Genomic DNA, 71,268 nt, shown 5'->3' with positions numbered 1-71,268 from the left:
TGCTCAGGGCTTGTGTCATTTCCTTTGGCATGAAATGGGAAGATTGTCTTCCTTATGCTGAATTCTCCTACAACAACAGCTTCCAAGCGAGTTCGGGCAAGGCCCCATTCGAGATTCTCTATGGCAGAAAGTGCCGTACTCCTCTCAATTGGTCAGAGACTGGTGAACGCCAACTTCTTGGCAATGACTTAATCACTGAAGCTGAAGAAATGTGTAAAGTCATCCGTGATAATCTCAAAGCCGCGCAATCGCGTCAGAAGAGTTACTATGATAGTAAGCATCGTGATTTGGCTTTCGAGATCGGAGACCATGTCTACCTCCGCGTCTCTCCAATGAAAGGCACTCGTCGCTTCGGTATCAAAGGGAAGCTTGCCCCTAGATATGTGGGTCCTTTCAAGATCATTGGCAAAAGAGGCGACCTCGCCTATCAACTTGAGCTTCCTTCCAACTTCGCGAACATGCACGATGTGTTCCACGTGTCACAGCTCCGCAAGTGCTTCAAGACGCCTGAGCACACTATCAACTTCGAAGAGATTGACCTCCAAGAAGATTTGTCTTATCATGAGCACCCCGTTGCTATTCTTGAAGAAACTGAGCGCAAGACTCGCAACAAGTCAATCAAATTTCTGAAAGTGAAGTGGTCGCACCATTCCGACCGGGAAGCCACCTGGGAACGCGAGGACCATCTCCGTTCCGAATATTCGGAGTTCTTTCAGTCCTAGATCTCGGGACGAGATCCTCTCGTAGTGGTGGAGTGTTGTAACACCCCGCATGTAACTTGCCATATTTGTAACTCCGACTCTTGCCATTTTCGGCTATGTGATATGTTTTTCCCTCCGTGGTCGGGTTTTTGTCTTTCGTTTTGTATTTTTTCATGTCTTGCATTTTCATATCATGTCATCATGTGCATTGCATTCGCATACGTGTTCGTCTCATGCATCCGAGCATTTTCCCCGTTGTCCGTTTTCCAATCCGGCGCTCCTATCTCCTCCGGTGCACCCCTCTTGTTTTCTTTCGTGTGCGTGTGTCAAACTTTCTCGGAATGGACCGAGGCTTGTCAAGTGGCCTTAGTATACCACCCGGAGACTACCGGTCAAGTTTCGTTCCATTCGGAGGTCGTTTGGTACTCCATCGGTTAACCGGGCATCCGCAAAGTCCATTTGAGTGTCCAGCAAAAACCCCCTCAAAAACCAGCCCAAAACCCACCAAACTCTCTTCCATGCTCTAGGTCGTTCGATCACGATCGTGTGGGCGAAAACCGCACCTCATTTGGAGCCTCCTAGCTCCATCTACCTATTTATATGTGGGCATCCCGAAAACGAAATCGCAGACAAACCCTAACCCGCTCCTCGCGCCGCGCCGGACACGTCCGCCGCCGGCCGGACGCACCGGCCGCAGCCAACCGCGTCGCGCCACATCACCCTCTCTCTCTCTCCTCCACCGCGCTGCCCGCCGGAGCCCGTCCCCGGCCCCCGCGACCCGAACTCCGCCGCCGCCCGAGCCCGCAACCCCGCCGCCGGATCCCGTGCCCGCCGCCGCACCGGGCCCGCGCCGCCACGGCCTCCCCGCCGGCCGGCACCGCCGTTCGCCGCCGCCACCCGCCGGGACCGCCGCCCTCCGGCCATCCTCCCCTCCGCCGGCGCCGATCCCTCTCCCTCCTTCCTCGCCGGCAACGATGAGCACGAGCTCGAGGAGCTCAGCCCTCGATCCGATCTGGTATTTTTCCCCCGTTGACTTTTCTAGCGACCCCGAAATCTTCCAAGTGTTGGAAATTTTACAGCATGTGCTCCTGTTCCCGATGCCATAACTCTGTACATGTAGCTCCGATTCCCGCGTGTAATATGTAAAATTGTTCGCCTCGTGATGCTCTTCATTTTGTTAAATTGCACCATGTTCATTAGAGGTCATCTTGATGCCCAAATCTTCGTTGGAAGAGGGCTAGTTGCTATTATTCTCTGGTTCTTATCAGAACTTGGAGATTTGTCATTTTTGTATCATTTATTCTCTGCATCTTTTGAGCATGAGCTCTACATGTGTTTTGAAGTATGCCATGCCATCTTTCCAGTGGTATAGTCCATGTATTTTTGTGATCTCTGTGTGCTGACTAGCACAAGCATGCAAAGTAGGCCCCATAATATTTCTGATTTCAGGGACTTAGTGATTTCTCCAAGTCCTTGTCTGCTGTAATTTTGTTGCCATGTAAACTTGATGCTACAGAGAGATCCATGCATATTTTGGAGATGTTAAGTAATGATGTTTTGTAGCTATAGTTGTATTTGATGGATTCATGCAATTTTTTGCAATTATTGAGTGCCATAGCATGATTTAATCTTGCTCTACTTTTGCTATAAAATATTTCTGGCAGATTCTTAACATTACATACATTTTTGCCAAGCTTATTGTAGTTGATCCATACATGCTATGCAATTGTTCTTGCCATGGCTAGCTTCATAAACATGCCATCTTGCTGTAGGTATGATTGGTTTGTCATGAATTGCTCTGTAGTGAGTGCATCAAGCTCACAAAGAGGCCTACATATTATTATTCCTGCCATGCTCTGTTTTCTGCTAAGTCTGAAACCTGATAACAAAACTTGCTATGTTTACATGCTTGCCATCATATCTTCTGGTCCTTTTTGGCTTATGGTCAGTAAGGGACTTTTGTCATGTGTATTTAGTAGAACACTGCCATGCCTTGTTTTGCTATGTTAAGGTCCTGTAGCATGTTGATTTCGTGCTCTGAACATTGCTACCTGATGCTGTTTACTGCCATGTCCAGTTTTTCAGTCTGTGAACCTGTAATCTTTTGCACTTTTGCCATGCTTGTTTGAGCTTGATATGTTGTGAACTAGCCGTAGCTCAGTGTTCATCTTTTGTCAGGCATATCCTATAGATTACTGCCATGTGCTTTGTTGCTATGTTGGGGTGCTGTAACATTGTTACTTGTTGCATTTTAAGTGCTATCATGCTGTTAATCGCAGATTCGTGTCATTCTTCTTTTGCTTGCCATTTGCAAACCGTGCATCCGATTCCGGTGATCTTTATATCGATTTCGACCGAAATCATCTCATCTTTCCAGTGGCATGCTTGGTTTGCCAAGTTACTGTCATGTTCATCATTTTCCTTCCGGAGCACGCATATGCATCGCATATCATATCTTGCATATCATGCATGTTTTGCATCATGTTGTTTGCGCATTTCTCGTTGTTGATTGTGGTTCCGTTTGTTTGTGTTCTTGTCTTGGGTAGAGCCGGGAGACGAGTTCGTGAACGAGGAACCTGTCGAGTACGCTTACGAGGATCAAGCTTTCGACAACTCTGAGAATCTTGCAGGCAAGATGACCACCCCTCGAAATCACTTCTATCTTTGCTATGCTAGTTGTTCGCTCTATTGCCATGCTCGCTACCTATCTTTTGCTATATCATGTCTCCCATTTTAGCCATGTCAGCCCTAACCATCCTTTCCTAGCAAACCGTTGTTTGGCTATGTTACCGCTTTTGCTCAGCCCCTCTTATAGCGTTGCTAGTTGCAGGTGAAGTTGAAGTTGTTCCATGTCGGAACATGGATATGTTGGGATATCACAATATCTCTTATTTAATTAATACATCTATATATTTTGGTAAAGGGTGGAAGGCTCGGCCTTATGCCTGGTGTTTTGTTCCACTCTTGCCGCCCTAGTTACTGTTATACCGGGATTATGTTCCTTGAGTTTGCGTTCCTGACGCGGTCGGGTGATTTATGGGACCCCCTTGACAGTTCGCCTTGAATAAAACTCCTCCAGCAAGGCCCAACCTTGGTTTTACCATTTGCGACCTATACCTTTTTCCCCCGGGTTTTCTAGAGCCCGAGGGTCATCTTTATTTTAAACCCCCGGGCCAGTGTTCCTCTGAGTGCTGGTCCAAACTAGAGCCCTTTGCAGCGCCACCTTGGGGAAACTCGAGGATTGGTTTTAGTTGTACGGACTGCTCATCCGGTGTGCCCTGAGAACGAGATATGTGCAGCTCCTATCGGGATTTGTCGGCACATTCGGGCGGCTTTGCTGGTCTTGTTTTACCATTGTCGAGATGTCTTGTAAAACCGGGATTCCGAGACTGATCGGGTCTTTCCGGGAGAAGGTTTATCCTTCGTTGACCGTGAGAGCTTATGATGGGCTAAGTTGGGACACCCCTGCAGGGTATTATCTTTCGAAAGCCGTGCCCGCGGTTATGAGGCAGATGGGAATTTGTTAATGTCCGGTAGTAGATAACTTGTCACATGACCCAATTAAAATACATCAACTGCGTGTGTAGCCGTGATGGTCTCTTCTCGGCGGAGTCCGAGAAGTGAACACGGTCTGAGTTATGCATGACGTAAGTAGGTGTTCAGGATCACTTCTTGATCATTGCTAGATGACGTCCGTTCCGTTGCTTCTCTTCTCGCTCTCTTTTGCGCAAATTAGCCACCATATATGCTTTTGCCGCTGCAGCTCCACCTCTTTGCGCCATCCTTTCCTACAAGCTTAAATAGTCTTGATCTCGCGGGTGTGAGATTGCTGAGTCCCCGTGACTCACAGATTCTACCAAAACAGTTGCAGGTGCCGACGATGCCAGTGCAGATGATGGCGTCGATCTCAAGTGGGAGTTCGACGAGGAACGTGGTCGTTACTATGTGTCTTTTCCTGATGATCAGTAGTGGAGCCCAGTTGGGACGATCGGGGATCTAGCATTTGGGGTTATCTTATTTTCTTCTGGATTTTGACCGTAGTCGGTCTATATGATTGTATTTTGGATGATGTATGAATAATATTTATGTATTGTGTGAAGTGGCGATTGTAAGCCAACTCTTTATCCCATTCTTGTTCATTACATGGGATTGTGTGAAGATGACCCTTCTTGCGACAAAACCACTATGCGGTTATGCCTCTAAGTCGTGCCTCGACACGTGGGAGATATAGCCGCATCGTGGGCGTTACAACCGCCGAACCAAAATATGACATGCTGGTAAGCAGTATGGCTTATATCGCCCACAACTCACTTGTGTTCTACTCGTGCATATAACATCAACGCATAAAACCAGGCTCGGATGCCACTGTTGGGGAACGTAGTAATTTCAAAACATTTCTACGCACACGCAAGATCATGGTGATGCATAGCAACGAGAGGGGAGAGTGTTGTCCACGTACCCTCGTAGACCGAAAGCGGAAGCGTTAACACAACGCGGTTGATGTAGTCGTACGTCTTCACGATCCGACCGATCAAGTACCGAACGCACGGCACCTCCGAGTTCAGCACACGTTCAGCTCGATGACGTCCCTCAAACTCCGATCCAGCCGAGTGTTGAGGGAGAGTTTCGTTAGCACGACGGCGTGGTGACGATGATGATGTTCCACGGACGCAGGGCTTCGCCTAAGCACCGCAACAATATTATCGAGGTGTAATATGGTGGAGGGGGGCACCGCACACGGCTAAGAGATCAATGATCAATTGTGTGTTTAGAGGTGCCCCCTGCCCCCGTATATAAAGGAGCAAGGGGGGTTCGGCCGGCCAAGGCGAGAGGCGCGCCAGGAGGAGTCCTACTCCTACCGGGAGTAGGACTCCCCCCTTTTTCCATGTTGGACTAGGAGAGAGAGGGGGAAGAGGTGGAGGGGAGGAAGGAAAGGGGGGGCGCGGCCCCCTTCTCCTTGTCCTATTCGGACTGGGGGGGAGGGGCGTGTGGCCCTGCCCTGGCCTCCTCTCCTCTCTTCCACCTAGGCCCACTAAGGCCCATTAAGTTACCGGGGGGTTCCGGTAACCTCCCGGTACTCCGAAAAAAATCCCGATTTCACCCGGAACACTTCCGATGTCCAAACATAGGCTTCCAATATATCAATCTTTATGTCTCGGCCATTTCGAGACTCCTCGTCATGTCCGTGATCACATCCGGGACTCCGAACAACCTTCGGTACATCAAAACATATAAACTCATAATATAACTGTCATCGTAACGTTAAGCGTGCGGACCCTACGGGTTCGAGAACTATGTAGACATGACCAAGACACCTCTCCGGTCAATAACCAATAGCGGAACCTGGATGCTCATATTGGTTCCCACATATTCTACGAAGATCTTTATCGGTCAGACCGCATAACAACATACGTTGTTCCCTTTGTCATCGGTATGTTGCTTGCCCGAGATTCGATCGTCGGTATCTCGATACCTAGTTCAATATCGTTACCGGCAAGTCTCTTTACTCGTTCCGTAATACATCATCCCGCAACTAACTCATTAGTCACAATGCTTGCAAGGCTTATAGTGATGTGTATTACTGAGTGGGCCCAGAGATACCTCTCCGACAATCGGAGTGACAAATCCTAATCTCGAAATACGCCAACCCAACAAGTGCCTTTGGAGACACCTGTAGAGAACCTTTATAATCACCCAGTTATGTTGTGACGTTTGGTAGCACACAAAGTGTTCCTCTGGTAAACGGGAGTTGCATAATCTCATAGTCATAGGAACATGTATAAGTCATGAAGAAAGCAATAGCAACATACTAAACGATCGAGTGCTAAGCTAACGGAATGGGTCAAGTCAATCACATCATTCTCCTAATGATGTGATCCCGTTAATCAAATGACAACTCATGTCTATGGTTTAGGAAACATAACCATCTTTGATCAACGAGCTAGTCAAGTAGAGGCATACTAGTGACACTCTGTTTGTCTATGTATTCACACATGTATTATGTTTCCGGTTAATACAATTCTAGCATGAATAATAAACATTTATCATGATATAAGGAAATAAATAATAACTTTATTATTGCCTCTAGGGCATATTTCCTTCATTGAGTATCTGGTATTTGAATTATTGTTTGATCTCGACACTTACTTATTGAATTTGTTGGGTTATTAATATTCTTTTGGGATTGCGTTGGGGGAACCTTCTCAATAATGGCATAAACTTGGTAGTTAAATAAACTCTATTCCTTTTTGTTGTAGGAAAAAATTAGCTTTATGCAAATGTTAAACTTAGAGGCTCCACCAGCCAATTATGCATGTAGTGATAGCTATTATTTCAACATTTTTCTCTATAGTGTGATCGCGAGCATATTCCATGTGTTGAGCTACATGACTGCAATGTATCATGTTGCAGAATTTTCAGACGAAGAGTAAGGTGCGATAGATCATTGTCATGCACTCAATTTTGCCATGGAGTTGGATGGACTCATTTATTTTTGAAGCTTCCGCAGTTATTTAGATGGCCTTCAGCCATATTATTGTAATAAGTACTCTTTATGAGACACTCGATGTAATAAGTGTGTGATTGAACTCTGTTATAAATCCTCGAGTACTGTGTGTGTCAGCAATACTGATCCAGGGATGACATTTAAGCACAGAGACTACGGTCCATTGGGATCGGATCGCTACAAGATGGTATCAGAGCACACGCTGACTGTAGTACGCGACCACTAGGAAAAGCCACAGGATACTCTTCTCTACGCAATTCTAGCTCTTCTCTATTTCTACACTATAGATGTCAGACCCAAGGAACAAGTTCACTCAACCGGATGACGACACCCCTTTCAGACGACACTTGAAGGAAGTCACTAGGTACCTGAACATCGGCATACCAAGCTTCACCGGAACCTTCACCGCCACTTTACCAGAAGAGGAGCGTTGGACGATTCAAGTTTGTGTTCCAGGAAGGACTTTTGCACCAATTATCGAGCCCATCGAGTTTTCCTTTGATGCACCAACCTGGAGTTTAGGGAAGAGCATGGCTGCCCACATCACCATTGGACGCGTAGGCGAGGTGTACAACAAGGATCTTAAAGACACCATCTACCAGATATGTGGACGCCGAGATGAGCAATGGGAGATGATTCGCACCAGGAAGGATAGATCTATTGCAGCCTACATACATGAGTTGAACCAGCACATTCATCGTTACGAGAACCAGATGTGCGCTAACATGCTAGATACAAAGAAGGTGATGACCCAGAATATGGAGCTAGAAGAGGAACTCAAGGCTACACATGATGGATATGAAGAAGAAATTGTTGTACTACTGGAGCAGAATGAAGACCTGAAGAGGAAGCTAGGAATACCCGTGGTGAAGCCCGAACCTGAAGTGGACATTCGCTCTGAAGACTACATCATACTAGACGACACAGACACGGACCCCGACAGCGATGATGAAGACACTGATGATTATGAAGACGAAGCTAGAGCGGATATTATGGAGTCTTCCACCGATCAAAATTTCTAGTCGACCACCATATCACTATTAGTATTCTTCCAAGTAGTTAGAAATTGTTGCGAGATCTTGTAACAATAGCTTAGGTCGATTGTCTGAATCTTGTTTGATTTGAGTGGTGTGAATTGAAATATGTTTGTCTCATGTGCATATGGGTAGTGAAATATCTCTTTAGACCCTATTCTATTATGTTCTCACCCCTCTAAACCTATCATATGCCTCCGAGACGTGACCCCGGATTCGTTTTCCCGCCGGAGCTCACACAGTTGATCCAACAGCAGAATGCCTTGATGCAGTTGCTTTTCCAGAACCAAGGCAACAACAACAACAACAACAACAACAACAACCCACCGCCACCACCCCTAGTTGACAACTTAGCCCGTTTCCTAAGGTTGAATCTGCCGGTGTTCTCTAGTAGCACCGAGCCGATTGTTGCTGATGACTGGCTCCGCAAGATTGGAAGGGAGCTGACCACCGCAGGTTGCACTGATGCTAAGAAGGTGCGCTTTGCCGCACATCAACTGGATGGACCTGCAGCCTCATGGTGGGAGAACTACACCGCCACTTTCCCCGTGGCCAATGTTACTTGGGATCAGTTTCAACAGGCCTTTCGCACTGCACATGTCTTAGCTAGAGCCATGAGTATGAAGAAGCGTGAGTTCTGCAACTTACGCCAGGGAAATCATACTGTGGCGCAGTACGTGGATGAGTTCAGCAAGTTAGCACGCTACGCCCCAGATGATGTGGCCACTGATGCCGCGAAGCAGGAGAAGTTTCTTGAAGGATTGAATGATGAGCTGAGTATGCAGTTGATGGTGGCAACATTCACCAACTACCAGGAGTTAGTAGACATGGCCCTCATGATTGAAGGCAAGCAGCAACAGATAGAAAACCGCAAGCGGAAGTATGGACAGGGGAAGTACAACTCTGGAGCTCAGCAGAAGCCTCTCTATTCCCCGTACTCGGGAGGACACTCTCATAACCATGGAGGACATAACCATGGAGGCCATTCCCACAATGGAGGGAATACACATAACCACTGTGGCCCTAAGAATGGTAATGGGAGTGGAGGAAACAACAGTCAGAGCTGTTCCAACCCCGCTACACCCGCCAAGAAGGATCTGAGTCACATCACTTGTTTCAAGTGCGGGAAGACTGGACACTATGCCACCGAGTGTCCTGAAGCAAAGAATGGTAATGGCAATGGAAGCTCAGGGAAGAAGCCAGATCCCTTCACCAGAGGTCAGGTGAACCACGTCAACGTGGAGGAAGTTGAAGAGCAGCCTGCTGCAGTTATTGGTATGTTTTTGATTAAGTCATTTAGAGCCCTTGTTCTTTTGACACTGGTGCATCGCATTCATACATATAAAGGGGATTTGTGGATAAGTTTGAGTTGCAAACCGTAGCCCTTAGGTCACCCATGTTAGTGAGCTCACCAGGAGCGAAATATATGGCTAGCCGAGGATGTTACTAGTTGCCATTGACCATAGGTAAGCATGTTTTCCCCTCAGACCTCATTATTCTGGAATCACAAGGATTGTATGTAATACTAGGCATGGATTGGCTATCGAAGTTTGGAGGAAACATCGATTGTGCTAGTAAGTCAATTCTTCTCACCACCTTAGAGGGGAAACAGATCAAGTATGTGTCTAGGCATGTGCCAAGGAGGACTCAAGTAAATTCACTCTCGGGAGTTGTTCAAGAGGATGTGCTAGTTGTGAAGGATTATCCCGATGTATTCCCAGAGGAATTACCAGGTATGCCACCAGACCGAGACATAGAGTTTTTGATCGAGCTGTTGCCAGGCACCGGACCAATATCGAAGAGACCGTATCGGATGCCCGCAAATGATCTGGAGGAAATTAAGAAGCAGATTAAGGAGTTATTGGAGAAAGGTTATATTCGACCAAGTTCATCACCGTGGGGAGCCCCACTGCTCCTAGTTGAGAAGAAGGATGGATCCTTAAGAATGGTTGTTGATTATCGTGCATTGAATGAGGTGACGATCAAGAACAAATACCCTCTGCCGATGATCAATGATTTGTTTGACCAGCTGCAGGGAGCTAAAGTATTCTCCAAGATCGATCTTCGGTCAGGATATCACCAGTTGAAGATCCGAGAATAGGATATACCCAAGACAGCTTTTACCACAAGGTATGAGCTATATGAGTACACGGTCATGTCCTTTGGTTTGACTAACGCCCCTGCCTACTTTATGAGTATGATGAATAAGGTGTTCATGCAGTTCTTGGATAAGTTTGTGGTGGTGTTCATTGATGATATATAGGTGTACTCGAAGAATGAAGAAGAACACAAGGAACATTTGCGCTTGGTTCTCGAGAAGCTCAGGGAACATCAGCTATATGCCAAGTTCAGAAAATGTGAGTTTTGGTTGAAGGAGGTCGGATTTCTCAGACATGTTATATCTGGAGAAGGTATAGCAGTAGACCCTTCAAAGGTTCAGTCTGTCACCGAGTGGTTGGCACCCACCTTAGTTGGAAAGATACGCAGTTTCCTTGGACTCGCAGGATATTATTGGAGATTCATTGAATTTTTTCCAAGATTGCGAAGCCCATGACGGAGTTATTGAAGAAGGACACTAAGTTCAAATGGACTGAGGAGTGTGAGGCCAGTTTTCAGGAGCTGAAGAAACGTTTGGTTACATCCCCAGTGCTAATTCTTCCGAATATACGCAAGGATTTCCAAGTATATTGCGACGCTTCACGACAGGGACTTGGAGGCGTTCTTATGCAAGAAGGAAGAGTTGTTTCATATGCCTCACGACAGCTTCGACCTCATGAGTTGAATTATGCCACGCATGATTTGGAGTTAGCAGTCGTAGTGCATGCGCTCAAGACCTGGAGACATTTTCTTATTGGAAATCGTTGTGATGTTTACACGGACCATAAGAGTTTGAAGTACATTTTCACGTAGAAGGAGTTGAACCTCGGGCAGAGGAGATGGTTGGAGCTCATAAAGGATTACGACATGAAACTACATTATCATCCAGGAAAGGCCAATGTTGTAGCAGACGCGTTGAGCCACAAGAGTTATGTCAATACTCTCATAACCGGAGGATTACCTCAGAGTTAGCCGAGGATCTCAGAGAACTTCGAATGGAGATAGTTCCGAGAGGTTTTGTTGCATCGTTGGAAGTTTAGTCCACATTGTTGGGAAATATTCGAGAAGCTCAGAAGACTGATAAGGAAATTGCGGAGATAAAAGAGAAGATGAGTAAAGGAAAGGCCAAAGGTTTTCGTGAGGATGAACACGAAACTTTATGGTTTGAGGATTGTATATATGTGCCAAATGATCCAGAGATCAGGAAGTTAATTCTTCAGGAAGCCCATGATTCACCATACTCTATCCACCCAGGCAACACCAAGATGTATTTGGATTTGAAGGAACGTTTCTGGTGGACAAGTATGAAGAAGGATATTGCCGAGTATGTAGCAGTATGTGACGTATGTCAGAGAGTGAAGGCAGAGCATCAGAAGCCAGCAGGATTACTTTAGCCTTAGCCGATACCCGAATGGAAGTGGGATAAGCTTGGCATGGATTTCATCACCGGATTACCCAGGACACGATCATGATATGACTCCATCTGGGTAGAAGTTGATCGCTTGACCAAAGTGGCTCACTTTATCCCCGTGAAAACCACTTATACGAGCGCGAAGTTGGCCAAGATATATATGACCAAGATCGTATGTTTGCATGGAGTTTCGAGGACCATCGTATCAGATAGAGGAACACAGTTTACCTCGAAGTTTTGGAATCAGTTACACCAGACTTTGGGTACCAGGCTAGAGTTCAGTACAACCTTTCATCCGCAGACAGATGGACAGACCGAGAGAGTCAACCAGATTCCGGAGGACATGTTGAGAGCTTGTGCGCTAGATTATGGATCTAGTTGGGATGATAATTTGCCTTACGCAGAGTTCTCGTACAACAACAGCTACCAAGCTAGTTTGAAGATGGCCCCTTTCGAAGCCTTGTATGAAAGGAGGTGCAGGACACCATTGATGTGGGATGAAGTTGGAGACCGACAATTGTTCGGGCCAGATTTAATCAGAGAGTCTGAAGAGAAGGTCAAGTTGATTCGTGAAAGACTCAAGGTAGCCCAATCCAGGCAGAAGAGTTATGCCGATACTAAACGCAAGGAGGTAACCTATGAAGTCGGAGACACAGCATATCTTCATGTGTCACCACTTCGAGGAGTTAAACGATTTGGAGTTAAAGGAAAGTTAGCACCACGATTTGTAGGACCACACCGAGTTTTGGAACGTATGGGTGAAGTTGCCTACAAGTTGGAGTTACCCGAAGGTTTGTCAGGAGTTCACGATGTGTTTCACGTTTCCCAGTTAAAGAAGTGCCATGCAGAGATGGCCGATATTCCTCTGAGAGATACAGTGCCTCTGGAAGCTATTCAGTTGGAGAGTGACCTAACTTACGAGGAGAAACCCGTCAAGATTCTCGAGTTTGCCAACCGAGTTACATGCAGCAAGGTCATCAAGTTTTGCAAAGTTCAGTGGAGCCACCATACCGAGGAAGAAGCCACCTGGGAGCGAGAAGAAGACCTCCGGAAATACCACCCACACCTTTTTGCTAGCCAATCCGAATCTCGAGGGCGAGATTTATCTTAAGAGGGGTAGGTTTGTAACATCCCAATTTTCAATTTGGATGTTATTCATTAGGTCATCATATGAATCCATAATTTGTGCATTTTGAATTTGTTTTATTTGGACTTTTGATCCTAGAAACCTTAAGCAACTCAAGGACCAATTGAGAGAGTTGGAGGTTTTCACAAAAATTCATTTTTGAATTTTTCAAAATTGGCAAATTGGATCAAAGTGATGTTTTGTTCAAAATTATTTTTCCAATTATTTCAAATAAATGAAATAATGAGAGAAGATAACATGACTTCTTCAAAACAGCTAAGAAAATATGGGAAATTTAATTTTGAATAAAAATATATTTATTTGATTTTTATTTGCAATTTTATTCGGTTACATTTTATTAAATTAGGGAAAAAGTTGCATTTTTAAAAATTAACTTTAGTCCAGAAAAATGTTCACATTGTCCCAAATATTAGGAGGTGATGGTGAAAATTGTTTCTGGAATTTTAGGAATTTTTATTTTATTTTATTCGGATTTTTCTTCGCGATGCTATTTAAAAAAACTTCTTCAGACCGAGTGGGCCGAAGCCCAGCTGGCCCAGGCCGCCGCCACCGACCCCGAGCCGGAGTCCGGCCGACGCACGGCGTCGTCGCCGCCCGTGTCCGAGCGGGACACCGCCCGGCGCCCCCTTCCCCAAGCCGCCCGGCGCCCCCTTCCCTAAGCCGCCTCGCCCCCCTCGCATTTAAAAGGCGAGGCCCGGCCGCCCTCTCTCCTCACAACCGACGCCACCTCGCACCGCCTCAAGCCGAGCCGCCGCCTCTAGCCGCCATCGCGCCACCCCGCCTCTCGCCCGCACCGCCCCGCCGCCGCCCACAGCCCTCGCCGTCGCCACCGCCAACCGTCGCCGCCGCCATCGGTTTTTCTCGCCGATCTGCCGAACCGGTATAAACCGCCAACCCTGATCCGTTTTTTTTTGTTTTTGGTTTTTTTAAAACCCGGTTTATTATTTAGTTTAGTTTATTTAGCAGACGTTCGTCCGTTAGTCGTCGGTAGGGAACGGTTTTCGTTCGTTAGGTTTCTGTAGCGAACGTTCGTTCGTTAGATTTTTTTTCTGTTTATTTTCAACCAGGGACCTATCCATAATTATTTTCTTCGTAGTTTAGTCCCTGATCTTTAACTGATCACAACTTTTTGCTCGTTTATCCAAATCCAACAATATCAACGCCAAATTCTTCGTTATGATCCCCTCTGTTCAGATAATCAACTTAATCATGTTTTTGAAAGTTTAAAATTTGGTTTCAATCAGATTTGAATTTGAACTTCTTTTGTTCGTAACTTGAGTTTTGTATCTCCGATTTGATTGATTCTTTTTGCAAATCGAAGCGCTTCACTTGAATCTTCTGTTTAGATCTTTTTATTTGGTTTTACCTTTGCCTCTTATTCTTGAGTGCTTATGTATGCTATTGTCTGTCTATGATAGATTTTTCCGGAGTGCGAAGCTTGCTACTACGAATCTCTAGGGTTTTCCGATCGTCAGCAAGGCAAGTTACACTTTGACCATATCCCTTTATTATCAAGTTTTTATGCATTAGTTTCAACCCTCAAACATTGCATGAGTAGGATTGGGACATGTAGTTGTTGTTAAGTAGTTCATGAGGTAGGAACCTAATACCTTTTATCACCCCGGGAATATACGTTATGCTCATATTGCTTAGCCATGCTCGTAGACGGGGATTGGTATGTGTGATTCATGAAAGTTGCGAGAGTAATACCTAAGGGAAACTTAAGGTGGCTACTTTAATACACATCTGGGTGGATTGGTTGCGGGCACCTGGGGAACCCAGTGTTGTCCTAGGATATCCCGGAGTACCTGTGTGATCATCCTATGGAATGTCACCCAGGCTCGAAGTGATCATAATATTGTTCATGCTAGAAACTTCTGTGTGCAGCCACAAGCCATTATGGGCTCTGGCATGTTGAGTAAGTTGTGTGACCTCTTTCAGTGGTAGGCTAGCAGATGTAGGGGAAAGTAGGTGGTAATGTCTACCCAGAGTAAAGAGTTAATGCTTCAGAAACACTATGTCTCGATCTTCCGATCATGGATGTGGTCGAGTCTTGTGCAGAAAAGTGCGCAAACCTCTGCAGAGTGTATAAACTAATCATGATTAGATATGTCCCCGGTTATGGACATCTTGAGTATCTGGTATTTGAATTATTGTTTGATCTCGACACTTATTGAATTTGTTGGGTTATTAATATTCTTTTGGGATTGAGTTGGGGGAACCTTCTCAATAATGGCATAAACTTGATAGTTAAATAAAATATATTCCTTTTTATTGTAGGGGAAAATTAGCTTTATGCAAATGTTAAACTTAGAGCCTCCACCAGCCAAATATGCATGTAGTGATAGCTATTATTTCAACATTTTTCTCTATAGTGTGATCTTGCCAGCATATTCCATGTGCTGACCTACACGGCTGCAACGTATCATGTTGCAGAATTTTCAGACGAAGAGTAAGGTGCGATATGTCGTTGTCAAGCACTCAGTTTTGCCATGGAGTTGGATGGACTCATTTATTTTCGAAGCTTCCGCAGTTATTTAGATGGTCTTCAGCCATATTATTGTAATAGTACTCTTTATGAGACACTGGATGTAATAAGTGTGTGATTGAACTCTGTTATAAATCCTTGAGTACTGTGTGTGTCAGCAATACTGATCCAGTGATGACATTTAAGCACAGAGACTACGGTCCATTGGGATCGAGTCGCTACATCGCATTTTGGGCAAAGTTTGACCATGTATTTAGCTAGAAAAAATATAATTTATATGTAACAAAAATAATATAATTGAAAACATCTTTCAAATACAGATCTAAAATATAAATTTTATGGCATATAACTTGCATTTTACTAGTCAAATACTCAAATCTAAGGTCAAAGTTTAGCACAAAATACGAAGAGGATTAATAAACCCGAACGAAGGTAGTAGTAATTTAATATGGCAACCAAAACTTGTTATGACATCCCATCTACAACCTCTACATGATTTCACCCTACTGCTGAAATACCTACCTCAACCTCCATCGTAGTTACAAATAGGTTTTTTGGCCTCCTCCTTTCCACAAACTTACCTGGGTGTACCTCTGTCCACCTAAAAGCTGCCCTCGTCCGCCTTTAAACCCATCACTCACAAATGTCTTCATTTCATTGGTGAGACATCTTTCTGTCCAAAGGTGGAAGGTTAACCCTCCTATCCTCCGTCATATAGTCGCTTGCCATTCACTACATGTTTGTTTTTCGCGTGCCCAAAAAGTTATCAAAGGGTTTAATGCTTTGAGGTGGGCCCTCTTCTGGGTTGAGGATCAATCTTGTAGGGGTGCCTAGTTTTTAATTGCATGGAAAATGTTTGCAAGCCAAGTGAACATGCTGCTTTAGGTATAAAATATATTCACATCCAAAACATCTGCTCTTTGACACCCCTTGGGTTGGGACTTGTTGGTTTTATGAAGTTTAGCATCAAAATGCTCACCCCCCCCCCCAAACAATGCCACCAGACAACCCAAGAGGCACAATTCTGTCGTACCAAATATCATAAAACCAACAAGTCCCACAACTTAGACAACCTATCCTCACTATCCGATGCATCCATTGCTATCGAGAAGCAAACACATTATAGGATGCTCTACTAGCTGTTCTTATACGAATAGATCCTCTGATATTTCGGAGAGCTTGATTCCTGACTTTATTTCTCAATTATTTGTAAATGATATGTCAATTATCTGAGAATAACATCTCATATCTATACCTAATAATAATAAAGGGGCTAGGCTGGCCCATGCAGTAGGAACCTTCCATACTGCGCTCTGCGTGCTGGGAGAAGACACATCGCGCCTGTTTGGGCCAGCCCATGTTCGAGCGGCTTGTTTTTAAAATTTTGTTTTCCTTTTCGATCTTTGTTTTTTACAATTTAAATAATTTGGGACTTCAAAAAAATTCCGAAAAATAAAAAATGCGAATTTTGCAATAAAATATTTAATAATTCACAAATGTTTGTGGATTCAGAAAATGTTCGCTATTTCTCAAAAAATATTTCATACTAAAATGATGTCAGCAATTTTGAAAACTAATGTTCGGGAAATCAAAAAATGTTCATGATTTTTTTAAAAGTTTGTGTATTAAAAAATGTTAATAAAATTGAACAAAATTTCGCCAATACAAAAAATTGTCATGAATTCAAAAACTGTTCATGACTTACAAAATAGTTTATTGATTCAGAAAATGTTCACTAATTCAAAAAATTATCATGCATTTTAAAAAATGTCCGTGAATTTCAAAAAAAATCCACCAATTTCCAAAGATATGTTCGTTGATTCTACAAATGTTCGCCTATTCAAGAAAAATGTTTCAAATTTTTTAACAATTTTTATTTTTTTGCAAACAGTATAAAATGTTCATGAATTTAGAAAATGTTCGAAATCTGTAAAAATGTTCATAATTTCAGATATGTTCACGAGTTTAAAAAATGTTTATGATTTTTAAAATTTGTTCACGATTTCACGAAAATGAGAGTGATAATGTATCTCGGGGATGCAGCAAAATATGGTCATGGCCATTGAAGATTATGATTTTTTTTCTTCCATTACAACGCACGGGCCGTTTTGCTAGTTCCTGTAAAAAAAGAAGACAACCTATCCTCACACTCCATTGAACCTACCATACTAGTCTCCTCTATGGTGGGAAACGGTATAATTTCTAACATATGTAATCGCCCATCCCATGTTATGTGTTTGGAGTTGCAGACTTGCAGTCCATGTCGTCTTTGTTGCTGGATTCCTGATTCAATGGGGTCATTATGATCTCCTTAACCGAGTCGTAAGATCGCGTTGATAATATTCGGGAGGTTCCCAACAAGGTCGACAGTTGGCTCAACCTTCATTACAACTTCACAAGCATATCATTGACTCCGATGCCAGCATCACGAAATGGGGCACCTTGCCCTCTGAAAGATGTGGTGGCGCCTTGCCCTCTGAAAGATTTGGGATGCCGGGAATGCAACGGTCTTCCCCCATATTGACCAGCATAGCTCCATCATGATCAGGAATAGTATCATAGACGACTTAACGGTGTCACCGGTTAAAGAAACCAATAGAGTAAATAGCATAAAACTACCACTTTTCGTGCTAGGGTTCCAAAAAACCACCACTTTTTTGTTTGTGACTGATACCTACCACTTTTCTCGTCGGCTATCTCAAAAAACCCAAATCACCCGTTGCTAGCGTTTTAAACCGTTTTCTGACGGACCGGGCCCGCCTGTCAGGCCACGTCATCGCCGCGCGTGACGGAGAGGCCGGTAACGGCCGTTACTCGGACCGACCGGTGCGGTCGGACCTCACCCGCTCGTGCGCTCATTAAGTCATCTCCCTCCCTCTCACTCTGCTCCCCTGCCCGCACACATCTCTGCTCTCACTCTCACTCTCTCGCTCCTCTCCTCTCTGCTCTTCGACGCCGGCGGCGACTTGCGCTGTGGAAGCTCCACCACCGCCATGCCTTCCTGGAATGACGGGGATACGAGCTCAGAGGATGAGTGCGACATCACAAGCATGGACATGGCTCTTTGGGTAAGTTTTTCGATCTGCTGAGCTAGGGTTAGGGTTCATCTAGGAGCTAGATTAGGTTAGTGTTCATCTTGGTGAGCTAGGGTAAGCTTTGGTTACTGTTATTTAGTAGGCAGGGTTATGGTTGCTGTTTGCGCTATGTTTATGTATGCTTGAAAACTAGGGTTAGGGTTAGGGTTCTTGCTGGATTGGGGAATTAATTTGTGATCTATGTCTGGTTCTGTGATCTAAGGTGATTTTGTTGATGTGTTCATGCAGGAGACCCCTGACACCATCGTGGAGCCTCTTTTCTGTGGCCAGTTGGAGCTTTCTGAACCCACCTGCATGATACACCACATGAGGCCAATTAAGTGTGTGGCATTTGAAGGAACCTTAACTGGAAGGCGTTTCTATGGTTGTCCAGTGCAGCAGGTATAGTACCTTAATTGGAATCATTTTCTTCTGAACCCACACATGTATTTACAAGGGTGACAAGTTGCTGTTCTGAACCCACACAATATTATGTTGACAAGTTGCTCTTCTGAACCTACACTGTATTATTTAGGATGAACTGCAATATGCCTTGTATTAAGGTATTGAGGGATATGGTTACTATCAAAAATGCTTATGGATAGGAAGCATATATCTGTGAATGTACTTGTACAAGCAGGTTGGGTTTTAGTTATAGTTTGAGTTATATTAAACAACATATTCAGTTTACTTAAGCCTCACCTTTAGTTTCTTAGTCTGATATGATTTGTTGTTATGAAATTGAGTGCACTTAGTGATGTATATTTCAATTTCCAAATGCAGAGTGAAGGTGTTAACTGTGGTGTTACTGAGTGGGTTGACAAGCCCTGGCATCCAATTCTTCAGAATTGCTTGTCCAGGCTGTGGGACATGTACCATGAGCAGAATTGTGGCAGGGTAGTTGATAAGCAGAAGTATGAGAAGCATTTGGCTAAGCTTAAGACTGAAAATGACAAGCTGTGCATTGAGTACACAAAGCTTGTCCAAGATGTATCCAAGATGTTTGATTGGCAGGATGGTAGGGTAGACCACATGGATTACCAGAAGGCAGTTGAGGAGGAAGAATTTGAGAAGAAGAAGAAAGAGGTAGAAGAGAGTGCTAGGTTGGAGGTTCAGATGGAGAAGCTCAAACTTGCCAAGGAACAAAGGTGCATTTTACAGAGTCAAGCTGACATTATCAAGAATACCGGGAAGGCAAAGAAGGAGGTTGAACAGGAGAGAGATTTGCTTAAGATAGAGAAGGCCAAGCTTGAGCATGTGGTGAATGAGCTGCTGAATGATGGGCATGCAAGCAAGGAGAAACTTGAGAAAATCAAGGCCATCCTTGATTCATGAAGTGTGTTCTGCAGATGGTGAAGTACATCCAAGGCCTTTATAAGTATGTGGCCTAACAATCTGATGTGAAGATATGGGGTGTACATTTTGGGGAATGTGAAGCTAATCTAGTCTATGTCTATGCCAATGTTAAGAACTGTAGTTTATGCTGCTAGAACCTTTAATGCTAAGTTATGAACTAAGTTGTAATGAATGTTCTGCCTGTATTTGAACCTCTTATGCTATGTTATGGAGTCAGTGATAAGCACTGCTGGACTATGCTATGTGTTTTTTATGTTTAAAAGGTAGTTATGTTTATTAGTGCTTTGTACCTGGGCTTTGTGGCCCAGTTATATTTACAAACCTAGGCCTACTCCACCCACCGTCCACTGCTCATAAATAGCCTACTCCGCCGACCCTCCTCCCTCCAGAACACAGCCGCCACACCCCACCTCTACAAACCCTAGATGGATCCAGAGCTTGGGGAGGTGACAGATGAGGAAGAGGAGGCAGTGCATGCAGTGGATGTGAGGAGGCAAAGGGCTCGCCCTGCGGTGCCCATGCCATCAGCTTGGGAGCTAGAGTGGGAGCTGGAGTTCAAGAGGAGGCTGGCAGAGAAGATCTTGGAGAAGTGCAACTCAGATGAGTTCACAGTTCTTGTCCCTGGCGGCAGGCGCAAGAGCTCAGGGAAGATCATCAGGTGGGCTAGGGCACAGGCAGTAATCGCTCCTCACCCTTCTACCAGAGCAAAGTGGCGCCGTTTCTTCGGTCGTTACGATTGAGAGTTGTTAGTAGTTATTTTAATTATGAATAAGAGTATGAGCTATGTATCCCTTCCACTTTCTGTACAACTCTTTGTATGAAAGAATGTTTGCATGGTGGAATCTATGAATGTTTGATTATTTGAAAGAATGTTTGATTCTTTGAAAGAATGTTTCTATCAATCTGTGCATCAGTTGCAAAGCTCATAAGTTTCAAACACTCAGGTAGTGCAACCCAGAAGTTTGAAACAATCTTTGCACCAGGAAGTGCAACCCAGAAGTCACAAACACTCAGGTTTCATAATGCAAACACTCAGGTTTCATAATGCAAGCACATACATAGGTTTCAGGAACCAAATACTCAGGTTTCAGGAAGCAAATACATAGGTTTTAGGGAGCAAACACTCAAGTTTCAGCAAACAAATACATAGGTTTCAGCAAGCAAACACTTAGGTATCAGCACTCATACAGTGCAAACAAGACAACTTTCCAGCACTCAATAGTTACCACTAGCAGTGAAATATGCCTTCCACTTTCCAGTTGGCTTCCTAACCCTCTTGGACCCAATCTCCATCTCAGAGTGAGCAGCTTGCCTTGGAGCATTGAAACCTGTGTACCCCCCTCCTCTGCTAGCTGTTGATGCTCTGGTGTTCTTTGCTGGAGAGGCAATGGATGACCTTGTGTTCTTGGCTGGTGAAGATGTGCTAGGAGCCCTTGTCTTCTTGGTTGCTTTGGTCTTCTTGGCAGGTGCTGATGTGGCAGGTGCTGGAGTAGCAGAAGCAGCTACCTTGTTCCTCTTTGTTGGTCCTGGAGTAGCTGTGGCTGTTGCAGGCCTCTTCCTAACTATGGCTGGTGCTGATGGTGCTGATGGTGGTGGTGGTGCAACCACACCTGTAGTAGCTCTGGTAGATGAAGAGTAGTCTGACCTATTCTCCTACACATTTAACAAAGCAAATTAGAATTAAACTACCTAGCCTATGAAACAGAAATTTCTTTATCAATAAGCATACCTGGTGATTATTCTTTCTCATCTGCAGTTTGGGTTTCAGTGGAACACCACATGTGGTATATCTGTGACCTTGCTTATTGCAATTGCTACAAGTCACTGTCCCAATTCTTGATGTATCCTTCTTGGCAGGGACCTCAAAATGTCCTTTCCTCCTAGCTGTCTGCTTTTTACCCTTCTTTTCTTTGAATACTGGAGGAGATATGTCATCCCCCATGGTGTGTGGCCAACAATCAGGGCCTGGAACAGGGTATATAATATGCTTGTAGGTTTCACAGTAGAGGGGCTTCTTGAAGAACTCATGGACAAAATCTTCAGGGTGTAGCTTCACCTTCTGCATTGCTGCTATAGCATGACTACATGGAATAGCTGTCATATCCCACCTCCTGCAGTCACAAGTGTAGTTGTTTAGGTTTACACAGTAGGTCTTTTCTGAACTACTTGTAACTTGCCAAATGCCTGGTCCAGCCATATATGCATCACAATATTTTGCCCATTTCTTGGCCTCCTCCAATATCTCAGAGTAAGTGGGTGTGATATCCCACCTACATGTCTCTGTCTTCTCCCTAATCTTCTGAAACTTGATCATGAGTTTTGTCCTAATTCCTTCAAGCATTGTCCTTATGGGCTTGTTCCTAACATCCAGAATCATCCTGTTGAAAACTTCACTAAGATTGTTTACAACAAGGTCTGTCTTGCATATAGTATCCATTCTATGCCTGGCCCAAGTATGGACTGGTATGTTGGACAACCACTTCCATGCCTCCTCACTCTCTTTCTTCAATGCTTCCATGCCCAGATCATGCCCATGCTTAGTGAAATAATATGCAGCCTGGTCTAGATGTTTTTTCAATTCATCCCCTCTAAACCCAGCTGATTGGAAGTTGGCATATATGTGTCTTAAACAAAATCTTTGAGGGGAATCAGGAAATACATCCTCTATTGCATTGAGCAGACCCTGTTCATTGATTTTGTATTAATAACTAGTGAAGTAAGTAGAGAAAGCATTACATAGTGCAAGGAAAAGCAGTACATAGTGAAAGGAAAAGCAGTTAAATCATGAAGAGTAGTTGTACCTTTTGCCTGTCTGACATAATTGTGTAGGGCCCAAACTTGTTGCCACTACCAATTATTGTCCTTAACTGTGTAAGAAACCAAGTCCAACTATCTGTCTCCTCCTTGTCAACAACACCAAATGCAATAGGGAAGATGTTGTTGTTGCCATCCCTCCCTGTTGCTGCCAGGATTTGCTGCCCAGTGCTTAGTTTGATGAAGCATCCATCAAGACCTGCATTTTAGGCCATTAGTAAGCAGCTACATGTAATGCAATCCCTATTTAAGCACTATACAGACTATATTTACCTATGAAAGGCCTGCAACCATTTAGGAACCCCTCCTTACAAGCAAACAGACAGTAAAACATGTAATGAAACCTTGGGGTAGGTGCTGGGTGGAGTTCAAATTCCTTTGTTGTCACAACACACCTACTACCAGGGTTTGTGTCCAAAACACACTGCAGATAGTCTCTTAACTTGTAGTATTGTGTCTTGTGATCCCCTTGCACAACATCAACTGCTTTCCTCCTTGCCCTGTAGGCCAAACTTTTTGGAACATGTACTCCAAATTTCTTTTTTGTATAACTCAGTATAGTCTCAACACCTGCACCAGGATTGGATCTTACAGTATCCTCAACAGCCTTTGCAACCCACTTCATGGTAACCTTTGTGTTCTCTCCACTTGCTCCACAGGTGTGATCAAGATTCATCTTCTTGATGCTAAAGGTTGACTCATGGGCAATCTTAGAAGCAGTAATATAAAACTCACAACCATACTTTCTATCTGAGCACCAGGCTATGATCCTACTTGGATCATTCCTATGATACCCAAAGTTCCTAAGTGTCCTAACATGGTAGTTTCTCAATGCTTCTCTGAACTCTACCACATTCAGAAAGCACAAATGAATCCTAAATTGTTCATGTGCATTAGGCCTAGAGGAATCATACCATATTCTCTCCTTCTTCTTCTTCAATTTTCTCTTCCTGCCACAAGGCAACCTAGGTGCATCATCTTCTTCATCAGAAATGCCTTCATCACCTGGAAAGCAGAACTCATCAGCTTCTGGCACGAAATCTTCAAACTTTATGTGATCTGGCTCACTGTGTGATCTGCTTGTTGGGCCTTGTTTCCTCACAGGTATCTTCTGTGCCACAGTTTTCACATGATCTGAAGCTTCTTCTTCATCATCTTCTTCAGAACCATTTGACTCCTGCCAAAACTCTGAGGGTTCAGAAGCAGCCCCAAAATATTGCTCAGCCATCTCTTCCTCTTCCCTGTAGTGCTGACTTGTTCCTTCACCACCTTCATCTTCTCCCCTAGCCCAAGACTTGTATGAAATTTTCTTCCCTCTGTAATCACCCCTGAAAAACTCAAAATCTGAAGAGGATTTGTCCAACTCATCTTCATCTTGATCTTCTGCTTCAATGCCTTCAATTTCCACTGCCTCTTTTCCCTTGTTGAAATTACAGCTCTGCTGTGTGTTAAAATATGGATCAACAGGCGAGGCTGTGAAGAATTTGAGACAGGGAAAAGGACACCTTCTTGGGAAACACTATAAACAATGGGATCACCAACTTGACTCATTGGAATCTGCTCTTCAAGCAAGGTGTGGTCCATGTTTGCATCTGCTGGATTTGGGTCACTAGCCTCTCTCACTGTTATGTTCAATACTTTCTTCTCAGCAAACAAATCTAGCATCTCCTCCACCTTCTCATCACTGTCCAAAACCTCAATCCCCTCCAGCCCCTTACCCTCATCCTTAACATATGACAGATAGGCATCCAACCCATAGCCCTCAAGTTCAATAAGTGCTAACAATAACAGGTAATTCATTTCTGATAAGGAAAACTTCCTTTCCATGTGTCTCTACCCTGAAAATGCAGCCTCAATTCCCATACTTCATCGTCCAAACTATGCAAAAAAAGAAACAACACATTCAGATTTCTTCAGATTTTCAAGTTAAAAAATATGCAACAGTTTCACTTGCACAACATATCATCCAAACCTAAACCCTAATTCATATATTGCTTACAATGTATACATAATAATATACCAAGGAAACTAATTCATTAACAATCTAAGAAACAAATCCTAACCCTAGTTCATAAATAAACTAAGAAAAATAATTAAAACAATTCATAACTTGCTCCACGCCACCAAGTGAGGAGGACCACTGGTGCCCGCCTTCTGGATCCGCATAGATGCATTTGGCCACTGCCCTGGCCGCACGGAACGCCGACGAGATCTGGACCTCCTGCGTCGGTGGCCCAGACAAGCGCTGGGTCGGGAAACTTGCGCTGCCTAGCCACTTGTTGACCTCGGAGTGAGCACTGCCCTCGCCGCTGGCTGTCGCCCCAGGCTCGCCGTCGTCCTTCTTCTTCGCCGCCGCCATCGTCGGGAGAGACAGAGAGCACGGGGAAAGGAGGAGCGAGAGAGAGATGCGGCCGACAGAGAGAGAAAGGCAGCGAGCGAGCGGGTGCGGTCCGACCGCACCGCTCGGTCCGAGTAACGGCCGTTAACGGCCTCGCCGTCACGCGCGACGCTGACGTGGCCTGATAGGCGGGCCCGGACCGTCAGAAAACGGTTCAAAACGCTAGCAACGGGCGATTTGGGTTTTTTGAGACAGCCGACGAGAAAAGTGATAGGTATCAGTCACAAACAAAAAATGATGGTTTTTTAGAACCCTAGCACGAAAAGTGGTAGTTTTATGCTATTTACTCAAACCAATATCATAGACGACTTTACGGTGTCATCGGTTAAGGAAACTGAACAGCAAGGTTGACACCGATTCTTGGCAGATGTACCTTGTGCCAGCGTGCCTATGCAGTGATTCCTCAAAAAACAAAGTGCACAAATTGCAACAACACACATGGGTCCAAGTTAAACACTTAATTTCGGTATATTTTCACACAACCTCTTGCATATACTGTCTTCACAGTTTTAGTTTGTATGGCACCACACGTTCAGAGGTCTCAAAAGGTTTTTAGAAAGGTTGGCATGAAGCGCAACACCCCTATATTACAACACTGCTCATTAAAATTACAGTGTAAACATGGACACAACGAGACTTCAGCATCAGTGCCTACAGTACAGTAGCCGTCGGGAACCGGAATACGGAGTAGATATGACCGCCGGAGTTCCTGAATATACTCACCAAATAAAAATACCTACACTGTCACGCCGATATGTTATGTGAGCAGCATGAGCTTGCTGAAACCCCAGGCCGCATGCAAGGTATTAGTCTGCGCCAGAGAGAGGCTGATCAATCAGTTTGCAGCCACAACATCCGTTGTCGCGCTGGAGCCGAGGAGCTGGCGGAGCTTGGGCTCGCTGTGCTCCATGTGATTTTTTACACCTGACTTGCTTGTGTCGTCAATCATCGACAAGAAATTCTCCACGACACGAGGAGAGGAGGAGGGTGCAGCAACTGCTGTTTTGTCCAGAGGCATTTCTGCGCTGGTCGGTGCTGCGGTGCCCTTAAGTTTCACCTGGGATACGATGTGTTCTTCCGTTAGAGAAAGGCAGATTCAAACACCGGCCAGAACAAACTATGGAACATGGTAAAGATAGACCAGTTATCACTGAAAAAAAAAAGTTCCATACCACTAGAGCGGAATTCTCTATTCTGAGCTTCTCGGAGCTTTTCGTTAGCTTGCCGATTTCAGATTTTAGAGACGTGTTCTCAGCTGTAAGCGATTCTACTTGTGTGGCCAATTCCTCTGTCTCAGCCTGCACCAAAAGGACACTATCAAATGGAGTACCGCGTCCCAGTATCACTGTACTAAGATGCAAAGAATAGTTTGTAAATCATATATGGGAGAAAATTCAATTCGGCTTCGTGTCCATGTTTCCAGATACTGCCTTCCCTTTTCGAGGATTGGATATTGCTACATTGCAACACATTCATCAAAGAGTACATACAAGAGAGCCTATGAGTTAATAGGAAAATGAGGCCAACACAATATACCTGCTTTCTCAGCCTCGACCGTCTAGCAGATTCCCTATTTGATTGCTTTCTCTTTTCACGCTTTACTTCCCTCTCATCCTGGCATGGAGAAATTCAAAAAACAAAGTCAATCCCTGAAACAGAAATGGTCTAGCACATACTGTTGGCGGTAACAATAATAATAACCTAACAAAAAACGCTAGGAATTGGGTTGTTGGGTGAAAAAACCAGTCATAATCCAGATTTTCTATCGGATCTAAACAAACAATAGATGGAATGTACCTTAGATGATAATTCAGTTGATATTCCGGTATGAATTGGACCCATAACACCTGGCAGTGGAGACACCGGTGTGCCTATTGCCCTCGAATTAGCAACATTGGTAACACTGGGTTTAATGACTGGAGCTGGAAAGCATTGATTTGACAAAATTGCACCATTTCGAATTATAGGACTAGAAGCTACAACATCTTTATTCCTTGCTGCCGCGGTTGCTTCTGTGTCTGGAGAAAAGGTTTAAGGTATTAGCCACTTTCTTGCCAACAGTGAAACTTAGGATAGGACTTGATTACAGCTACGAAGCGACTCAAAGAAGCAAGTGTATCTATTTTCCAAGCAAAGGAAAAAAGATGCAAGTTTGCCTACCAAAAAAAAAGCATAAGAGAAGTGTTACAGTGCAAGATGGCTAATGCAGCAGAATGACTAATCTAAGTAGGTACTGATACTAGAACCTCTGAAAATTAAACAAGTCGTTAGAAAAGTGAAATACCAAATCCACCATCCAAGCTCCGTTTCCTAGGAGTCCCGCTCACCTGAACATGTAAAGTTTTAGCCTAAATCAGGATTGTCCAGACACTAAACATAATACATGTACAACCACGCATCCAAATTGGTACCTTCAGATCATTAACATCACTGGAGCCTTCTCCACTATAATCCCCACTGAATTGACCATCAGAAGAGAGTAGCGTCAGTTTACCAGAAGAGGACGGGAATACTTGACTCCAGAAACAGAAGAAAAGCATGTAAATACCTGGATGATGTTTTTTTACTGTTACCACTGCCGGTAGATACTGCAGACCCATCAATTTCCTTAAGTTTCTTATTGGAACTTTTATCCTTACTGTTTGCAGATTTGGCTGGCTCCACGCTCAATGGACTTGCCATCTTGAAAGCATCAAGACAAAAATCAGATGAACAGAAATAATCCGAACGAGAAACTTAGAAGTTGTGTTCAAGGAAGATAACAACATAATAGGTTCAGATGCTGGAAGTAAAATATAACTATGGAAATGAGTATGGCCCAAGGGCATGATAGATCATTACAAATGAGTATGAATCTGATATTGCATAGAAGTTATAGAATACAGATGCACACTATAGATCTTTTCTTCTGATAATCAAGCCACACCATATATCTTTCCTAAAAACGATCTTCTATGCAGCTGGTGGTGAATTACAGCACACCAAAAGAAACATAATAGTATCCGAGTAACATCAACATGACCCCTTTAACATTTGATTGTTCTGAAATTGCAGTGTAGTAACATCTTTCCTAACACAGCTTCTATGTTAGGTTGTTCCGAAATTGCAGTGTGCTGGAACATATTTTAATTGAAGTTCATAGTCAACATAATGGAACTCTACTATCCTTGTGTCCTTCAAACCACAATACTACTACTCCAGATGGTGATAACATATATTTTGTCTTGTTTTTCACAAAAGGTGCATAAATCCGTTTTTTTGCTAAGTTACAACTCTTTGCTTCTTACTTCTATCAAGCCATAGGGAGAGTCTATGATGAATTTGGAAAACTCATCTCACTCTTACTCTATGGCTCGGACTTAATGGGGGGAGAAAACATCTTCCATGATTTCTTTTTTGTTCAATTCTGGACAAAAAAGAAAAGGAAAAAAGGAATTTATAGGGACAGTGTTATCCCCTAGTTTATATTGTAGGAATAATAAAACAATTTAGCAGTCTGGCACACTTACGTCCTCGCAAAGTAAATAATGATTGTTGCAGTCGTCTTCAAACATTGAGTTTTATTTAAGCAAAATGCAAAGAAGCACAGGGCAATCTGATGTTTACCATGGGCACAAGCGGGTGCGGGTAAGCTCCACCATGTGGGTACATTGCATATGGCGTTCCAAAAGGGGGTGGCATCATATGCTGCAGAGATGAAGAGAAGGAACTTGGATTCAATACAGTGCATGAAGAAACACCACTGTACAGAGAGATAAAAAAACAAATACCTGAGGACCCCACATGTAAGGTGGAGGTGGATGACCCGCAGCCATGGCTGGGGCAAAATATGCCGGTGGCATGACACCAGAACTGTAGTATGCCTGTAAAGGTTTGATGTTAGTGCTTAAATTACTGTGTTATCCAAAAGGGGGTGACATCATATGCTGCAGAGATGAAGAGAACGGCAAAACACTCAACCTGCATGGCCGACCAATCAGGATATGGACTGGGAGCTGGTTGATCCTGCAAATGATGGTGATCCATAAGCCATTTGTCACATATGAAATTTCCCGGTGAGTTGTATTGACAGACCAAGAAGGCAACGACACTGCATATTAATTTTTGAAGGCCAGTGATACCAGTGGTGTTCTTTGCTGCATTTACAGATTTTTAAAATTGTATACATAGATATTTGTTTTGGCAATGAATTGCTTATAACAGATCATACAACTAATTTCCAGAAAGATCATGCCATAGAAGGTCGGACAATTTCTCAGCAAGTCAGCAGTCAGCAAGTTCTCTTAAATCAGAGTTTCCTGTCTTTGAAAGCAGCATCTTAGTAGTCAGCGGATACTCGTAAATCAGCGATTCTTACCTTAGGAGGTGAACCTGATTTCCCAGTCTTCTGGGCAGCCACAGCTTCATCATGCGCCATGCCTTTACTGAACGCCTGCCTGTCTGCCATGTAGAATTCAAGACTGTAACGACATGCCATATACTAATTTACTCAACTAAAAGTACAGGTGAAGTAAGCTTTCACATGTGCTAGCTTTTCATGGGTCCGGGCATAGCGTGGGTGAGAGATTCCGTAGCACCGCGGACAATAAACCTGTAGCGCATCTCCCTTGCAATATGCAGTTTTCATCAAAAGTGAGTTTTGACACATACTGGCAATTTATTTCGGGGCGCAACAGAACCAACCAACCAGAGTGTTTCTTCCCGAAAAGAAAATAGACTGTTCATGTGACTTAATCTCATATATGATGTGTACAATCTTCCGTATGGTGGAATGCGTTTCACGCAAAGGTAGAGGGTGACCCTGAAAACAGACACCGTGGTGTTCCAGAATTCTGATGCTGGAATATTCACACCAACCAAAGTGCAAACCATCACCGGAAGAAAGGAAGAGAGTTTCCTCTGTCAGCAAAGTGCAAACTACCGCTAGAAGAAAGAGTTTCCTCTGTCCGGAGGTCAGAGGTGCCGGGTGAAACAGTACCCCCAAACACAGCAGGTTCCAAGCGCAGGCACAAATGCATCAAGCATGCTCCAAGTCCCCAGTTTCAAGCGCACACGCAACAACTCAGAGAAGCAGCGACATCACTGTCGGTCTGCTGCAGCGTAGACTAACAACAGCAGGCAGGTTGATTCCCCAACCAATCTCGAACGGCCGGCCCCTGGCTGTATATACTTCTACTAAATTAAAATGCTAATAACTAGTACTACTAGTAGTATTAGTATTATTACCAATTCCGGCACCGGCCTCGAACACCGGAAGGGAATTCGACTACTCCTACGTACGCACGGGACTCTCCCTACCAAAATCGGAGGGGATTCACCACGGCGGCGCGGGGAGGGGAGCCCGGACCACACCAATTCCCGGCGAGGCGCGTGCCGCCCGCCCGGACGCGCGCGAGCTCGCCCGTCGAGCACGGACGGCCGGACGGACGCTCGGGGAATTCCCCTCCCGCCGCAGGGCGCATTCGTAACGGCGAAGACGAGGGCGAGCGGGGCGGAATTGGGCGAGCATTGCGCGCGGATTTGGACTGGACGGGCACGGGGCGGGGGCGGGGGCGGGGGAGAGTCGATCTCTCACCTGGAAGGGTGGTCTCCGGGCGGCGGGGCTGGCTGTCGCGGATCGGGCGGCGGCGCGGGGCGGGCCGGCGCGGTGGTTCCGGGGAGGAGGTGCGCGGTGAGAGGGAGATGGTGATGGTGGTGCTGGTGGGGCGGACAGGAGAGGCGAGGGAGGGGAAGGAGAGTTGGAGGGGGGCGCGAAAGGCTGGAGCCACGTCACGGGACACGTGTATGTGATGAGGACTGGGCCACTGGGGCGCGCCATGGGTCAGCGGCTGTCTACGGGCACCCCGCTTCGCGCCCCACAGGTTTGGGTGCAAACATTCTTTTTTTTTTATTCTCTCCTAGAGATACTCCCTCCGTTTTTTTAGTCTGCATATAAGAGTTGGTCAAAGTTAAACTTTATTAACTTTGACTAATCTTATAGATAAAAATATCAAGATTCACAATATGAAATTAATATAGTTAGATGCATCATGAAATTAATTTTCATACCATATAGCTTTAGTATTGTAGATGTTAAGATTTTTTTCTATAAAGTTGGTCAAATTTTATAAAGTTTGACTTTGACCAAATCTTATATGCATACTAAAAAGAAACGTAGGGAGTACTTTATAGGTGATCATGAAAAAAGATATTTTGTAGATGTAAAAAAATCACCAGTTTCTACGGATAAAACCGCGATGCAAGTCCCTGCTAGAGAACATCTAGATTAAGTACTCCCTCCGCTCCATATTAAATGTCGCCGATTCAATGAACGGAGGGAGTAGATTAGAGAAAAGACCTTTGATTCGTATGTTCAAATAAGATAGTTAAAGGGGAGTTATAAAAAAACATAGTGAAGGGGGAGCACGAATAATTTGTACCTGTTTGTCTCATACTGTATAAGATAATGCCTTATTTTATGGCTGGATGATGGAGGGAACATATGTATGATTGAGCAGCAACCTTAATCAAGAGGGGGGCAATGAAGTGCTTTGTGTGTTATTTTCTCAGTTAGTCTCAAACCAAGATTCAAGACACATGTGTTCGTGTCAATTTTGCTGATGTGGACTAATCGATGTCGGGCATAAGCCCTTGCTTTTTGTAGATAAATGCAATTTAGTGAACAAAACCTCAATAAATGGTGGTGCGAGACCAGCTCTGCTGTATAAAACCGCAACTTGATCTCTGGTACAGAACATCCAGAATGAAGTAGATTAAAGTGGATAGCCCGGGGTGTGTCTTTCAAGGTGCAAGATGAGCGAGAATGCTTTTTTATGTTTAAGTGACAGAGGCAATATATGATGATCGAGCGGCATCCTGTGTCAAGTAAGGGAGCGATGAGATGAGATTTTACGGACAAAAGCTCAATAAAAGGTGATGCGACCATTAATTTTACAGATTCACGCGCATATCAAGTCGCATCGAGCTAATCCTTGAGATCCAATTAACAAAAAATAGTTAGCTCCATATAGACACAAGTTTCAGAAGTAGCATCATGTTCTTGCCAAATTGCCAGCATGAACTATCAATATCAAGAGTTGGTCCTTGCTTTTTGTTGATAGATGAGGTTTAGCTAACAAACCTCAATAAAAAAGTGGTGCGATAATTTTACATAATTTGTGCACATATGAATCACATCGAGCTATTTGTTCTGGCCCATTTAACTAAATATCGATATCTCACACATATGCACAGGCTCAAAATAAGTACTATTTGCACAATCTTATCTTTAAGAAGTATTGTGGATTTCTCATTAAAAAAATTGAAAACTTGAGCATGCACTTGACTTAACATAATATTTTTCTCAAAAGAAAGGCAACATTTTGTGAGACTATCATTACAAAGGTTAGAATATTGTATATTAGATTCATATCGATTTGACTTGAACATATCGGATGTCGGATATCGGGTGGTATATCGAACGATATGTTGATATATGATAGAAAATATCTTTAGTAAAAACAAAATGTAAGGTGTCAATGCTCTAAAATAACAAATTTAGAATCTTATTTTATGAAATTGTTGATTAAGAAACTATTTAAGACAAATTCATAATCTCGAAGATTAAAAGCAATATGTTATATATGTGTTTCTACAAAACATTATGCATGACTTTATAATACGATGAAGTTGTAAATACATTATATTTTTTTACAGCTTTTTGATTAATAATTGTGTCCATTGGCGTACCAGTCTATATCAATGGCATTCCAGGTCAGATATATATTGACTATATCGATCAATATTTCGGTCCATATCGGATGATATGCATATGAAAAATTATATTTACAAAATGACATATTATATTTGTATCAGTATGGCTCCAAAACTGGTATATCGATCATGTCGTCCTAGATTTAAAAGCTTGATCATTATCAGACACTAGGTCTTGCTATTTATACAGAGGTGAGATTTTGTAAACAAAACCTCAGTAAAAGGTGGCGTGACCATTAATATCATGTAATCACATGCATATTGAGTCACATCGGGCTATTCCTTCTGAACCATTTAAGTAAAAATCGCTAACTCATACATAGGCACACGTTTTACAAGTAGCTTCGTGTTCTTGTCAATTTTCCAACATGGACTACAGCTTCATGCATTGGCCTTCTGAGATTTAACGAAGAAAACCTCAAAAAAGGTTGTGTGGCAATACATAATTTGTGCACATATCGAGTCACATATAGCTATCCGCTCGAACCCGTTTAAACTGAAAATTGTTAGCTCACGCATAGGCACAAACTCATTTTTTTCAACATTCTGCTATGTAAGAAGTGTTGTGGGTTGCCAATGAAAATGATTCGTAATTGAAAACTTTGAACACACATTTGAATTAACAAAATATTCTCAAAAGAAAGCAATACTTATGAGACAGCATGAACATAAACGTGACGGCAGACAAAAAAAAAGGCACTGTGCGCCAATAAACACTTGGCGTGCCGAGCCGAAACGATGAAGCAAAGGTATATTTTGCCAGCTTCCTATACTAACTAAGCAATTTTTGGCTAATTTCCCGAACGAAAAAACCAAACGCGCACACAGCGGTGTAGGTTGCGGGGTGCAGCTAGCCTGGGATCACGGGATGGGCGACGGTGCAAGTGGATCGGTGAGCTGGGCCAACGGCGGGTGGGGGTGGGGCCCGCCCGTCCGATCCCGCGTCACCCCGCACCACCCATTCCCCACGTGTCGACCGCGCCGCCGGGCTACGCGTCGCCGCGCGCGCGCCCTGAGGGCCAGCGCGGCGTCCCGGTCATGCAGGTGACGTGGTGGCCGCTTCCTCCCGCGCGGGCCCCAGCGGAACGGGCTTTCGCACCACGTGTGCGCCCCGCCCATGTGCGCCCCAAGAACCTACGCCGGCCCCTCGCGTAGCGGCCGGGCCACGGCTGATTGGTGGGCCACGTGGCCCGCGTCGTGTGGAGGGGGTGGGTGGGAGGCGCCCGTGACTAGGTGCCAGCTCAGGCGGGGCTAGAAGGATAGCCCGCTTATCCTCTGACACGATCGACCTGACGGACGGACTCGGGCCGCGGGGCAAGCGTGGTGGCCTGATTCTACTGGACCAGCTCAGCCACTACTATTCCTCATCATCAAATAAAAAAAAGAAGAAACCCTAAAAAAAATAAAAAAATAAAAAGCTTATCTCGTAAGGAAAAGAAAAAGAAGCTGAGCTGAGCCACCTACTGTTACCCAATGGGTTCAGACTCGAAGTAGACTGACACTTGCTTCTACTTCTACTGTGCAAAGCTACACCCGTTTTTGCAGGTGAATCTTGCAAAGCCATTTCATCTTGGATGCAGAAACAAACTGGCATCAAACATCTGATCATCGTGTCATCAACAGAAATCCAGAGAAAATGTTTTTTTAGAAAAGATCAATCCGGAGAAAATGTCTGTACAGGTCTGCTTGAAAACAGAGGCGACACTGGCACTGAATCCTATCTCGCTTGTGTTGATTAACCACGTTGAAATTAGTATTACAGAGCTGAATTCTGGTATTACATCACACTTGAACAAGGGATCTTGCATGGGGTGGTCGTGCTTGGACGGAAGGTCCTGGTTTCGATCGAGCTGTGTGGTGGATGGGGATTGATTGTCAAGGTCCGCCGAGGATGGCGTTCTCGATGTCTTGTCTGCTCAGGGCGTAGCTGAATCTCCTCTCCATGTCCTTCTCCAGGTTCCCGGGGCCGCTCTTCAGGTATCTGATTACGTCGATTAAACATAGTAGGGTTCAGTGATAATAATCAGTGTCTTGGCAAATAATCATTCAGACGATCAGCAAAGAATTTCATGCTTTCTAGTAGTGCCATGAGAACACACTGGAAGCATTGCATTTGGTGTTATGAGGATGCAGCTCGATCTTGGAACTCAGGTGGTCAGGGGGTGCTAAATTATGAAGTCAATAGTATGATCTGAAAAGGGCACATCATTTCTTTCTGAATAAAAGAGCAGTAATCACACTGTCAACTTGGTTTTCGGTAGAGGATTTGCAGAACATTAGCTGAACCATAATCCTTGGGATGATCAAAATGATGAACTGCACTATCAAGCAATCTGACAAGTCGATTGCTTATATTGGGCTAACTGAGCTGCAAGAACTGTCTGAAGCAGAATCGCCGCACAGCGCGCTCCAATTCCTCTTCAGTCAAGAGAGAGTTTTATTTTTTCTACAGAAGAGCGGCGCGGCGGCCGGCGTGGGTGCGCGGGTGGGTTACCTGATGTGGAGGTCGGTGACGTCGAGGCTGAGGCGGGCGTGCCAGAGCGGCGTCTCGGCGACCCACACGGCGCGGTCCTCGCGGGACTGCGCGAACCCGACGCTGCGCAGCCACGCCTCGATGCACGGCAGGCTGTGCGCGTACAGCGGCTTCTCCTTCTCCGGCAGCCGCTCCAGCCACTCCGCGTCCGCCGCCACCGCCGCCGCCGCAACCGCCACGCCCCTCCGCCGGGCCACCATCATCCCTCGCGCCGCCCGGTGCGCCGGCGACGGGCGTGCGGACCCGCTCGTCCCCAGAGTGTACGGGAGCAGAGCCGGAGGGGCCAGGGCGCGGAGCGAGCTCGGCACCGCCATGGACATCGTCGCTCGGTCGCTTGCCTTCTTCTCTTCCGGCTTCGCTCCGGTCTGATCCTTACCTTTTTTTTTCTCCTCCTCCTTTTTTTCTCTGTATATAGTCGGGCCGTAAGTTGCTGGCGGTCCACGTAGTTGGGCCTAATGGGTAGGAGCCCATGGGGGAACCGGGAGAGAGAGCGATGGCCTGCGACGGCCCACCAAGCGGGGCCAAAAGCGCGGGAAAACCCCACCGGAATGGCGCGCGGCGGCGGCAAAAATCCCCCAAATCCATCGTCTTCTCCACACCGCTTCCCTCCCACTCCGCTGGATCCACCCCTCCCCCCCACCCCCACCCCGCCTCCACGCACCGGCCCTAGCGGAGCGGCATGGACTCGGCGATGCTCTCGCTCACCTGCGCCGGCCTCGGGGCCGCGGAGGAAGACGACGACGGGGGCGCCGTCGGCTACGTCAAGGGCGAGCACTGCCTCGGTACCGCCCCCACGCCCCTCCTCCCTTCCGTTCGCCTCCGGCCGTTCGGTGTCCGCTGACTTCTGCTGCGCCGCGCGTTTGTGCAGACAATCTGAAGGATCTGCAGAGGCTGCTGCGGCGGGACGACCCGGAGCGGCGGGAGGTCTTCAAGCAGGTCTGCAAGTGGAGGATCGCGTCCAGGGATCTGGTGCCCATCATCGAGAACTACCAGTCCGACCGCAACCTCGTCATCACGGCAGGTAGGTTTTCTATCCCCACCTTCCTGAAACTCCGAAGTTGTTGTCATGGTCTGCACGGACGGAACACGCACAAGATCTGACGGTCTCGAGCGATTAGATTAGGGAACTTATTTTTGACGGTAGAGGAGTCTCTGATACTGTCCACATTTTGCTGTCTTGATTCGCTGAAGCTTATGTGCACATTATGTAACAACCAGCTTATATTATTTCTCCTACTGTGATACTGGCCATCATTATGTAACAAGCTTATGTGCACATTATGATACTGGCCTTCATTTCTCCTATTGTGCATACCTGTGCAGTTCTGGTGTGCAACCAGCTTATATTGTTGAACAAAAACAAGTAGTGTCTGCCATTTCAGGTCTGTTTGTTAAATAACAGTATCCTCTATCTATTGTTAGTATGCATTTTTTCTTATCTGAGGATATCTGTAGTTTGAACTTCAGGAAAACTATAAACTTGGTTATGCATGGAAGGCCCCAGACTCTACTCCCTATATTCACAAGTATACATTGTTCTAGCCACTGAATTGGTCTCCATGGTGGATTTTTTTAGCAAACTTCCGCCGTAAATCTTTGAGCATTGATCTCTTGAGAAACAGAATCTTGATTGCTACTTTGGGCCATAAAAATTTGGTAAAATATATAAGAAAATGTGATGGGGGTAATTCAGTCTTATAGATTAGGATATGGTAATCTGATAAGAATGCACACACCTTCGTGGCATGTTTCGACCTTGTAGACCTAAATATCTGTTACTCTAATGGTCAAATTTTGATTTACTTGTAATTCATCTGGAATTGAGTCTTATCACTGTAATGTTTGTCTTTTCCCCTGTATATAGCTACACATTGTGCTTTCAGTTGGATTAACTGATGTGACACTACAAGGTCTAATGTTTTCCTTTCCTTTTTTTTGAAGTGAAAGTGTTGGTATTCCTTACCATGCCTGTCGATCCTTCATCAGAGGATGTTGCTCAGCAGATAGAGTATCTGTGGGATTTGAAGGCTGCACTCACACGGAATGTTGCAATCGCAGTGATTGTGTCTCTTCTTGAGGACCCATTGGATCATTTGGAAAGGTGAATTCTCTTCCGTTGCTACTTTGAGTTCCACCTGTATATCGGATAAGGTCATGCTTTTGTTATGCTGTAATAATTTTGTAAGTTCTAATTTATCAATGTCATTGGCATATGAGCAAGATGATTATGCTTGATCTGCATGCCAATTTGATGCTAGCTGCTATCTTCATCTGCACTGGACTATGCTCATGAAATAAAAATATGCATGTGGGATTTTTTTCTTCCAATTAAACTGTGAGCAAACATAAGGTATTTGATGTACCCGTTCAAGTGTATGTAGTGCCCAAAAGACTTATACTTGTTCCTTAAAAATATATTATATTTATCCTTTTCTGTTTTGTTGCATAAAGGAGAGTTGTGCAAATATCATGCATGTTCTGTCATTCTCATTCCATTCTGTTCACATTATACTAGTTCAATTACACTATGTTTCCTTTGTTCTAGAAAGTTGAGCATTCATGACTTACTTTTCAATGGCAATCAGAACTTCATTCACGGAAGATGACTGGAAGCTAGTACAGCTGGTGCTTACTTTATTCCGCAACGTCTTGGCTATTCAAGAAATCACATTGCCTCAAAAGGCATCTGGGGAAGCTACCCAGTTATTGTACCTGGCTGACAGCTTTTTAGAGCTCATGTTTAAAGAAAATATGATGGACCTAATCTTAGTGCTAGCTCAACATATTGATGAGCCCTCTGGTTATCTCAAGCATGAAAACCTTCTTTTGTTGGAAATCTTTCATTATCTTTTCTTGGGCCGGGACCCAGAATTGATCGCCAAAGTTCGTCCAGAAGGCTCAAAGGTATACCTGTTCTTCAAAACTAATTTGTCTATTTCTTTAGATGACCCCTTTCCCATGACTTACAATGAGAACTGTGTTACTCTTTCGATGTTTCATAGGAGCAGGTCAATGGAGATGATACATCAGTTGATTCATTGAGATTGATGATGGAGAAGGAAGAGAAGGAAAAAAGGATGTTCAGGCAGAGAAACGCGGAGAATCACGCACTCAACGGAATTTTTACATGCCTTGCAGTGGTACCATATAATCTAATGCTGTTTTAGATTCTACATCATAAGTGGATAAATCGTTGTGTTGTAATCTTTGTGTTGCACTTGATCTTACAGGATGGATCTAAGTCATTGTGCAAAGGGAACCCCAGCTCAGCAATGTCATCTGCAAATAGCCTCCGGAAAATGCGTAATGTCCAAAGAGGCCCTCAGAAAAGGATAGCATGGGATAATGAACTTCTTTACATACCAAAGGAGGGTATTATGGAAATGCTAAGAAGTTTCATGGATCAATTTTTATCTGGAGGATATAATGGTAACTTAATCGCTCCTTTTACCAAACTATTACTATATCCTATATTTTTGTAAGCTTGAGATAACACAGTGCTTTTCAGTCTTGATGCAGTCTGTTTGTGATGATATCGTGAAGCAGCATCATTCTATCGAGAAATCTGATAACATTACATTCTTCAAAGTCGTTTGCTTTGTCTTAGCTTTTCAACACGAGAAAGCATCAAATGCTCAGGTTTGGAACTGAACTCATGGGCTGTGATGCTGCATTTTCCTATGTCTAATTGTTGTTTCATGTTCTTGTCACCTGGGCAATGTTGACTGGAATTGCCAATATCTGATCATATATAGTTGATTTTATCTTCACTAATGCAATGCATGCAACTTAAGTTGTACGTCAGTGATTTTTTTTACAATACATGCAACTTCGTTATCTTGTCTTGTTTTGCTAGATTTATTATGTGCAAGCTTGTTGCCTTTTTCTAGGGAATACATTTTCTTAATTGGACAGAATACCATGATTATAACTATTCATGCAGAAATGTGTCTGTCATCTTGTTGTCATGCTGTTTTGTGACGTGTCATTCTTTTATTCAGAAATCAAATGCTGGGCCCCAGCTGTCCGAGACTTCACCAGGCAATGAATGTGATGATCTGCCGTTTTGTGATGACATATGTGGACCTGTTGCAGCCACATTAAACGAAGATATGTTCAATATAGTCTTGTCCAGGTGGCGTGAGGCCTATGAAGACCTGAAGCATTCTAAGGATTACAAAACTCTTTCAGCTGCTGGCTCCTTAATGAAGAACATGGTAAGCAAATATGTATTCCATACATTTAAGACAGGGACTCTATACTTAGATCTTTTATAACCAGTTGCATATTTCTCTCTCCCATTATTTTTTCTGAGCCAATGAGCCTGAGAACAGTTTGCATACCACTATGTTGACATTGACATTCTAAATAATGGTTTAAACAAGTGAAGTCTGAGTAAAATCCGCCAGGCTTAACTTTGAAAATTTGATCCATTGTTTTGGTTGAGCTTGGTTCAGTTTCTTTTCCTGAAAAATATTTATAACAAGTAAATTGGAGTACTACTCAGATAGCTGCGCCAAAACCAAATTTGGATTACCAACTTTGATATCGATTAAAAAGAAAAGTAGAGGTTGAACTAGGCTCGAGCTTGGTTTGTTTACTGTTTATCCATAAGTAGGCAAAGTTTGAAGCCATTTCACTACCAGCAAGTAGTATGATTTATTTATCAACTTCACTGCTTGCTGAATGTTGGTGGTAATGACCAAGTATCAACTACTGAGTTCCTAACTTGTAACTAGATATTAATTTGTTAAGCTTCATAAACTGCATATAGGATCTAGTTATTTGTATTTATCCTTTGTTTTCTGAGAATGAGAACTCTGTTAAACGTGGTCTACTAAGAGAATCACAATACATTGCTAGTGTGAAAAGGAGAATTTAATTTTCTTAAGAAATATGAACTTGCTTAATTTCATAATTCCCTTAACGTGTTCCTTTAGTATGTTTTCATTGTCTCTATCTTTGACTTATTCGAATCCACACACTGAACAATCTTCCTTTTGCAGATTGGCATGATATATTTGGTGGTGAAAGTTCATCCTGAAGATTCAAGGGAATCTCAAACAGCCCGCGTTTTACTGTATAAGCTGTTCTATGATCAGACAGAACAAGGCCTGACTCAGTTTCTCCTGAACTTGTTCAGATCTTTTGATACTCATAAGCAACCAAAAAGGTTTATACAAAGTTCCTTTTCAGAAATTCATATTTTTATGTTATGTACTCTTTATTTGCTGCGTAAATATGAAGCTTCGAATATGCAAAAGCACCAAATCGCTATTATGCTTCGCTGACATGTATTTGATAGAAACTTTACTTTGCAATTTGTGCATACTTGTCTGCTTGGTAGAAATGATGCTCCACATGTATATACAACTTATAGACATCGATTAGAACAATAGTCTTGTTCTCAACATGTACTTCAAGCAGTTCTCCATTTAACATTTTTCCATTCTAAAAATTAGGGATATGCTCTAGTTGTTTCCCTGCTTTACAGAAGTTCAATGTACATCTCCAATACATTGGGCCCAGTGGGTGCACTTTTTTTTTTCCTCCATTGCACCTGAAAATACCAGTGGGTGCACATTCTACTACATTTAGCTAATGGGTTATGGGTGCACATTGTAAGTTGCAACTCTTGTGATGTCTAATGATAAAAGTAGGATCTATGAATGTGCAAGTTGTTGCACCCTGTACCCTGTGGTTTTTTGAAAGGGTATTTAAGGATTTCGATGTAGTTTGTTTCTACACAATGGAGGTCCACACTATTTTGTTATTTCATAACCAAGTTTATGTATCCTCTACTTTTATATGCTTCCAACCATTGTTTCACTTGTCTGTTCTGTATCAGCGCTCTTGCGGATTTACTAGAAACAGTTCATATCATGCTACAGCTGATGGAGAAGCTTCAAGCACGTGGTGCTTTAAGGGTATGTTTTTTTCAGTCCCAACATCAATATATTCTTGCTTGTCTGGTCCACCACAAGTTAGATCAAGTATGGATCTTCATTTTTCAGCAACTACGTTTGTTTGTACCAAATTTCAACTGCTTATGTAAAGATGACAAGCTTCATGCTGAAGCAATTGACCCTCCTCCCTTCTTGATCTGAGTATTAATCACCCCCTCAATTTAGGTTGCGAAAAGGACAAGAAAGGGCAGAAAAAAGAAGACGTCAGATGACAAACATGAGAGTACCAAACCTGAAACAGAGAATGTGGAGCAAAGCTACATAGACCCAACAGATGAGACTAAAGCCACATCTGATTCACTTCCAGATTTGAGAAGCGGGGATCCTCTAGCAGAACCTACTCTCGTAGAGCAAGGAAAAGTTGATTCCGATGGCACAGATCTGCCAGATACAATTGTGGATACGGCTGTTAATCTGGAGAGCACCACACAGCTTGGAGGTGATCCATCTTCTGCAGGCAGTGGCGAAAAGGAAAAAAATCCCATTAATGAAGAGGAAGATACTTGTACCACACAGCTTGGAGGTGATCCATCTTCTGCAGGCAGTGGTGAAAAGAAAAGAAATCCCATTAACGAAGAGGAAGATACTTGTACCACACAGCTTGGAGGTGATCCATCTTCTGCAGGCAGTGCTGAAAAGAAAAGAAATACCATTAATGAAGAGGAAGATGCTTCAGATTCTTCAAGTGATGATTGCCCCCCAGCTACAAGTGAAGTTGATTTTAATGTATCACGGTTAATATCCAGCCTAGCCAACAATTCTGTTGTCCAAAATATATGCTGGTTGTTGAAGTACTATAAGACTAACTCCTTCCGAACAAACCACTACATCATATGCATGCTGCGGAGATTCTGTGAAGATCTAGATGTGTCACCAATGCTATATCAGGTAATAGCTCACTGTCATATATTCTTCATCAGGGCTGTATTTTCTTGGGATCTGACATTATACTGCCCGTCTTTTGCAGCTATCGCTTCTGACTACTTTCTATGATATATTAGCTGAACAGAAGTCTTCGAGTTCAAAGGAGTATGCAAATATTGTAAATTTTCTTTCTAAAATTGTAAGGAAGTTGGTGAGAGCAATGAAAAAACAGCCACTGTTATTTGTTGATGCCCTCTTTTGGAAGACAAGAAAGGAATGCCATTGCATTGACGCTGATTATCTACTGAATGAGTTCAAGGGAGATGTTAACAATAAGGGTGGTGAAGTTGGTTCAAGTAAGGGATGGGGAGGTCCAGTAAATATAGCAGATTCTCTTGGTGACGATGAAGCTGACTATGATATACCACATGAACCATATGATGGTGATAAGTAAGTTTGTCTTGTATATGCCCAATTGTCCATTAATATAGTGTGAATGAGATAATTTATTTCCATTCGTGTGTGCATGTGAACAGGAATGGAGATTCATCTTCTGGTGAACGTGAAGGTGATACTCAGAAGAGCATGGGTGCCAGAGACAAAAGGAGCATATTACTGTCACTTTCAGACAGTGAAGGTGAAGCTGAGGATAATGATAGGTTTGTTTTATATCTAGCTCTGCATTTGAAAAGAGATGTTTTCCCTAGACTAGCTCTTTGATTAGATTTACTTGATTTAGGACTACTATATCTAGAGGCTCTCAGAATAAAGAGGTCCCAAAGAGACGAGGGCGTTCCATTTTTAATGAAGAGCAAGAGAAGCTTATCAGAGATCTTCACGAGAAGTAAGTGATCAATTTATGTCAAGAAAGGATAAGATCACTGATCAATTCGTATAACATGCTTTGCTAACCTGGAACGAAAAATAAGTTCCTGATGTTTGTACTGCTTACGAGTATGTAATAATGTTTATTGTTTAGTACTTGGGCATGAATCACATGATGATGCCTGAATATTTATTCCTTGTATGTTACAGATATAAGGATGATCGTAAATGCAGTCATCTAATTGCTGAAGCTCTAGATCCCAGTGGAAAGATATCGTCGGCTCAAATTTCTCGAAAGCTTACACAGCTAGGTATCAGGAGTGTCACTAGGAGGACAAAAGTTCCAGAGGCATCTCTTTCAGCCGAAGGTCTGGTTACACAACCACAAAACGATGTGCTGGATGATCCGAAGCCAGAAAGCACCCGGTGAGTATTATAAAGGACGAGCTGTGCCATTCTTCCTCCATGGCTGTGAGCCTGTATTACAAGCTTGAAATTCAGTTATGCACAGTTATCAGTAAGATGGAATCCACAATTTAACATGTTAAAGATGTCAAAACTAGTGCATACATTGCCCTAAGCACATTATTAAAAGAAATTAGTGTGATTTAATAGCTAATTGGTTGTTACTTGTCATTAAGTCTAGCTTGCATTTTCAGGCGCAGGAGGAAAAGGCTACATCGATTAAGCAGTAAGGATGACAATAACGATAATCATCCAGTATCATCTGATGAAGAAACATTGCAATCACTTAAGGGCAGGTAAATTCCCACACTGGTTGCTTTCGTGAGTTATTTCTATTGGCGTGATATTTTTTCTTTGAGTTTGTTTTACCCATAATAAAAGGATGAGCAATGCTACATCCATGGGTTTTCACGTATGTTTTACGGGGCTTAGCCAGTTGGAGAGTTTTGATTGGAGATAAGAGGGAAGGGGCCTCCCACCCCGGTTGAATTCAGGGGGGGCCGAAAGAATTTGGAGGAAGGTTTACGTAAGTACCCCGTAATAGCTACGCAGGTGTAGGATTATTGTAAAAGGATATGCAAAGCTTTTGTGTGAGCTATAAAAAGACTGTTTTGCTATTAAAAAGGCCTTTATATCAGAAAGTATGATTGATGAAAATGGCTGGAAATTTTGCCAGTATGTAATCGAAATCAATAAAGAACTTAGATATTTTTTGTTTAACTCTATTTGAAGTTGCCAGTAATTACGACAGAAATGCCATGGGATGTATGAAAAAACATTTGTTTCTGCAAAACAGAATCATATTATTTGATCTTGTATGCCATTTATTCTTTAGACTACAGTCCATAGCATGTATTGTCAAGTTAGTTTTTCTTACTTTCATCATAGGCAAAATGTGCAACTAATTTAGGACTCTAGGTTGCATTTTCCCTTCCTAAGAACAGAGTGTGAACATGCCACAGATATAAGAAATTATTTTATGATGTGCCTTGTCTCTTTTGACATACTGAGTGTTCCCCTTCATCTATGGCAGAACCAAAAATAAGGAGCTGCCCTCGGTGGACCTTTCACCGCGTAAATCACAGCATCAAGAGGCTTCGCAGGGTGATTCTGATGATGAGACCATAGGATCTCTGCTTAGGTAAGCTCATTCAGCTTCATATACATCAAGAACTGATTACTGAATGTTTATGATGCCAATTGTTAAAACTCATTGGTTTATATGCTATGATTTTCTTCCCTCAACACATTTTACTAGGACTAACTACTTTTGTTTTTAAACTGTAGAGGAAAGAAGAAAAGGTTATTGACATCAGATGTTTCAGAGAATAAACAAAAACACCTAGATTCTTTGAAGAACATTGCTCCGGGGGTTGAGGCTATCGGTTCAAATATCATGTAAGCTCATATAAGTTATTTACCTCACATACTTGTAACAGCTTAATATTCTATGTTTTCTCGTATATTATTTCCATATTATGCACGTATGCCTAGTGAAAGCTGAAAAACATGTAGACATCTTAGTATAGCATGTGCAATAATGATTATTATAATACTTGACGCTGCCTTGTCCGTTTTGACATACTGAGTGTTTCCCTTCATCTGTTGCAGAACCAAAAATAAGGGGCTGCCATCCGTGGATCTTGCACCAAGTATATCACAGCATCAAGAGGCTTCGCAGGGCACAGATTCTGATGATGCGACCATAGGATCTCTGCTTGGGTGAGCTCATTCAGCTTCATATACAACAAGAACTGCTTACTGAATGTTCATGATGCCAATTGTTAAACTCAATGATTTATATGCTATGATGTTCTTCCCTCAACACATTTGAATGAGACTAATTACTTTTATTTTTAAACAGAGGAAAGAAGAAAAGGTTATCAACGTCAGATATTACAGAGAATAAACAAGAAGACCTAGATTCTTCAAAGAACATTGGTCTGAGTGTTGAGACTATCGGTTCAAATGCCATGTAAGCTCATATGAGTTATTTACCTCACATACTTGGAACAGCTTAATATTCAAGGCTGTATTTTTTCTCTTATATTGTTTCCATATTATGCACTTATGCCTAGTGAAAATTGAAAGCAGGTAGGCATCAATAACCAGTGAGAGTACCTTGCTATATCATGTCCAATAATGATTACTATAGTACTTGATACTGCCTCCTGTTTTGACACACTGGGTGTTTCCCTTCATCTATTGCAGAACCAAAAATAAGGAGCTGCCGTCCGTGGATCTTGTACCGAGTATATCACAGCATCAAGAGACTTCGCAGGGCGCAGATTCTGATGATGAGACCATAGGATCTCTGCTTAGGTAAGCTCCTCCAGCTTCATATACATAAAGAACTGATTACTGAATGTTCATGATGCCAATTATTAATACTTATTGATTTATATGGTATGTTTTTCTTCCCTCAACACATTTGAATGGGACTAATTACTTTTATTTTTGAACAGTAGAGGAAAGAAGAAAAGGTTATCAACATCAGATATTGCAGAGAATAAACAAGACCTAGATTCTTCGAAGAACACTGGTCGGGGCGTTGAGACTATCGGTTCAAATATCATGTAAGCCTGTATAAGTAATTTACCTCACATACTTGGAATAGATACATTGTTTCCTATACTATGCACTTTATGCTTAGTGAAAGCTGAAAACAGACAGACATGAATAACCATCTAGAGTACCTTATTATAGTATGTGCAATAATGATTACTATAGTACTTGATGCTGCCTTGTCTGTTTTGACGTATCGAGTTTTTCCCTTCATCTATTGCAGACCCAAAAATAAGGAGCTGGCATCGGTGGATCTTCCACCAGGTATATCACAGCATCAAGAGGCTTCGCAGGGCACAGATTCTGATGATGAAACCATAGGATCTCTGCTTAGGTGAGCTCATTCAGCTTTACATACATTAAGAAATAAGAACTGAATATTGAATGTTCATGATGCCATTTGTTAAACACCATCAATTTATATGCTATGATTTCTTCCTTTGCACACATTTTGACTGGACTAGTTCCTTCTATTTTTAAAACAACAGAGGAAAGAAAAGAAGGTTATCTACATCAGATGTTACAGAGAACAGACAAGAACACCAAGATTCTTTGAAGGACATCGTTCCGGACAATGAGACTATGGGTTCAAATGTCATGTAAGCTCATTTAAGCTATTTACCTGACATACTTGGAATAGCTTAATATTGATTTGAGGCAGAATAGCTTAATATCTATGTTTGCTCATATACTGTTTCTGATACACGCACTTTTGCCTAGTGAAAGCTGAAACAGACAGGCATCAATAACCATCGATAGTACATTAATTACTATAATATGTGAAATTATGATTTTGTTTTGAAGATTATGAAATGAACTTCACTTTTCAGGGACGCCCCTCTCCATCAGGAGCTGAACTCATCTAACGATAACGGTGGTGATGCTGGTGAGGCTGAACTTCTGGATGACTTGAGTGAGCCTGAGCTGGATGGTCGTGAAGATACTGAGCAACGGACGATCGACGACAGAGACATGCCTGAATCTGGGGACATGACAGGCTCTAATGCCAGTCAGAAGGCTGGTTTCAAAAGAAGACACAGGATGGTGATTGACGACGACGACGACGAGTAGTTTACTTGAAATTATTTAGTGAAAAGTCGGACACTGCAGCTGTTTGGAGTAGGTGGTCTGCTACTGCTCTATGGTGAGGTGACGTGCTTCTGAGTCGGAAGCTGCAAATTGGCAGTAAGCAGATGGAAATTGAGTTGTCAGGCTCTTGTTTTTGTACATGATTGGTTTTCCAGGCTGGTCCTCGCGTTAGTTTTGGATAGAGCCTCTCCGGCCAGTGTTGCCATATTTCCAAATGTACTAGCCAATCGTATTGTGGCTCTATGGGAACACAGTGCTCTGCTCTCTTTGTTTAACTTGCATGATTCATTCTCTATGATAAATTTTTTTTACAAAAGGAGGAGGACCCCCGGCCTCTGCATCTGGACGATGCATGCAGCCACTAATCTCTATGATAATGAAGAGTGCATCTTGATGTCGATGTGATTTTCGCAATTGGAGTCGGTGTAGACCCTCTATGGCAACATACTCAGTTGCCGCGAGTATGTTTCATGTCAGGAATGCCATCTAGTAACACTGAATATCATTCAGAAAAACGAGTGAATTGCAAAAAACCACCACATTCGTAGTTGAAGCATCCAGTTGCCACCACATTTCCAACGTGTCCCAAAAATCCATCACTTTACTTGTAAATTTTCTCAATAAAAACAAATGACCGGTTTGCCGCAATTAACCCGATTTCTGACAGGGCTGGCCCACCCGTCAGGTGCCACGTGGGCGAGGCCAGACGGCGAGTGGGTTGACGGCCGTTACGGCACGCGCGTGGTCAAAGCGGTCGCGGCTCTGACTGCTTGGCCCATTCTCCCCTCTTTCCCCCGTCTCTCTCTCTCTCTGTCCTGCGATGGCGGCGGCGGCTAAACCTACCGGCGGCGGCGGCGAGTCAGCAGGCGGCGGAGGGACTGGAGGCGATGGTGATGGGTTCTCGGAGGTGGACAACTGGTTCGGCAGCAGTAGCTTGCCGACGCAGCGGGCTCCTTCACCGGAGCGATCCCCTTCGCCCCCCTCGCCGCCGGAGTGGGACATAGAGCGCCGTGCGGCGGCGGCCCTAGCACGCAAGATCAGGGCTTCAGGCGTGGGAGAAGGCCATCAGTGGGCTTCAGGGTTCGGCGGCGTGTGGTAAGATTTCTTCCCCCTCCACCCCTCTCTTCATTGGATTCACTGGAAATTTTAGGGTTGTTAGATTGCATATAAACCTATCATGTTACAGTATGGTTGTTAATGGGCTGTTAGATTTTAGGAAATTTTAGGGTTGTTAGATTTTAGGAGATTTTAGGGCAGTTTGATTTTAGTGCTTTATTTACTGAAGATTATTGTTTGTTTACTCAAGTGTTGTAGCTGATATAGTTAATATCTTTTCTGTACAACATGTTTCAGTAGGAAATATAGCTCTGGGTTTATGGTTTTATGCATGAATGCTTTGTTTAGTCCTTATTGACAGTGAAGATAGTGCTAATATCTTGTCTGAATAACATGTTACATTATTAAAACAGAATCAATGAAGCACTAATTCTCCTCAATTTTCTGTAGTTTGGATGATGAGATATGGGAAATAAGGTACCATTTTCAAGGGAGAGACAACTTGGAGAGGACCATTTCTCTGTCAGAAATTACTTATATTAACATGTTAGCACTGCTAGAGACTGAAGAGGGATATACTGAAGCTGACTACATGTTCTATATGAAAGAAGAAGGAAAGGGGCAGCAGGAATGCAGGTTATTGACAGTGAAGATAGTGTGGAAGAGATGCTAGACTATTATGCTGAGCAGAAGGTGCTCAACATAACTGTAATTAAGGCTAATGAGCCTAATCCAGGAGAGTTTAACAGGTCAAATATTGTGGAGGAACAAGTGCCTATAAGTAATGTGGGGGATTCGAACATTATTTCTATAGATGAGGCAGGAGTATTGTTCCCTATTGCTGTTGAAGACACAGTTGAAGAGCTCTATGCTGTGCCTATTGCTGTTGTAGAGCCAGGTGAAGAGTATGCATATATTAACACACAACAGAGCATGAATTTGAAGAAAGCAAAGGGCAAAGAGAAATTACAGGAAGATGTTGGCCCCTCTGATGATGAAGTGTTTGTTGATTTGAACTGCTGTGAGGACTGCTCTGAGGAGGAAGATGAAATCATTGAGAAGGAAGATGAAATCATTGAGGAGGAAGAGCATGACATAGGTAATGAGGAGGAAGATGAAATCATTGAGAAGCTGAAGCAGAAAAGGAAACAGAGAGAGGATCCTATGCATCACTTTGAAGGAGACACAGAAGTGGAAGAGATGTGTCCAGAGGCAGAGGACTCAGACACAGAACCTGAGACACCTCTTCCTCAAACATTCAAGAAAGTAGGCAAAGCAGGCCCCACTACAAGATCACACCATGAAGCTGACATTGAGGTAATTCCTGATTTCATTCCATCTGATGATTCTGCTTGTTTCCCTGGGGACTATGGCATTAGTGATTCAGATGATGAGTCAGGTCTACCACTGCCCTGTGGAAGGAAGAGTCAAGCCCTGTGTCATCAACAATTTACTTGTTTGATTTTGGCCACCTTGAGCCCAAGCCTTGTTTGATTTTCTATTCTAAAAGATTTTGGCCACCTTGGATGTAACATGGCAGCATGGCAGCTACTCTTTCTTTATGCTTTTGGTTGTAACATGGCCAGTTACTATGGCCTTGTGCTTTTGGTTGAAAAACATGGCAGTAAGAAGTTGAAAAACATGGCAGTAAAAACATGGCCAGAAACATGGCAGTTACTATGGCCTTGTGCTTTCGATATGAATGGCCAGTTACTGTGGCCTTAATGCATTTCAACTTTGAGCTTGACTAGTTTGACCACATTTTGACTGATATTTAAAAGTTGTCAGAAAAAATTCTAAAAATTACAGTAAATCATTCATATCTATGTGACTAATCTGAGAAAGTTTCATGCTTGTTTGATTGATATTTTGACTGATATTTTGACTGATCATTACTTGTTTGATTTGATGCTTTTTCTATTCTAAAAGATTTTGGCCACCTTGAGCCCAAGCCTTGTTTGATCTTCTATTCTAAAAGATTTTGGCCACCTTGGTCATCAACAATTACATAACTGGGGTAGTTTTGCAGCTAGTCATTACATACATTACATAACTTAACTGGAGGTAGTTTTGTAGCTAGTCATTACATACATTACATAACTTAACTGGAGGTAGTTTTGTAGAAAATCATTACAGTCATTACATAACTAGGGGATTCCCAAAATATACAACCCCAAGGCCAGCTATATTGTTCCAAGGCCACATATTAGCTTAACATAACTGAGGTGATGAACATCATTGTTCACTCATCAAGGATTGACTTGATCTTGGCAAGCTTGTCCTTGTTGCCATGACCAGCTTTCATAAGATCACCCACCAGAAACTCCAGCTTCTTCTTCTCCTCTACCAGCCTGTCCCTCTCTTTCTTCATCTCATCCCTCTCCTTCCTTGTGTTCCTAATGATCTCCCCCTGAGACCTAAGAATGCACTTCATCTCCTTCAGCTCCTGAGCCAGCTTCTCCATCTCCTTCATCTTGCCAAAGTCAGCACTCTGCTTCTCCTTGCTGATAGCTAGCTTCTCCATGTCCTTGTCCACATCCATCTGCTTCTGCTTGAACTCTTCATCACTCATGACCCTGTTGTTCTGATCTGCCCAATCAAACATCTTGGTGACTTCCTCAACCAGCTGACTGTACTGATCCCCAAGTGTATCCAACTGCTTGTTGACCTTGTCCAACTCTTTCTTGTACTTCTCATGGTCAATCATTCTGCCATGATTCTCCTCATGAAACATCTCCCATATCTTCTCCAAACATCTTTGCAGAATAGAAGGCCATGGGGCATCAACCCACTGAGCAACTCCACAGTCAATACCATCCTGCATCAAGTTTCATTTACTTAATTTACCGACATGTTTGGTCACTGCAACTTGAAGATACAGACATTCAGGAAACTTGAAGTTCAAGCTAAGCTTATATGACAAGAGCAATACTACCATTAACTGAATTGTTAAAAACAAGTTTGGTCACTGCAACAAACTACATTAGTTCATTCAGTACCACAGTCCAAATTGTGATAATCCCCTCAATTTACTGACAGAAATTGATGCTTGCATCTGCAGCTCTAGAACAGTCCAAAACATGTTTCATTTGCTTAATTTACTGACATAAATTGATGCTTGCATCTGCAAACATGTTTCATTTACTGACATAAATTAATCAATCCATCTACAGACAGTACAAATCATGTTTCATTAACTGAATTTACTGAAATAATTTGATTCTTGCATCTGCAGACAGTCCAAATCATGTTTCATTAACTGAATTTACTGACAGCAATTCCAAACATCTGCAAACTAACTACCACCAACACAAACCCTAGTTTGATAACACTGACCTGAGGAACAACACATCCATAGAACCTCCTCCCAGTGTCCTTTCCTTCAAATGCAACATATTTCATGCATGGGGCCAAGTGCAGTCTACATGTGATGCTTGCATCTGCAGCTCTACCACAGAAGGATGGATCTATAGTGGTGTCAGGGTTCGCCTGCATTGTAGCACACTAGTGAACCGCAGAAAAGATAGCAACTGCTCCAAACATGGTCTCAAATCGAAGAACACTTGAACACTAACCCTAACCCTAGGTGCAAAGCAGATATCTTACCCAGTGCTGCTCCAGATCCATGCCGACCAGCTCCTCCTCGTCGCTGCTCTCCTCTCCATCCTTCCACGACGGCATCTTCTACGGCGGGGAGGGAACCGTGCCTCCGGCGGCGGCAACAGGGGACAGAGCAGAGGAGTGAGAGTGAGAGAGTGAGCGAGTGGAGTGGAGCGGCGGGGAGTGGGGGCTCTGTTTTGTACCGACAGCCGTAACGGCCGTCAACCCACTCGCCGTCTGGCCTCGCCCACGTGGCACCTGACGGGTGGGCCAGCCCTGTCAGAAATCGGGTTAACTGCGGCAAACCGGTCATTTGTTTTTATTGAGAAAATTTACAAGTAAAGTGGTGGATTTTTGGGACGCGCTGGAAATGTGGTGGCATTTGGATGCTTCAACTTCGAATGTGGTGGTTTTTTGCAATTCACTCCAGAAAAACAAACTGAAAACTCTGCAAGTGATTTAGTGCTCAGTTGATTCAAAAGAATATCGTAGTATGTGCAATGATGATCTAGCATTATCGGTGGTGATGCTGGACTTCTGGATGACTATAGTGAGGGTGAGGCTGAGCAGGATGATCGTGAAGACGACGTCGAGCTACGGATCATCGATGACAGACTAATGTTAGTCTGAAAAGAAGACACGGACTAGTGATTGACGACAATGACGATGAGTACTTTACCTTGAAATCCATCTAACGATAACAGGCGCGAATTATACGAGGATTGACCAGTCCTTGGAAGCGTGCTCTATTTTCTCAGACACTCGACAGCCGTCAGTCAGATAGGATGCCTGACCCGCTGTGCTTATATGAAATGTTAAACTGGAAAATCGAATCAACAAGTGGTCCCATGGTCTAGTGGTTAGGACATTGGACTCTGAATCCAGTAACCCGAGTTCAAGTCTCGGTGGGACCTCTTTTTTTTCCTTATTTATTTTTCCAGGAACAACCTCCTAATAGATCGTATCTCTATTGCCAATTATTACTTTCTTATTTGATTCTCCCTATTATTTCGAATCTTCTCCATGGAGTTTGTATTTTTGTTTGCAGTTTTCCATACTTCTTTCTGCGAAATGCAATTTTCCATACAACATATGGCATTCCTTATTTCTTAATCAGGAGAGTAAATTTATCCAAATCAACAACATTGTTGCCTACCCCGTATTTTCCAAACGTTGTATGGTGTCACTATTTGACATCTCCTTTTGTCCCAGATACATGAAAGATCAATGACACGTATACGACCTCTTCTTGGTTTTGTACTTTGCTCCCTCTCTCTTGGTATCATGCTCTTTGATATGTCTCAAACACATCTATAATTTTTGATGATTTTATGCTATTATAATATCATTTTATATACTTTTTATATCAATTTATATTTTTTTGGACTAACCTATTAATTCAGTGTCCAGTGCCAGATGTTGTTTTCTGCATATTTTTGATTTTACAGAAAATCAATATCTTCAGAGGTAAAAAAAAACTCTAAGGATTTAATACGATTGTTTTCGGGGCACGAAGGTTCCAGGAAGCATCGAAAGGAAACGAGAGGAGCCATAGGGGCTTACACGACCAAGTGGCACGGTCAAGGCCTTGGCTGGCTCCCTAGGCCATGTGGCCCCATGTACACCGCCGTACGTCCATTTTTCCGCCTATAAATCTCATATTCGTGAAACCCTTCGCAAGATTTTTCTCTAAATTTTTTTGCCGTCGCAAGCTTCTGATTCGAGGAGATCAAATCTGGAGGCATGTTCCGTATCTGCCGGAGGCTTTTTCATCAACCTTGCTGCCTCCATGACCACGTGTGAGTAGTTCCTTTACAACCTTAAGGTGCATAGCAGTAGCTAGATGACTCGCTCCATCTTTGATTTTCAATACTAAGTTCCCGTGAGCTACCTTACCTGATGGGATTCAACGCGACGTAATCCATGCATGTGTTTGTTGGGATATTATGGATTATCACTTTATGATTAGATTTTTCATTGAATTCAATTGAATCTTTTGAGTTTTTCTTGTTGTATAATCAAATAGCTTTGCATGCTCTCCGATCTATCTATCTTCTTTGGCCAAGTTCGATGGTTTTTTCTTCAGAGGGAGTGGTGCTTTGTAGTGAGTTCTAGTTTTGCGATGTTCTATATCCTAGTGACAGAAAAGGACAAGCCACATATTGTATTGTTTCCATGGAGCATAAAACGACAGTGTCTCGTCATATTGACTGATGTTTTGCTGTCTGCATTATGTCATCATGCTAATTGCAATGCTCTGTTTCTTGTAAGCTTAATACTTTGGGATGCATGCTGGATAGCGGTCTTTGAGTGGAGTATTAGATGTAGATGCATTTTGGTCTACTTATCACGGATGTAATGCCTATATGAGATTATACCATGAATGATCATAATCATCATATAAATATTACAATTTAGTCACTGCCAACTGTAATTTGTTCACCACCGCACACTTGTATGCTTGAGAGAGATGCTACTAGTGAACCTATGCTCCCTGGTTCTATTCTCCTTTACTGAAATCCTTGTTACAATTGATATTCTTTGTAATGTTTTACCTACCCTTCAAACTATCACTATCACTTGCATTTAATCCAATGACCATCCAAATTAGGTAAGCATGTTGACCCCCTGCAGTCTCCTTACAAAAATGGCAAGTAATTGCCCCCTACCTTCCCCTGTGTCACGCCAAAACCTCCATCCCTTCTCCCCTCTAATAACCCTGACAAAAAACCTAGAGTAAAATAGGTCTCCCATTTTATTTTATTTTTTGCACTTGAAAAATGCCTCTCCCATTTTATCCCAGGAAAATACTTCCTGATTGATCATGTCTTTATTGGGTTTAATGACTTTTTTATTTGACTCTCTCAATTATTTAATATCCTCTACACAATTTGTATTTCCGTTTGCAAATTTTAGTACATCAGTACACCATTCTCTAATTAGTATTCATGAGATTAACACCTACTCAATATCAAAAAATAAGATAGGGAAAGTGTACCAGACAAGTGAAAATTGTCGTTGTCGGTATTAGACAAGGTTGGAACTTGGTGTAGGCGCACCCGATATGCAGAAATAATTTAGTAATTAAAAAAAGGTAAAATAACTTTTTTTTTGGAAACCTCATGACCAAATGTTGTACCCGTACGAAAAATTCTGCGAAGGAATCAAAATTAAGACTATATACAATTCACTGTTCATTAGGTTTGTACTAGGAAATTTGTTTTTTTGGCCTAAGGTCAACAAAAGTTTATTCTTGCGCTAATTGTTTTTGTACGGATACAAAAGTAGGTCAACTTTGTTTCACAAATAGTTTCAGTTTTTTTTGAGTTTTTCTATAACTGATATTTTTTTTCCTTATCAGGTGCACCAGCACCCGAGTACATCAGGGTATTACCCATATGGGGCAACGAATGTTCTCTAACAGGAATATGGCTTATAGAGGAACATACATCCCAAACAACCTACACTGCTGAAATCACTGATCTCATCGGCCGCTATTTTGACATGGTTTCTAGAATGACATTGGACCTTCTTAAGATTTTTTTTTGTTTTCTACACCCTATACCGCTTTATAGTACTCTTTTCCTCATCTGCAAAGCAAATCCGTGTAACTGAGTGCGCCGGATTGCGCCGGCCCAAGTCGTTCATTGTTGCCTCCCCTATTGCACGCTTGGAGGCTCAGCGATGTTTTGGGTTTCGTGTGCATTCACTATTTGTTTTGTTCGATGTTTTTCTAATTTCTTTTGTGATATTTGTTTTTTTATTTTCTTTCTAGTTTATTTAAAGTACCCTTTTCCTTCCATATTTTTTGTTTTTATTCTTGTTTTTTAATTTATCACTTTTTTCTTAATTTTTCTGTACAGTAAATATTTTTCTAATACTCAATGAATATGTTTCAAAAAGACACGAAATATTTTTTTGAATACACATGGAACAATTTTTTAATGTAGAGTGAAATTTTATTCAACGTCCGGTGAACGTTTTTCTAATATACAGTGAATAGTTTTTGTATGTTTTTTAAAATTAATATTTTAGATCCTTTAAAAATAAATGCAATAACCGATTTTTCAGAAACGACTGACCAGAAAACTGTAGGAAAAAAAAGCAAAAACCAAAACGATGTAACTTAGTGCAATCGAATGGGCCGGCCAATTAGCTAGCCTCCGATGCCAACGAGCCCAGCAGCAGCTCGTCAAAAAATCAGCTCCTCGGCGGGTAAACCAACGGCGTCTCCCTCTGCTCAAAAGCAGAGCACGGGACTCTGTTTCCGCTTCCACCTCCGCCCCCCTTCCACCACCGGCCCGCCGGTCGCCGCCGTGCACCCCCCCTCCCCCCTCCCCTTGCCATCGATTACGCCAAAAACCTTCCACCTCCCTTCCACGTCCGGCCCGCTGCTCGCCGCCGCCCGCTTCCCCCGGCAGTCGATTCTGCAAGAAATGCAAGAAACCTCCACCTCCGCCTCCGCCTCTGCCCCCCGCATGGATCTAGGGGGCCTGCCGGGCGAGCTCCTCACGGAGATCGCCCGCCGTCTTCCTTGCCCGGCTGACCTGGTCGCCCTTACCGCCGCGCTGCGCCGACCCATCGCCCCTCCGGCTCCTCGTCCGGCTCTGCCGTGGCTGTTGGTGCCACACCCATCTCCGCCGGTTCTTGCTCCGGGAGAGGCGCGGACGGCCATGTTCGTGTGCATCGGATGCGGAGGGCCACACCATCTCCGCGTCCCGGAGGAGTTCGCCGCCGGCCGCTTCTTCGGCTCCTACCCGCCTGGGTGGGTGTTCTTGGCCGGCGCGCAGGCCTCCGACCACGCCCTCATCAATCTGTACACGGGTACTCGTCTTCTCATCCCCGACTTCCTGACCATGACCGGAGACGCTACCTGTCAGCCTCGACGGATGGTGATGGTGGCGGCGGCGCTCTCCGCCGAGCCTGGCAAGGTCTGCTTCGGCGCCGCCATTGTCGGCACACCCTGCGACCCCGACATCAACAATGACGGCCCCGTGTTTGCTCTGTGGGTGCTCAACCGCTCGGCGCGCGACGAGCGACCGGTGGCGCACGGGTTCCACGTCGACGTCGGCGCCGGAGCCGGACATCAGCTGTTTCTCGAGGACGTGGCTTATCACGGTGGCGCCTTCTACTTTCTGACGAGCCAGGAGCAGCTGGTGGCCGTGCACGTCGTGGAGGGCGGCGGGGGGCTGTTAGCTCGGCAGCAGCTGATCGAGCACCGCCGGCCGGCGCCGGCCAATCCGCAAGGTCTGCTGGTGTCCGGTAGGTATCTACTCGCATCCCGTGGGGGTTGGGCAATGGTGGTGCGCTATCATTGGCCCGCTCTTCCTGGAGACCGTGAGCCAGGACCGGCAAGGCGGTTCACAATGTACCGCGGCGAGATTCATCACGGCGATGCTTTTACCACGTGGATGGAGCTGCAGCCGGAGTCTCTGCAAGGGCTCCTGGTGTTTGCAGCCAGGGGTTGCTCCAGCTTCATTGAAGATCATTCTGGCCTCCACAATCTCCTAGCGGGCGTTCGTTACCTAGATGATCGTGATGCTCGAGATTTGGATATGATCCAGGAGGATCCCAGCCTTCGAGAGTATCGTTGCAGCGACACATGTGGGTTTGGATGGCCGCCGGCGGCGATCCATTTCTACGCGACCTGGGTGAACTACCCCCCCTCGACATATTCTTCGCCGATTTGGTTCTTTCCCTAGGTGTGACCTGTGAGCACCGAATTGGTTCAGATTCAGACTGTTTTTGCCATTGCAAGAAAACTCTATTTCCTGTGGCAGTAGGCTCTCTTTTGGTTTATCATCTTGTTAATTGGTACTTATAAATGATCTTAATTGCATTTTTACCAGTAACATGCTGCCAATTTTTCATCTTGCTGAAGAATGTATGGTTCATCTTGTTTTCTTTTCCCTGAAGAATGTATGGTTGTGCGGTAAAAACGAGGGAATACCAAATTATCTATTAAAGAACCCATCGGTGACAAAACTTATAAAAATGTGGAAGCAGAAGAGCAAAACGCATCAAATGCTGGTTCTTGATTTTGACTTGGTCAACAAATTTTCAAGAAGCTCTCTCAAATAAATTCCGATAACGATTTTGCCTGGTCAACAATTTGTTAAACCAATCGGTGACAATCAACTTAAAAAATATATATCCATGTAACGACACACTCTCTTTTTCTTTTTTTCGCGATAAACTTCCAATCTATTCATCTTCAATCATGGTAGTACAACAAACATTAGAAATAACAAAAATTACATCCAGATCCGTAGACCACCTAGTGACGATTACAAGCACTGAAGCGAGTCGAAGATGCGCCGCTGTCATCGTCCCTTTCTTGCCGGAGCTAGGCAAACCTTGTTGTAGTAGTCAGTCGGGAAGTCGTCGTGCTAAGGCCCCAAAGAACCAACACACCAAAACAGCAACCGCCGCCGATGAAGATTGTAGATAAGAAGGACCCAACCTGAAGACACACGAACAAAGACGAACGACGGACCGATCCGAGCAAATCCACCGAAGACAGATCCACCGAGACACACCTCCACACTCCCACCGACGATGCTAGACACATCACCGGAACGGGGGATTGTAGATAAGAAGGATCCAACCTCAAGACACATGAACAAAGACGAACGGCGAACCGATCCGAGCAAATCCACCGAAGACAGATCCACAAGAGACACACCTCCACACGCCCACCAACGATGCTAGACACATCACCGGAACGGGGGCTAGGCGGGGAGACCTTTATTCCATCTTCAGGGAGCCACCGCCGTCTCGTTTTTCTGAATAGGACACAAACCCTAACAAACATAAAAAATATATTCTAAAAACGAAGCCCTCCCACCGGCAACACGACACACTCTCATCCAGACAAAAAAATGCCAACATACAACACAGTAGCATCAATATGATTTTGGATTGATTTTCCAATTTTTGATTTGGCCAACAATTTTTCAAGGAGCTCTCTCATTCAAGTGAGGTGTTCAATCCTTAATTTGGTTCACGATTTTGGCTGCTTAATGATTTCTCAAATCAATCAGCAATAACCAGCTTGTAAAAATACATTGGTCTCGCACCCTCTCATCACCTCACAAAAAATAAATGCCAATATGCAACACTATAGCACCAATACAATACACGTGCTCACCACTGGAAGAAACTTCCCTGCATACACGTCTGCGGATAGCACATAACTATACCACAGAAAGAGACCATCAAAATACCGCATTATATAAAAAAGGAAGAGACACTTTATCATCTTCCCCACACGTCAAACCAATTTTTTTAATGAAATCCTAACAATACGAATCGTGCAGCGAAGCGCGCCCAATTCTTTAGTATATATCAAATTCAAAGTAATTAAATAGTTTCTTTAAATATGAATCTCTTGTAGCATCAGTGTGTGTGAGTGATTAACATGCTGGAATTTTGTCTATTTGGGCCTAGCCCAATAACAGTTTCAGGAATTCCTAATAAATCCTAGAGGCCCACGCAGCCCATTCGTGCAAGGCAAAAGGTGGAACTAAAGTTTAGTCCCACAATGCTAGTTTAGAGGGAGTTGGACCTCTTTATAAGGGAGGTTCTTTCCCCACATGTATGGGGATGAGAACAAGAGGGACATCCACGCGCGCTCCTCCTCCGCCGCCCGCCGTGCCGTGGGTTGCGGCTCGCGGGAATGAGCCGAGCCGATGTTTAAACTTTTGCCACGCACTACGGGTATACGAACGGTTACACGGGAGCTGAAACGGTTTTGCTGTAGTGGAGATTGAATACGAACGGCGCACCTCTTCGCCTGTTGCCTGTTCGCTTCGTCTTCCTTTGTTCCTTCACCTCCCGTTCGCCTCTCTCTGCTGTGCCTATATAAGAGAGGTCGCGCCTCTCTAGAGAGACACATCAGAAGATCCTTTTCCTCTCGCCACAAAGTTCCTGAGCACTGCGCTGCTGCTACGATCTTCCCCATCCCGGCTTGCGGCATGCACCGCAGGTCGGGACAGTAGGCCTCCGAAACTCCACCTCTTTTGAGTCCTGTACAGGAGAAGGGTGATAAGGTTTTTGGGGAGCGCTTCGCGCGACTACTGACTTCTTCGTCACGGACGCCCCGGACTCCGACGCCCACTTCCCCAACGACGACTTCTTCCCCGACGTCGACAACCTCTTCGACGACATGGCTACCGAGGATGTCGACCCCAAGTCCAGTGCTTCTGCTCCTGCTGCTGTCCCGTACGTGTTCTTGTTTTTCCTGTTAGAGGTCCTGCCATAGTTCCTTGTTCTAGTGTTTGCCCTAGACATGTTAGGCTCTACTTCATATATGCAACTTGATCTACTGTCTGCTCTAGAGATGTTTGGTTCTAGTTCATATTTGCAGATGTTATTTACCTTCTCTCTGTCAGATCGCATGACTTGCTTTATCTCTGCTATTTTAGTCATGCTTTATCTAGTATTTCCGTTAATAAAATCATATGGTAAATTGCTCATATTTCCAACAATCCAAAAACCTTATGATAGGCAATTTACCCCAAGTGGTTTTGCTGCTTCCATGAGACCTCCTATGTTTGAGGGTATCCACTATAAGAGGTGGCACGTGAGAGCAGTTTTATGGTTTCAAACCATGAGCTGCTATGACGCCACTCTCAGCAAACCTGAAGGAGAGCATGATGCTCAACAGGCACAAGATTTTCAGAAAATGGATACCCTGTTTAAGGCTGCTCTTTTGAGTGTTCTTGGTGAGAACATAGTTGATGCTTATGCATCAATTGGTAATGGAAAAGATATGTGGGACGCACTCGAGGCCAAGTTTGGGGTCTCGGATGCTGGCACTGAGCTGTACATCATGGAGCAATTCTATGATTACAGGATGACTAAAGAGCGCTCCGTGGTTGAGCAAGCTCATGAGATACAGTCATTTGCTGGAGAACTGGAGCACTTCAATTGTATCCTACCGAACAAGTTTATTGCCGGAGGTATCATCACTAAGCTTCCTCCCACGTGGAGGAACTTTGCTACCTTACTGAAGCAAAAGAGGCAGGAGTTTTCCGTTCCGGATCTCATTGGTACTCTTGATGTGGAAGAAAAGGCGAGAGCAAAGGACAACCGTGCTCGAGGTATTGAGGGAGGTTCTAGTGCCAATCTGGTACAGAAGAAGAACTTCCAGCCCCACAAGTTCAAGAACAAGGGCAAGTTTGATGGTAAAACAAAGTTTGATGGGAAGAACAAGGCTGTGCAGCACACGAACTTCAAGAAGAAGAATGAGAAGAAGAAAGGTGCTTGTCATGTGTGTGGGGATCCTGATCATTGGGCTCCTAGTTGCCCTAATCGCTATGACAAGCGTCGTCCTGGGAAAGGCGGCAAGACTGCTAATGTTGTCATTGGAGACACTGACATGAAGGATGCTGGGTATGGTATATTCCCCACTATTCTTTTAGTATGTCATTCTCCTGATTGGTTGATTGACACAGGTGCTAATGTGCATGTATGCGATGATATTTCCATGTTTTCGTCTTATCAGACCGCAGGGACTTCCACCGTGCTGATGGGCAACGGTTCAAGTGCTTCTGTTCGTGGTGTTGGCACGGTCGATCTGAAGTTTACTTCGGGGAAGATCGTGCGGCTGAAGAACGTGCACTATGTCCCCTCCATCAATAAAAATCTTGTTAGCGGATCTCTTCTGTGTAGAGATGGATACACGCTTGTCTTTGAGTCGAATAAATTTGTAATATCCAAGTATGGAACCTTTGTTGGTAAAGGCTATGAGTCAGGAGGCCTGTTTCGTTTATCCTTATCAGACGTTTGCAATAAAGTTGTTAATCATGTTTGCAACAATAGTAAATCAAATGTGTGGCATTCACGTCTCTGTCATGTTAATTTTGGTTGCATGTCGCGACTAGCGAAATTAAACTTAATCCCTAGTTTCACCACTGTTAAGGGATCTAAGTGTCAAGTGTGTGTGCAAGCTAAGCAACCTCGTAAGTCTCATGTGACTGCGGAAACAAGAAATCTTGCACCACTAGAGCTCATACATTCAGATCTATGTGAAATGAATGGTGTTTTGACAAAAGGTGGAAATAATTATTTTATGACGTTAATTGATGACTCCACTAGATACTGTCATGTGTATCTTCTGAAATCTAAGGATGAGGCTTTGAACTATTTCAAGATCTATAAAGCTGAAGCGGAAAACCAACTTGATCGAAAGATCAAGAGGCTTAGGTCCGATCGTGGTGGAGAGTATTTCTCAAATGAATTTGATTCTTTTTGTGCGGAACCTGGTATAATCCATGAGAGGACGCCTCCCTATTCACCTCAGTCAAATGGGGTGGCCGAAAGAAAGAACCGTACTCTAACTGATTTGGTTAACGCCATGTTAGACACATCGGGTCTCTCCAAGGCATGGTGGGGGGAGGCGATATTGACGACATGTCATGTCCTAAACCGAGTTCCCACAAAGAACAAAGAGATAACTCCATTCGAGGAATGGGATAAGAAAAGGTTAAAGCTCTCTTATCTATGAACCTGGGGTTGTTTGGCGAAAGTCAATGTGCCAATTCCAAAGAAGCGGAAGCTGGGACCAAAAACTGTGGATTGTGTTTTCCTGGGATACGCTTTTCATAGCATTGGTTATAGATTCTTGGTTGTAAAATCTGAGGTACCTGACATGCATGTCGGTACGATCATGGAGTCGAATGATGCGACTTTCTTTGAAGATATCTTTCCCATGAAGGATATGGCCACCTCATCTAATCAGGAGATGCCTAGTTCATCAAATCAGGAACCAGTTACAGCTACTGAACCTTCCATTTCGATGGAACACTTTGAAAGTCCTGTGGAGGAGAACAATGAAGTTCCTACTAGGAGCAAGAGACAGAGGACTGCAAAGTCCTTTGGTGATGATTTTCTTGTGTATCTCATAGATGACACTCCCAATTCTATTTCAGAAGCCTATGCATCTGAAGATGCTGACTACTGGAAGGAAGCAGTTCGTAGCGAGATGGATTCCATCTTGGCGAATGAAACTTGGGAGATAACTGATCGTCCTTATGGGTGCAAACCTATAGGATGCAAATGGGTATTCAAGATGAAGCTTAGGCCTGATGGTACTATTGAAACATACAAGGCTCGGCTCATGGCCAAGGGTTATACCCAAAAGGAAGGTGAAGACTTCTTTGATACTTACTCACCTGTGGCTCGACTGACCACTATTCGATTACTACTTTCTCTAGCGGCCTCACATGGTCTTCTCGTTCATCAAATGGATGTTAAGACTGCTTTCCTAAATGGAGAGTTGGATGAGGAAATTTACATGGAACAACCAGATGGGTTTGTAGTAGATGGTCAGGAAGGAATGGTGTGCAAGTTGCTGAAGTCTTTGTATGGACTTAAGCAAGCACCCAAGCAGTGGCACGAGAAGTTTGAAAGAACTTTAACAGCTGCAGGCTTTGTTGTAAACGAAGCTGATAAATGTGTGTACTATCGCCATGGTGGGGGCGAGGGAGTTATCCTTTGCTTGTATGTTGATGACATACTGATTTTCGGAACAAATCTGAAGGTTATTAAGGAGGTCAAGGATTTCCTATCTGGTTGCTTTGAGATGAAGGATTTAGGAGTGGCTGATGTCATTCTGAACATCAAGTTGTTGAGATACGATGATGGTGGGATTACATTGCTTCAATCTCACTATGTGGAAAAGATCTTGAGTCGCTTTGGCTACAGTGACTGCAAGCCCTTTCCAACACCATATGATGCTAGTGTGTTGCTTCGAAAGAATCGAAGAATTGCTAGAGACCAATTGAAATATTCTCAGATTATTGGCTCGCTTATGTACTTAGCCAGTGCTACAAGACCTGACATCTCTTTTGCTGTTAGCAAACTGAGTCGGTTTGTCTCAAAACCAGGAGATGTGCATTGGAAAGCTCTAGAGAGAGTTTTGTGTTATTTGAAAGGCACTGCGAATTATGGGATTCACTACACTGGGCACCCAAAGGTGCTTGAAGGGTATAGTGACTCAAACTGGATCTCAGATGCTGATGAGATAAAGGCCACGAGTGGATATGTATTCACTCATGGAGGTGGCGCTGTTTCTTGGAAGTCTTGCAAGCAGACCATCTTAACGAGGTCAACAATGGAAGTAGAACTCACAGCACTAGATACAGCTACGGTCGAAGCAGATTGGCTTCGCCGGCTCTTGAATGACTTGCCGGTTGTTGAGAAACATGTATCGGGTATCCTTATGAATAGCGACAATCAAACTGTGATCACGAAAGTGAGCATCTCAAAAGATAACATGAAGTCATCAAGACACGTTCAGAGAAGGTTAAAGTCTGTCAGAAAAATGAGAAACTCCGGAGTTATTGCAGGATTATATCCAAACGTCTAAAAATCTGGCAGATCCTTTTACTAAGGGTCTATCACGTAATGTGATAGATAATGCATCGAGGGAGATGGGTATGAGACTGCTACCTCTTGAGCACTACGTTGGTTTTCCCTTGAAGAGGAAAGGGTGATGCAGCAAAGTAGCGTAAGTATTTCCCTCAGTTTTTGAGAACCAAGGTATCAATCCAGTAGGAGGCTCCTCAAAAGTCCCACGCACCTACACAAACAAACAAGAACCTCGCAACCAACGCGATAAATGGGTTGTCAATCCCTTCACGGTAACTTGCGAAAGTGAGATCTGATAGAGATAATAAGATAAGATAAATATTTTGGTATTTTTATGATATAGATTGGAAAGTAAAAGATGCAAATAAAAGTAGATGGGAAACTTATATGATAAAAGATAGACCCGGGGGCCATAGGTTTCACTAGTGGCTTCTCTCAAGATAGCATAAGTATTACGGTGGGTGAACAAATTACTGTCGAGCAATTGATAGAAAAGTGCATAGTTATGAGAATATCTAGGCATGATCATGTATATAGGCATCACGTCCGCAACAAGTAGATCGAAACAATTCTGCATCTACTACTAATACTCCACACATCGACCGACTCCTGCCTGCATCTAGAGTATTAAGTTCATAAGAACAGAGTAACGCATTAAGAAAGATGACATGAAGTAGAGCGATAAACTCATGCAATATGATATAAACCCCATCTTTTTATCCTCGATGGCAACAATACAATACGTGCCTTGCTGCCCCTGCTGTCACTGGGAAAGGACACCACAAGATTGAACCCAAAGCTAAGCACTTCTCCCATTGCAAGAAAGATCAATCTAGTAGGCCAAACCAAACTGATAATTCGAAGAGACTTGCAAAGATAACCAATCACACATAAAAGAATTCAGAGGAGATTCAAATATTTCTCAGAGATAAACTTGATCATAAACCCACAATTCATCGGATCTCGACAAACACACCGCAAAAAGAGTTACATCGAATAGATTTCCAAGAAGATCGAGGAGAACTTTGTATTGAGATTCAAAGAGGGAGAAGAAGCCATCTAGCTAATAACTATGGACCCGAATGTCTGTGGTAAACTACTCACAACTCATCGGAGAGGCCTTGGAGATGATGTACAGGCCCTCCGTGGTCGATTCCCCCTCCGGCGGAGCGCCGGTGAAGGCTCCAAGATGGGATCTCGCGGATACAGAAGGTTGCGGCGGTGGAATTAGGTTTTCGTGGTGCTCCTGGATGTTTTCAGGGTATGGGAGTATATATAGGTGAAGGAACGAGGGGCCCATGAGGGTGGGGGGCGCGCCGGGCACCCTCATGGCCGCCTCGTTTGCAGCTTGACGTCCACTCCAAGTCTCCTGGATTGTGTTTGTTCTGAAAAGATCGCTCCCGAAGGTTTCATTCCATTTGGACTCCGTTTGATATTCCTTTTCTTCGAAACACTAAAATAGGCAAAAAACAGCAATTTGGGCTGGGCCTTCGGTTAGTAGGTTAGTCCCAAAAATGATATAAAAGTGTAAAGTAAAGCCCATAAACATCCAAAACGGGTAATATAATAGCATGGAACAATAAAAAATTATAGATACGTTGGAGACGTATCAGAGACCCACAATATGAGTTGTTGAAAGTGCTAGTATTCGACTAGGGGGGTGGGGTGAATAGGCGATTTTTATGAAAGTCTTCAATGCAGGGGTGTTTTGAAGACAAACAATAGAAATGAACCTATTGACATGTAGCGGAAGGTAGACTACACTAGACAAGCCATAGTTAAGTAAGCAATGAAGTGAAAGCACGAAGACTATCAGCAGCTAGGTATTATGGATCAGGATGGAAGATAGTATGAAGCCAAACAGACAACAGTCTTCACACAGTGAAGTCAATCAGATCAGGCAAGTAGGCAAAGACTTCCCGAAGACAAACTGTAAGTAGGGTGAGAGAGGTAGGATAGAACCAGTTGCTCGGAGAGGACAAGGGATTTGTTGGACCAGTACCAGTTGCTGTGACAACTGTACGTCTGGTTAGGGAGGCTGAGATTCAACTCAGAAGACCGTGTCTTCACCTTATTCCCCTTGAGCTAAGAACACTTAGTCCTTGCCCAATCACTCTGGTAAGTCTTCAAGGGAGACTTCCAAACCTTCATAGACTTGCTCTCATTGTCTTCGCTCGAAGACATAGGATTTGGGTGAGCATCACATCAGTTACTCTGACTTTGTTCACTTGGACCCCACTTAACAGTACGGTGGTTCCTATGACTCAACAAAGAAGAAAAGGAAACTACGAAACAACTATGTCTTCGCACTCCATAGTCTTCACGCGATGTCTTCTCCTGTGATAGTCTTCAATGTGAATGTCTTCACAGACCACCATTGTCTTCAATGTCTTCACACATTTTTAGGGGTCATCTGTGGTAGGTAAACCGAATCAATATGGGACTACTACCTGTGTTGTCCTGCAATTCTCACAAACACATTAGTCCCTCAACCAAGTTTGTCGTCAATACTCCAAAACCAACTAGGGGTGGCACTAGATGCACTTACAATCTCCCCCTTTTTGGTGATTGATGACAAACTGGTTGAAGTTTTCAATGGGGATAAAAGTATGTGAAAGTATAGTGTTGTGAGTATTGTCTTCATACATAAGATGAGGCTCCCCCTGAAGATGTGCATATAGATGACTTGCGTTTGAACGCAAATGCACATGGCAGGTTTTGCTTTGTGGAGGCCATCATCAAAGTGTGAAGGCAATGCATTATGCATATAAGCAAGTAAGGAAGATAATGATATGCATAATGGCAAATGGACGTCTGCAGAATGACTTCATGCGGGATTTATCATCACATCACAGAATAGCAGATATAGTAGCAGACGGCCATCAAGTTTAAGTGTTACAACTCAGAGAACCAAATGTATCAAAAGACGAGAGTTGTAAAACTTGGCAAAAAGTAATGCAGCCACCCATAAGGACCCGCTTGAAGACTATCAACTCATATGCTTCTCCCCCTTTTTTCAGTAATGACCAAAAAGGTTTGAAGACATAGAGCATCTACTCGTTCTCAGAAGGAGCAGACGGTGGAGCAGAGTCGTTGCTGGAGTTTGGTGGTGCAGAGGGGCCTGGTGCAGAGTCAATATGCAGTACAGACATGGTTGGTGAAGTGGCGTCGTCTTCTTCATCAACGACATTGGCAACAACAGTTGCAGTCGAAGATGAATACTCGGAGTCTTCAAGAGAGGGAGTACGGCGCCAGCTTGCATTAGGTGGAGGCCTGGAGTCAAACTTGAAGCTTTCGGTGAAGCTATCTGCTTGAAGATCACTCCAGGACCGCCTAGCATTCTTGGGCAAAAAAGAGTTCTTTGTAGCCAGATTGCGAATGCGATTGACATCCACCAAGAGACTATGCATTTGACGCTTCAGCCAGTCATGGTGCTTGTCATGCTTCTGATGTAAGGCCACAAGCAGTTCTCAATCATTGAGGACACGAGAATGCTTCCGAGGCCTTTGAGCAACTATACTGGCAGTGGCTTCAGTATTTGCACGGTGAGGCAGACGCACATTGCTAGCAAGCGGATAAGTAGTAACAACAACATTCGAAACATGAACTCCTTCAATGGGCTGCGTGAAGCTTTGATGATCAGCATTGTGAAGATATATTGGCTCCTTGGCAGGCTCAGGGTAGATGGCTTCAACAGACAGATCAACCTCAGGCAAGAAAACCAGATGGTTACGTGCAGAAGGCTGATAGTTGACAGTTGAATGAAGCTTGATTAGGCGCATCACCCATGGAGCGTAAAACTTCAAGCCAAAAAGATCAATCCCAGATGCAGCAAGCTGTTTGATGAAGAAATCCTGGGAGTTGAACTTGATGCCATTGACAATATAGAAAACCAAAGTCTTCATGGCGCCTTCAAGTTTGGCTTCAGAAGAATGTCCCTTGATTGGCCATAGAGTACGCCTCAGGATATGATAAACCGTGCGGGGCAAGTACTCGAGGTCCTGGACAAAGAATCCTTTGGATATTCCACATCATGAGGCAATGGCTTCATCATGCTGAGCATTTGACTCGTATTGGGTTCAGGCCGCTGAAAAATGCTCTGCAGGCCTTTTGTGTGGCGCTGACAACCAGGCTCGTACAATTCACCTGGAGTGGGCAGGGAGGTAATCTCAATGATGTCCTGAGCTTTGTCTTCATGGTGCACATCACCTGTCATCCACTCAAGGGTCCATGTCTTCGGATCCCTGTTGTATCCAGGAATATGAAGAGTAGCATAGAACTGCAGCAGAAGCTCTTCATTCTAGTGCTCTTTGGCAGTGACAAATTCTAGAAGGCCAGCATCACGAAAGCAATCCATAGCCTCTTCAAGACAAGGGAGCCCAACCATAGCTTCACAATCAAGGCGCATGTGAGGGAAGATTCACTCTTGGTTGTAGAGAACACAAGAGTAGTAGCTGCGCTGTTGGTGGCTCCAGAAGCGATCTGAGGAGATCCTTGGCTTCGAGTAGGGATTCTTATCACTGTCAAAGAAGGTGTTGTGCACTCTGAAGCTATTGACACTGAAGGATCCAGGAGACGTAGCAGCACCTGGAAGTCTTGGCAGTCTTGGCTTAGGCTTCTGCACTTGTGGTCGCTGCTGCACATGATAGTCATATTGCGGTCCGGGACCAGTGGGAGGTACTAGGACAGGCCAGCAAACAGTGACCAACTCCATATCTCGGTTGTAAGCCAACTCCATTGTGTGAGGCCTTGGGGGAGGAACAACGCCGTCAGTGGGGACCGGCATGACAGAAGCTTCAAGATTCTCATTGGCTTCAGGCACAACATTGGCTTCAGGCTCCACACGATCGTCAGCCAAGACATGGTCATTGGCTTCAGGAGTGTTTGTGGCAGCCTCAACATTCTCAACCTCCATATGGTCAACGACAGGAGGGTCTTGCACAGTCACATTCTCATCGAGAATGACTTGATCTGGGACAGGGGGTGTAGCAACTCTCTCTTCTCTTCTTGTTTCTTCATCGGCTGATGCAGCCGGAATGTCTTCAACAGCTTTGGCTTCAGACTCAGGAACCGTCGCAGAAGGATTCTCTTCAGGGAACACTTGACGTGCCACTGAGCTAGATTGGTGTGAATCTTCTTCTGGGATGGTTGACATGGAGACCGATGGCCTGAGGCCTTTGCGAAGCCGTTGATACACGGGCGACGCCTTTGGCGATGGTGTGGTCTCCATGTAGTTGTCGTCATTCACCATTGGGCTGGTGAATTGCGCTGGTGGAGTACGGGGTGTTGCATCTCGAACTGGGGTTTCTTCTTGCGGGCGCTCGACCCATGAATCATCCTGAGCAATTGGTGTCAATGGACGACCAATGCTGATGTATTCGCTGCTTGTTGGAGCAGGCGATGATACCAACTGATGCTCTAGCTGATGAAGGACTTCATCATCAACAACATTGTTTTCATGACCAATGTCTTCAGCTGCGTTGGGCTCAACAGCTGGAACTTGCTCTTCTTCATGAGCCTATGTGGAAGCAGGTTGGTGGAGTACAACTCGACGTTCTTGGTTTGTGGCAGCAGGGGGAGCAACAGAGATGGGTTCAACAATGAGTGGCTGAGAGGATGCAGCACACTCTTTCTTTGAAGACTTAGTTTCCTTAGTCTTCAGCTTCTACTTAGAAGGAGCATCGTCAGATACGTCCTTGTGCTTGCGCTTCTTGGCTTCAGCTTTAGCCGCTCTTGTCTTCTTCAGTTCAGAAGCTGCTGAGGGGACCTTAGGCTTTGAGCCTGTCATACTGGAAGGGAAGACAATGCGAGGATCTTCCCGCCTTGGTGCAGTGTGGGTCTCAGCAGACTTCTTCTTCTTGGCAGCCATCCTGGGATCAATGCCAGGCCGCCCAAGAGCTTTTCATTCTCAGCTTCATTGTGGGCTTGAACACATTTCTCAGCGAGATACTTCATGCGCTGCCTCGAGCCTTTAGCCTCAGTGCGTTTCTTGTGGAACTCCTCCTTGAGGTCATGTAGCATCTTCTTGAAGATTTGAACATCAGCCACGCTGAGCTTGGCCATGTTCTTGTTGAAGTGAGCCTTCGCATAGTCAATTTTGTTCTTCAGCTCAACAATCTTCTGAGCCAAGGCCAATTCACCAGCAATGGCACCATGGAAGGTGACACTGATGTCCACAGGGAGCTAAAGATCATCAATACTGATGTCCTGGTTGTCAAAACACTCATCGATGAAGTTATTCAGAAAATCAACATCAAAGAGCGGTATATCATTGAAGATTTTAGCTTCTTGCTTGCTCTTGATAAGCATTTCCAGAGCATCATCAGCAAGATCTTCATCACTGGGCAGATCAATGGCTTCATCTTCGTTGCATAGCACAGCGAGTGGTGTCAGTGGTTGCCCTGTGGCCTTCTTGGGCAATGGCTTCTTGGTCCTTTTGGACACACGAGATAAGTCCTCAGACTGCACACTGGATTCAGGCGGTGCAATCCTCAGTGGCTTCCTTGCTGAAGCTTTTGGTGAAGAAGACGACTTTGAAGCTTTTGTCTTCTTCTTCTTCTTTTCCTTGGGCGGTGAGGGAGCAGCTTCAGTATCAGCATCACCATCAGAGTGCTCCACTGCTGCTCTCTGAGCAGAAATGTGAGACAGAAGCCCATTGAAATTGGCAAAGGGGCCAATTATGTTTTCATTGGCTTCACGTGTCCCATCAGATCTGGGAGCAGAGGGGCCAGGGTTGAAGTTGAGGCCATAGTCTTTTTGCGTTCTGGGCAGCAGAATCTTTGGCAAACTGAAAGTTGCGCTTGAAGAGATTGTTGTCACGACACCATAATAAGAAGGATGGGTCGGCATTTTCAGGCTGCGGTCCTCTGACCATGCAAGGATAGAATTCCTGCGCAATAGTTTCAGCCTTGTTCTTCGGCACTAGGCTGCGATACAGACAGTCCCCCCATGGATGCTTGATGGCGTTCTTCTCAGCATATTCAGGCGTGACGAATTTGTACTTGAACCACTCCTCAGCCCAATATCTTCGGATCCACTGAATCTGGTTCTTGCGCTGGTTGTAGTTTTCATCAGGGTCTGACTTGTATTGTTCATACAAGGCAGGAGGCAGATCAAGATCTGTGTTGCCTCGGCGTTGCCTGCCACCCTTCCG

The 71,268-nt window shown here is 43.9% G+C and overlaps 3 protein-coding genes and 1 non-coding gene across 8 annotated transcripts; 2 read left to right on the top strand and 2 right to left on the bottom strand.

Annotated features, from left to right (window-relative positions):
• Positions 1-25,474: 25,474 nt before the first annotated feature.
• LOC109736901 (G-box-binding factor 3) lies at positions 25,475-30,778 on the bottom strand. Of its 2 annotated transcripts, none has more exons than XM_020296115.4 (12): positions 30,601-30,778; positions 29,383-29,465; positions 28,986-29,030; positions 28,796-28,888; positions 28,632-28,712; positions 27,574-27,707; positions 27,437-27,482; positions 27,310-27,352; positions 26,823-27,043; positions 26,562-26,639; positions 26,198-26,323; positions 25,475-26,082 (listed from the first exon to the last, which is right to left on the bottom strand). In XM_020296115.4, the coding sequence occupies exons 2-12, from the start codon at positions 29,440-29,442 to the stop codon at positions 25,861-25,863; spliced, it is 1,149 nt and encodes a 382-aa protein (XP_020151704.1). In that variant the 5' UTR covers positions 29,443-29,465; positions 30,601-30,778; the 3' UTR covers positions 25,475-25,860. The 2 variants fall into 2 exon arrangements, with proteins under 2 accessions (XP_020151704.1, XP_073358351.1); XM_073502250.1 differs by having other exon boundaries at positions 29,383-29,461; positions 30,601-30,771.
• Positions 30,779-34,403: 3,625 nt separating this feature from the next.
• On the bottom strand, positions 34,404-35,630 carry LOC109736914 (uncharacterized). The gene is made up of 2 exons (XM_020296134.4): positions 35,272-35,630; positions 34,404-34,758 (listed from the first exon to the last, which is right to left on the bottom strand). Exons 1-2 carry the CDS (start codon positions 35,628-35,630, stop codon positions 34,653-34,655), a joined length of 465 nt encoding a protein of 154 aa, XP_020151723.1. The 3' UTR covers positions 34,404-34,652.
• A 124-nt stretch (positions 35,631-35,754) lies between these two features.
• On the top strand, positions 35,755-47,359 carry LOC109736899 (uncharacterized). 4 transcript variants are annotated; one of them, XM_020296114.4, is made up of 25 exons: positions 35,755-36,092; positions 36,179-36,331; positions 37,252-37,411; positions 37,896-38,214; positions 38,313-38,450; positions 38,541-38,739; positions 38,819-38,949; positions 39,312-39,527; positions 40,317-40,483; positions 41,159-41,237; positions 41,442-42,164; positions 42,244-42,590; positions 42,677-42,799; positions 42,880-42,984; positions 43,176-43,391; positions 43,625-43,726; positions 44,464-44,571; positions 44,718-44,828; positions 45,042-45,152; positions 45,295-45,405; positions 45,642-45,752; positions 45,899-46,006; positions 46,219-46,329; positions 46,484-46,594; positions 46,826-47,359. In XM_020296114.4, the coding sequence occupies exons 1-25, from the start codon at positions 35,990-35,992 to the stop codon at positions 47,064-47,066; spliced, it is 4,404 nt and encodes a 1,467-aa protein (XP_020151703.3). In that variant the 5' UTR covers positions 35,755-35,989; the 3' UTR covers positions 47,067-47,359. The 4 variants fall into 4 exon arrangements, with proteins under 4 accessions (XP_020151703.3, XP_020151702.3, XP_073358342.1 ...); XM_020296113.4 differs by having other exon boundaries at positions 45,896-46,006; XM_073502239.1 differs by having other exon boundaries at positions 35,934-36,092; positions 38,319-38,450; positions 45,896-46,006.
• A 5,223-nt stretch (positions 47,360-52,582) lies between these two features.
• TRNAQ-CUG (transfer RNA glutamine (anticodon CUG)) lies at positions 52,583-52,654 on the top strand. Its single transcript has one exon. It is a non-coding gene; the product is annotated as a tRNA-Gln (tRNA).
• Positions 52,655-71,268: the final 18,614 nt, after the last annotated feature.

Source organism: Aegilops tauschii, chromosome 1, assembly GCF_002575655.3.
Source record: "Aegilops tauschii subsp. strangulata cultivar AL8/78 chromosome 1, Aet v6.0, whole genome shotgun sequence".
In the NCBI taxonomy this organism is placed as follows: Eukaryota; Viridiplantae; Streptophyta; class Magnoliopsida; order Poales; family Poaceae; genus Aegilops; species Aegilops tauschii.
This window is presented reverse-complemented; position numbering and strand designations above follow the sequence as displayed.

What these genes read in the sequence shown, in the direction of transcription:
- LOC109736901 (XM_020296115.4), bottom strand. Translation starts at nt 29,442, where the DNA reads ATGGCGCATGATGAAGCTGTGGCTGCCCAGAAGACTGGGAAATCAGGT. An exon ending in AATCAGGTTCACCTCCTAAG is followed by an intron (nt 29,031 to 29,382) that starts GTAAGAATCGCT and finishes CATCATTTGCAG; the next exon opens with GATCAACCAGCTCCCAGTCC. An exon ending in GAGCTTGGATGGTGGATTTG is followed by an intron (nt 27,044 to 27,309) that starts GTATTTCACTTT and finishes CCTTTTCTCCAG; the next exon opens with ACACAGAAGCAACCGCGGCA.
- LOC109736899 (XM_020296113.4), top strand. Translation starts at nt 35,990, where the DNA reads ATGGACTCGGCGATGCTCTCGCTCACCTGCGCCGGCCTCGGGGCCGCG. An exon ending in GAAGCTGAGGATAATGATAG is followed by an intron (nt 42,800 to 42,879) that starts GTTTGTTTTATA and finishes TACTTGATTTAG; the next exon opens with GACTACTATATCTAGAGGCT. An exon ending in ACCATAGGATCTCTGCTTGG is followed by an intron (nt 45,153 to 45,294) that starts GTGAGCTCATTC and finishes ATTTTTAAACAG; the next exon opens with AGGAAAGAAGAAAAGGTTAT.
- LOC109736914 (XM_020296134.4), bottom strand. Translation starts at nt 35,630, where the DNA reads ATGTCCATGGCGGTGCCGAGCTCGCTCCGCGCCCTGGCCCCTCCGGCT. An exon ending in GTCACCGACCTCCACATCAG is followed by an intron (nt 34,759 to 35,271) that starts GTAACCCACCCG and finishes CGACGTAATCAG; the next exon opens with ATACCTGAAGAGCGGCCCCG.